General features: G+C 46.4%; 5 protein-coding genes and 2 long non-coding RNA genes across 9 annotated transcripts; 3 read left to right on the top strand and 4 right to left on the bottom strand.

Moving 5' to 3' along the window:
• The first annotated feature begins 3,464 nt into the window (after positions 1-3,464).
• LOC117860127 (probable gamma-aminobutyrate transaminase 3, mitochondrial) lies at positions 3,465-8,747 on the top strand. The gene is made up of 19 exons (XM_034743358.2): positions 3,465-3,625; positions 4,176-4,297; positions 4,412-4,496; positions 4,647-4,719; positions 5,265-5,362; positions 5,611-5,703; positions 6,027-6,100; positions 6,280-6,318; positions 6,399-6,487; positions 6,564-6,640; positions 6,739-6,813; positions 7,246-7,293; positions 7,368-7,451; positions 7,541-7,628; positions 7,720-7,798; positions 7,884-7,974; positions 8,054-8,132; positions 8,356-8,471; positions 8,568-8,747. Exons 1-19 carry the CDS (start codon positions 3,581-3,583, stop codon positions 8,640-8,642), a joined length of 1,530 nt encoding a protein of 509 aa, XP_034599249.1. The 5' UTR covers positions 3,465-3,580; the 3' UTR covers positions 8,643-8,747.
• A 1,974-nt stretch (positions 8,748-10,721) lies between these two features.
• On the bottom strand, positions 10,722-14,398 carry LOC117860135 (uncharacterized). 2 transcript variants are annotated; one of them, XM_072294438.1, is made up of 3 exons: positions 14,047-14,398; positions 11,131-13,902; positions 10,722-11,028 (listed from the first exon to the last, which is right to left on the bottom strand). In XM_072294438.1, the coding sequence occupies exons 1-2, from the start codon at positions 14,226-14,228 to the stop codon at positions 13,857-13,859; spliced, it is 228 nt and encodes a 75-aa protein (XP_072150539.1). In that variant the 5' UTR covers positions 14,229-14,398; the 3' UTR covers positions 10,722-11,028; positions 11,131-13,856. The 2 variants fall into 2 exon arrangements, with proteins under 2 accessions (XP_072150539.1, XP_034599264.1); XM_034743373.2 differs by lacking the exon at positions 14,047-14,398 and having other exon boundaries at positions 11,131-11,546.
• Positions 14,399-25,473: 11,075 nt separating this feature from the next.
• Positions 25,474-27,509, top strand: LOC117860163 (uncharacterized). The gene is made up of 4 exons (XM_034743405.2): positions 25,474-26,080; positions 26,596-26,857; positions 26,963-27,078; positions 27,162-27,509. Exons 1-4 carry the CDS (start codon positions 25,643-25,645, stop codon positions 27,183-27,185), a joined length of 840 nt encoding a protein of 279 aa, XP_034599296.1. The 5' UTR covers positions 25,474-25,642; the 3' UTR covers positions 27,186-27,509.
• Positions 27,510-27,704: 195 nt separating this feature from the next.
• On the bottom strand, positions 27,705-28,709 carry LOC117860164 (uncharacterized). The gene is made up of 2 exons (XR_004641390.2): positions 28,294-28,709; positions 27,705-28,079 (listed from the first exon to the last, which is right to left on the bottom strand). It is a non-coding gene; the product is annotated as an uncharacterized lncRNA (long non-coding RNA).
• A 2,269-nt stretch (positions 28,710-30,978) lies between these two features.
• On the bottom strand, positions 30,979-31,437 carry LOC117860736 (uncharacterized). The gene has a single exon (XM_034744110.1). It carries the CDS (start codon positions 31,435-31,437, stop codon positions 30,979-30,981), a length of 459 nt encoding a protein of 152 aa, XP_034600001.1.
• A 4,001-nt stretch (positions 31,438-35,438) lies between these two features.
• On the top strand, positions 35,439-40,158 carry LOC140223042 (uncharacterized). Of its 2 annotated transcripts, none has more exons than XR_011898429.1 (2): positions 35,439-36,182; positions 36,259-40,158. It is a non-coding gene; the product is annotated as an uncharacterized lncRNA (long non-coding RNA). The 2 variants fall into 2 exon arrangements; XR_011898428.1 differs by having other exon boundaries at positions 36,248-40,158.
• Positions 40,159-41,984: 1,826 nt separating this feature from the next.
• On the bottom strand, positions 41,985-47,313 carry LOC117860637 (serine carboxypeptidase-like 51). Its single transcript, XM_034744006.2, has 14 exons — positions 47,001-47,313; positions 46,013-46,150; positions 45,837-45,931; positions 44,197-44,304; positions 43,867-44,107; positions 43,717-43,760; positions 43,573-43,640; positions 43,394-43,499; positions 43,098-43,273; positions 42,916-42,985; positions 42,791-42,841; positions 42,574-42,626; positions 42,361-42,496; positions 41,985-42,288 (listed from the first exon to the last, which is right to left on the bottom strand). The coding sequence occupies exons 2-14, from the start codon at positions 46,137-46,139 to the stop codon at positions 42,220-42,222; spliced, it is 1,344 nt and encodes a 447-aa protein (XP_034599897.1). The 5' UTR covers positions 46,140-46,150; positions 47,001-47,313; the 3' UTR covers positions 41,985-42,219.
• Positions 47,314-60,762: the final 13,449 nt, after the last annotated feature.

Raw genomic sequence — 60,762 nt, 5'->3', positions numbered from 1 at the left:
GGTAACTCCAACCAGGACAAAAGGGTGGCGCTTTTGTCCCGGTTGGAAGCTCCAACGGGGACAAAAGGGGGGCGCCGTCGATGGTTGGTAACTAGCCGTTACAACCGGGACTAAAGGGGGGACTAAAGGGGGAGCTTTAGTCCCGATTGCAAATAACAATCGGGACTAAAGCTCCGCCCCATTTCAGCCTACCGTGGCACGCCCCCTTTTGTCCCGGGCCAACTTTAAACCGGGATAAAGGGGGTACATGGAAGGTGAGTTCTCCATTAGTGTATGTATCTAGAAAAGCCAAAACGAATAGTAATTTAGGATCGAGGGAGTAATTAACAAAGTTCTAGATCCAAATGTAATAGCACCTGATCATGGCCTCATGGGTTACAAAGCTGGCCATTGGCGAGTGGGTCAGCAATGGATTATCATGTGATTGATTACAATGCATGCTTGAATCTTGATACACGGGGAAGAAAAGGGTAAGCTGAGATCAAAATGTATTCGACAAATTTCGTACAGGTTGCATGCACCCAGTCCCACCAGTCTTACCATACCTAAAAGCTCTATGCACTCTGCTATCGGGAAGAAAATGTATCATCTCAGACTAGCGTTGATAGAGCACTAGTAGAGAATTGGCTTTCGATGCGCCCCTTTTTGTCCCGGTTTAAAGTTGACCCGGGACAAAATGTTCACCAACCGGGACTAAAGCTTGGTCACTGGTGGGGGGCTCACCAACCGGGACCTTTTATCCCGATTGCAAAGGCTAGTGGGAAAAAAAGACCCTGAGAGGTCTTTTATCCCGGTTTGAAACACCAACCGGGATAAAAGACCCCCCCTTTATCCCGGTTGGTAACACCAACCGGGTTTGTAATACCAACCGGGATAAAAGGGGGTCATTTATCTCGGTTGGTGTTTCAAACCGGGATAAAAGGGTCCCCAACGAGGTCACTAAAAGAGGACTAAATCCCTCGAACCCTTTTATCCCAGTTTGAATACCAACCGGGATAAAAGGGGGTCTTTTATCCCGGTTGGTGTTTCCAACCGGGATAAAAGGGTCCCCCACGAGTTAATACAAAAGGATAGTATCCCCTATATGGTTAGATGTGGTGTGTAGGTGGGATGGCAAGGAAGCTATGCGCGAGGCTAGAGGTTGTGGGTTCGAATCCCACGCAACACACACGCGCATATTTCGCGTGAAAAATTGCGTAACTTGTGACTTGGGAGGCCCTCGCGGGATTTCTTCTTCTTCTTCTTTTTGCAGCGCCTGGTATGGTGACCTATTTTATCCCTACCAACCGGGATAAAAGGGGGTCTTTAGTCCCGGTTGAGTGACCCAGGATAAAAGACTCCCCTCTTTTGTCCCGGTTGGTTTATCCTGGATGGATTTTCGGGAGATTTACACCCTACCAACCGGGACTAAAGGCCAATTCTCTACTAGTGGAGCTTCCAAGCTGATTTCCTCCACGTCACCTGAATAATACGGTTGGACTTGGTGGTTGCTGTGATGTTTTGTCAGAAACTGCAATTTGCTCTGAAAGTATAGATAAAACCATGGCAGATATTTGTTGGTGGTATGATCTGAATACTGAAAGTTGAGTCATGATCAATTGTTCATGATGCAAATAAAGCGACGTGTATCTGGTATAAAAAAATATTGCAACTCGTGGTGGAATCATGTTGGGAAGCGCATGCAATACCAATGCAAGCTTAAAGTGAGGTTGCTCCAGTGAACGTAGCACTACAAGAATGGATTAACAAAGGGAGTGGATAAGAAAATGGCAAGAAAGAATCCGTGGCGATTGGACGCGGGGATACTCTAGGAAAAGTAAACTGGAATCTACGGGACATTAGGCCAGTTGTCAAAATTTGGAGTGCCAAAATTATTGTGCCAGCACTGTAGCACACTGTAGCGTTTCGTTTGTGTTTGTGAATTATTGTCCAAATATTGACTAATTAGGCTCAAAAGATTCGGCTCGCAAAGTACAACAAAACTGTGCAATTAGTTTTTAATTTCGTCTACATTTAATACTCCATGCATGTACCGTAAGTTTGATATGATGAGGAATCTTCTTTTTGCATAGTGTTAAAGTTGGGATTTAGGGTGAACTAAACAGGGCTTATACGAGCCCGAGCCAACAAAAGCAGATGCCACTTGCATTATTTGTGCTGCTCTAGTGCCCCAGCACTGTCAGGATCCATCTTGCTCGCCAGTAGTATCACTGTCAGAAGTCACTACTCACTGCTTAGCCCTGAATTATTGGTACGGATTCTATCATTTTCATATGCTTTCCCATACGGCCATACTTAACCACGCCATTAAATAATTAGGAATTTTTCAGGGGAAAAAATACTGGAGATACCGATCGAGAGGCGCGAGTCTATTTGAATGTGGAAAATCACAAGATTTTAGGAAGCAATGCGCTTCCCACAGGGACCAGGAAAAAGGACCTCCGGCGTTTCGGTTCCTTTGGTTGCCGCTACTAGCATCCCTACATATCAAAAAGTAGTAACGTTAAGGAATCAAGTGGCCAGCGACAGAGTCCTTAGATAACGCACTGTCATTTAGCAAAAAGAGTTTAAAGTAAAACCAGGAGGGGGCTAACTCACTGATCCTTTTTAATTTGTATGTATATAGAAAAGCTTACTAGTGTTTATGCAAAATAGCTAGTTTTTTTTTAGTTATTATAAGGGGTCATGGTACCTTTTGACTTAAACATAGCTGCTTCATTTTTTTTGTTGTCTCGAGACAATAGGGAGCAATGTTTACATAAAAGAAAGAAAGAATAGAATCATATGTATTTGATCTAGTGCCAATGCATTTTCTATACTGTTTAAATGCAAACCGAACATAATTTTGCTAGTTAGGTTTCTTACGGTGGAACACGCAGATCCGGTTCGAGCCCTTGATTCGATATAGATGTTCACATTTTTTTACATTTATCCAAAAATTAATACCTTTATGCTTTTCTAGTGGTAGACGGCATACCCGTTGATAGCGATGCATCAATGTTGACTTCGTCAATCTAAAGATCTGTCGGAATATGCTCATAAGGATAGAGTTTGTGTGCGTGTATTTATAGAAGTGAGCGTGCGTGCCTATTTGTAGACGTTTGTATTGTGATTATTAAAAAAATATGGGATTGTTCTAACATTACAAGATGCAGGAACCTTATTAGCGTTAAAATGTCACATATAAATAAATCTATTTGGTGGACCTGAGCCTCCACAATTATTTGGGCCATGAATTAGCCACAGGAAGTCAATGCACTAAATAAAATTAGCTAGCGTAGTTATTTCGACATAAAAGGAAACCTTAATTTTACCTAGGATTCCGCAATTACCGGTTTAACCGTGGCTGAACAAAGGCTAAATTCCGGGTTAGATTCATTGGACGCAAGTAGGCGTGTGCGATTCCACGGTGGGCGTAGCAGGGGCTCTTAGCCCTGACCCCGGGCCCCACCGTTTCTGTCGCAGGGATAAATCCCATCATGTCCCCGTCCTCCATCCTCCGCTTGTCCCTCTCGCTTCCTACTCAGTTCCAAGAACCCGTGAAGTGAATTGGAGAAGCTGGGAGAGGAACTCCGGCGAGATGATCGCCCGCGGCCTCTTCAGATCCAATGCCGCCGCCTCGCAGGTGATGGTCTCTCGATCACGGTCGCGGATACCGGAACTACGCTGCTTTCTCCTCGGTCATATTTGATTTTTTTTTTGTTTTCGTTTTTCGAGGAACTTAGCAGCAGTTCATTTTATTTCTACGAAAATTCGATTGGTGCCATAAGTGTAGGTGTAGATGAGATTTTTAGTTCGGTTAAGGGGAGCAAAATGATTTTTTTTTCTGCGAGCAGTTCTCGAGCAGAGTTCGGCCGCTTTAGAGGAACCATGGAAGAGCAGCCTCTTGAGCTCTGTTCCTTTGTGAACCAACAAATTTTCCCGTTTGTACTTGGTTCAGATTCATTGCCTGTTGACACAATTAATCTTCATCCTCCGTATTGTTGCGGAAACTAGAACTGCAATTGCTTTGTTCAAGAAAATCACTTCCTCTCATTCTCAGACAGTTTTGACACTAGACCTCTAGTAGTTCAGGACAGAGGAAATGATTTTTTTAATTTCAGTTATTGTTCTTTTTCTGTAGTTAATTTGTTTAACCCACTCTCATTTTTCTTTCACCCACTTTCCTCGTGCAGTTTAGCAGGTTGGTGAAATATGTAGCTAGTGCTGGAAGCTTGCAAGGAACACACAATTTTGCAGAGATACCTGCCAGATACTACAGCTCTGAACCTTCACTTAAGGAAACAGAGGAAAATGGGTGTGTAAAATTTCCAACTGCACAATTGTGACAGTTTACTCTGAGCTAGGTTGTGTGAAAACATGATTGTTTTAGAATTTGTTCCACCTATGCTAAAACATTTTTGTATGTCAGGTTTAAGGGGCATAGCATGCTGGCTCCATTCACAGCTGGTTGGCAGAGCACCGATTTGCACCCGCTGGTTATAGAGAGATCTGAGGTTCTTCACTCTGCCACGTGGCTACTTTTTTTTTCTTTTCCTTGCTACAATGCAGTACAAGATTTTGGAAAATGGATATTAGTATGTTGATTTCTTGTTGCATCTTAGTGATTGTCAGTTTTACCTTACAGCATTTAGTCTATATTGCAGGGTTCTTATGTTTATGACATCAATGAGAAGAAGTATATAGATGCTCTTGCAGGACTGTGGTGTACAGCTTTAGGTATGTGCAATCTGTCATCTGTGATGTCAGATTTGATGGTATAACTGCAGATTGACGCATTACCTGGAGAACTCAATGCTTCATTTCAAAAATATTTGCCATGTACTGGAGTAAAAAATAGACAGCATATCTGTTGTGTTGATCATCTTTCGTTGAAAGGACTAGAACAAAGTACTCCCAAAACTGAATATAATTGTGCTCTGATGAGAATCGAAGTAAAAACCATGAAGAACTCCCCTTGCTAACTACTCACACTTGAGCAAGCTCTGTTCAAAAGATAATGAATAATTGAGAAGTCAATTGCTGACTGCTCACTCTTATTATACTGACCCGGTTGCACACAAACTTCCTTTTGGTAATTATAACACATTCACAATACTACTTGGGCATGGGTGCGAGTGTCAAATTCTACTCAATGTGGTTTTCAACTAGGAAAAAATATTAAGAACATTACCAAGAACATACCCATCTGCTACATTACATATTGCTTTAGACATAATATTGAAACTTTGTTTTTCATTAGTACACTTTTGCATTGTTTCCAGGTGGTAATGAGCCTCGATTAATCAAAGCTGCAACTGAGCAGCTAAACAAATTACCCTTCTACCATTCCTTTTGGAACCGTACGACCAAGCCGTCATTGGTAATGTACCTTAATATATCTTTCATTGTCCTTCTCCGGACAGCATTGTTTTGTTGATTATTTTCTGTTTCAAACTTTTTCCTTGTCTTATGTGACTGTTTCATTCATATCTTCATCTTCTTTGAAATAAAATAATTATGGATATTACTGTAAACCATAGCACCTCTACACATTTTTTACTATATGTTGAAAAACAGTTAAATTTCCAAGCCTTGATGATTGGAACTGTCTTTCCAATATCATTACAGGATCTCGCAAATGAAATTCTCAGCATGTTCACTGCAAGGGAAATGGGCAAAGTATTCTTCACAAATAGTGGTTCAGAAGCAAATGACTCTCAGGTAAGATCATTCATAAAAGAAAACTACATGTTTATCACCTAACGGAGTTTATGCCAGTACTATTTTAACCATGGTCGTTTCTCTCTTCTCTAATGTGAATAGTTGAGGACCTTAAACATGCTAGTACTGTGAATTTATATTCTACTTTACTGAAACATTAACAGTATGATGGTTCCAAATCATAAGTACACACTTTGTTTCATCCTTTTGAGGAAGTGCAGCTTTGCTGCAGCATGGCCTTTTTGTGCTTTTTCAGTTACTTATTCTAGTTAACTATTGTTGTTTCCTCCATTCCTGCTTTATGGCATTGTTTTCCATAACAGGTTAAACTAGTGTGGTATTACAACAATGCACTAGGGAGGCCAAACAAGAAGAAATTTATTGCTCGGTCGAAATCGTGAGATAACATTTCCTTTCTCAATCCATTTCCTTTCAATAATTAAATTTTAATTGTTATCCATCTGTATTCATGTGTTATCTCAGCACTAATATTCCAACATTCTGGAAGTTTTCAATTTTTATTTCAACAAGTATTTTGAATGGCCTTACAAACTTTCCTCTAATTTTTTCTTGTAGATACCATGGTTCAACATTAATAGCGGCTAGTCTATCAGGGTGACCTAACTGTCCCACACGTTGTGTTTTCATTTGAGTCAGATCACATGTAGTTTCCTCTAATTTCTTCTTATCTGCAGTCTGCCTGCACTTCATCAGAAGTTTGATCTACCAGCACCTTTTGTTCTGCACACAGACTGCCCTCACTATTGGCGCTTCCGTCTTTCTGGTATCCTTATGTCACTGTCTTCACGTACAGTTACACAAGGATATGATGCCAACTAAATGATTTTTCTGTAATATAGATGAGACAGAAGAAGAGTTTTCAACTAGACTTGCCAACAATTTGGAGAATCTTATCCTCAAAGAAGGACCTGACACAGTAAAGTCCTCTTTTCCTCCTTTCTTTTTGATAATAATATAATATAAGAACAGTTCGTATATGTTGGCATTTGGTCAATAATTATTTTTTCTTTCTAGATTGCTGCTTTCATTGCAGAACCTGTGATGGGTGCCGGTGGTGTTATCCTTCCTCCAAAGACCTATTTTGAGAAGGTGCCCTACCACATTACATAACAGATTTTTGTCATGACTCCTAAATAAACAAAAAGGAGGGGGTATTAGTAACACAATAAATTATAAAAGTAATCTTTTATTTTGTTTCAAACATCACAAACGTATTTGAATTGTAAGCATTCATCGAATATACTATTGTGGGACTGTTTCTTTCACCCCCTTAAGAATTACATTAAAAAATAAATCATAAAATGCACTACATGCTTATCAAAGGTGCATCTAGGATGTAGTTATGATGTTGCTGGAAATTGGTAGTGTTCCTTCTCTCCAGGGTTTCAGAAAAGAAGTTAGTTCTGGACACTTCTGATGACTGTTAAAATAATGTAAAAATTTATTGTTTGCAATTTATCAACTGTTTTTTTCTCCCATGGTCCTCTTTTGACATTTTGAAATTTTATTCACTGGTAACAGATTCAAGCAGTTCTCAAGAAGTATGACATTTTACTAATCGCAGATGAGGTAACATATGCCTCCAGCAAATCAGACTGACAGTATTTTCTTTAGAAGTTACTAAGATCAATATCTTGTTTTAGGTCATTACTGCATTCGGAAGATTAGGGACCATGTTTGGATGTGATATGTACAACATTAAACCAGATCTTGTTTCCATTGCCAAGGTTGGTTCTGTTAGCTCACAGTTTAATTACTGTAGCACTTTCTTTATGAAGTGATAAGGGGGGACTTAATACTGATTTTTTCCTAACAGGCTCTCTCTTCTGCCTATTTGCCAATTGGAGCAATCCTTGTTAGCCCAGAAATAACGGATGTAATTTACTCACAGAGCAATAAGCTTGGTAAAGCTAATCCCACAGTATGAACATTTTTCTATTGCTACTCCATTGACAAGGGCCATAATTTCCTTTGTTTTTCTCCTTTTTGCTAAAGGTTCTTTTGCTCATGGCTTTACATACTCGGGACATCCAGTTTCTTGTGCTGTTGCCATAGAAACGTTGAAGATATATAAGTAAACTACACTTTATGTAATTATAAATAAACTCCTATTATATCAATGCGTATATCTGACTAACCCTTCATCTAATTGCTGTTAGAGAAAGGAACATTGTTGAACATGTTAACAAAATTGCTCCAAGGTTCCAGGAGGGAATCAAGGCCTTCTCAGGAAGCCCAATTGTTGGGGAGGTAAATGTCTATATCAGTGATACAATTTCAAAAGATTCTTTCTTGTTTATGCTTATACATTTGGTGCTCCTCAACACAGATACGTGGTCAGGGACTGATACTTGGAACTGAATTTGTCGACAACAAATCGCCAAATGATCCTTTCCCAGCTGAATGGGGTTTGTATCTTTCTTGATTCCACGTTCCATTTTCAGAGAATTTACTATGCTAAAAGAAAATTTCGGGCTACCAAAAAAGTTTTCTAAAGGCAGCCTTAGTGCTTATGAATTTATTGTAGCATATTGAAGCAAAGTTCATCATAATGCCAGAGTCAAAGGAAGCCCTGCCGAGTGATTTGCATTGCAGTAGTAAAATCGATTTCATTATGGTTGGTAATTTCAGGTGTGGGTGCAATCTTTGGCGCCGAGTGTGAGAAGCGTGGGATGCTCATCAGGGTGGCTGGAGATAGCATCATGCTGTCACCCCCTCTGATAATGACTCCTGGAGAAGTTGAAGAAGTAAGACCACATATTTTACATTGTCCAATCTTTTTGTGTTACCAATTTGATCATTTAACCAACATGAAGCTAACTAAATCCTGGCCAACCTTTTAGATCATAAGCAAATTCGGCCATGCCCTGAAGGCCACTGAGGAAAGGATCTCAGAGCTCAAATCCAAGAAGATTTAGCCAGTGCTATTGGTTGTAAAGACGGTGAGGGATGATGATGACAATGTACATAATAATTTCATACTTGATTTCAATAAAACGCTGGAACCTCGTACCTTTTTTTTTTTTTTTTGCGAAACTGGAACCTCGTACTTGTGCAGCATGGCAATTGTTCCTTGCTACAGGAACTAATACAGCCGTTGTTCTCATTCAGAGAGTAGTATAGCCTCAGACTTTTTTCAGTCTCCTTGTTGAATTGCTGTGCTGCTAAAATTTTAAGCTTGGTATAATGTAGAGGCATGATTTTATTGAAAACAAACTATCACCCCGGTGCAGCCAAATTATCTGCTAAGAAATTAGAGACTCTTTCTTCATCAAAATTTGTATCAGGCCCTGGTGCGATGGCCAAAATCATGCGAATCACATGCTGGCACAAGAGATGTGATTTAGACTGTAGATATGCAAAGGCAGTACATGTAAATTATGTTTGGGAACTTCTGATGATTTATTCCATATAGCTATACATTAAGGTTAGAATCAATATTTGTTGACACCATCGACTTGACTACTACTGGTTGTTGTGAAAACATGTATTATATTATGGTTGAGAAGGACCATATATTCTCAAAGGCTATGAACCTTGCTTGTGATGGTTTTGGTTGGTCTAGTGTTGGATTTGGTTTGGAGTTTTGGACCTTTGCTGCGTTAGGTGGCTTGTTTGTTTTTGTTATTTTTCTAGGTTGGAATCGGTCCATATGGGCTACAAATACACGTCGAATTAGTGTTCAAATGCGCCAGTTTGCCACGCTCTTCTAGAATACTGAGTTGATTTCCTTTTGACATAGAATGTTCCTCTGACTGACCGTCAAATGGTTTCATCTAAAATGTTGGGTTGGGACTTGGGGTGTAGGCACCTTGTCACGTTGGTGAAAAGAATCAGGTGAACTCTGACAGGCTGATAACCTAAAACTGCAGAGATACTCAACTTGATCGTATTGCTCAGAATACTTCATCCAAATCTTGCACACAGCACAAGTCCTAAACTTTCATCAAAGGTATTCAGATTCTCTACGAAATTTATGATTGAATACAATAAAATTATAGATTCGGGAAATATCATCAGATATAGTTAAGAAAAATGGATCAACAACTACTAAAGCAAATATGGCGCGATGCCTTGAAGGCCACAGAAGAAAGGACGGCAGAGCTTAAATCCAAGAAGAATTAGTGTGAGCTGCTCGTTGTAATGATGATCAATGATGATGATTATGATGGTGATGTTCACAAGTTCAATGCACATTGTAACTTGACAGCAATAATAAAGCGCTGGGGCCTTCGTTCTTCATGCACAGAATGATAGTTGTTGTTTTTACCAAGCAAAGCCCTATATCCTTTGTGGTACCATTGAATTGTTGTGCTGCTACAATTCGTTTCTACAAATAATGTGGTACTACTCTGTTTGAAATATTTACAAGCCAATTAACAGGAAACAATATAATAGAGGAACCCCATTCCTTATGTGTACTACCTCCATTGCCAGAACAATGCGAACCGCATGCTTGTGCCATGTTGGTGGTTTGGAGTAGATATGCAAAGCCCTCAGTGAACCTGTCATCATATTCAGAAACTGCTGAAGTAGTTGCGGTACGTTACCATCTCATTCAGGTTATTGCAGTCAACCTGGTCACTTGTTCTGATGGCTGATAAACAAACAGGATCATGGAAGAGACGATGAGTGTTTGTCTCATTGTTTGTAGTGGGTTTGGTTTGGATCATTGGTGGGTTAGGTGCGGTGGTTTGCTCTCGTACGGTCCAGATAGGCTGCACTGCAGATATTTGTTCTTCAGGAGCATATGGGCAGGTTTGGTAGCGTGCCATGAATATCATATTCTCCTGAATTGACCACGACCAATCATTTTTAATTATTTTTTCGCAAATAGACAAAGAATAAATACGTAAGTAATTATTTTTTAAAAAATAATCTTTCGCTCCTTGCGCAAATTACATTTTTAATTATCCCATTTCAAATTAGGTTGGAAAGTGTGCTAAAATCAAAGGGAATAGCCCAATCCGTGTCATGAGACGAATTATATTCAGCGCTGCCAGAGAAGAAGTAATTCATGTAAACTCGAATATGAATAACAGGCACCAACAGGAACATTTATGTATAATACATCGCCATCATAAAGGAGAAAATAGCTCTACGAATTCATACTCCACACGGGTACAAGTACTACGATCGAACCACACGAACGAAGACTAACTCTATCAATATGGATGAAATAATGTAACAAAAGCAGAGCAGCTGGACCGATCAGCAAGCCCCGGCCATGGCGACGGATCGCCGCCCCGTCGTCCTCATCAGAAGCACATGTCGAGGACGCAGCAGCAGCAGATGGCGGCGCAGCTGCGACGGGGCAGACATTGATGAACGAAGCAAAGTCAGATGAGCTTGACAAAGATCAAGATGAGCATGGAGAGAATATAGGTAATTAGTAAAGAAGCTCACCATCCTTTCCAGAAGCCGTCGCCGCCGCGGCTGGTGGTCTGGTGCTGCTGCTGCTGGCCGTACGCGCCGGCGTCCTGGGACGGCGGGTACGCCGGCGGCGGTGCGACGTAGGCCTGCTGCTGGCCCGGCGGAGGGTACGCGGCGGTGCCCGGCGGCGGGTAGCCTGCCTGGTAGCTCATGATCGACGATGGATGGAGCAATTAAGCACGCAAGAACAGGTAGAGGAAGGTGGGTGGAAGGATGGGTGATCGTAGTTCCGGTATATATATAGCTAGAGCCGGCGGCGCGCATCGACCATGGCCTTTGCTTAGGCGCGTCGTCGTCCTCCTCCCGCTGACCAAAAGAGAAGAAGAGCTTAAAGGGTTGTTACTCGATTGGAGAAACGGCAGCTGGTGCGGCGGCTTTGTCACCTCGCCATTGGACGCGCTTTTTTTTTTATAAAAAAGAATCATTAAAAAAAATACTAGTACACGTTTTCTCTCTCGGTCTCTTGAAGCCACGTGGAGGTTGCTGGAGCGGTGGATGCTGCCATGGTGGCCGGTGGTTCAACTGCAGGCTTGACCGGGCAGGGGCCATGTAGGGAAGACAGGATGCCAGCCGGTTGCCATCTCCTAGCCTGCTTTAAGCGATGGATGACGATGGCCCCATCCTCAGATAAAATTTCTTCCAGAGATAGAGATGGATTGGAAATAAAAAGAAACTAACTTTCGATACTCGTGTTTTGAACATTTATTAATTTTAGGGGCCAAACGAATATTGAAAAATTATCATTAAAAATGGAAATGATACAAAAATACGGAAGTGAAAACGGCTAGCTAGGTCCATCTTTGGTATGCATCACTACTCTGTTACTTGATCCTTTAAGCTACCCGACTTAGAAGAACCATAAGAAAACTTCTCCATATGAATTTTCATGGAAAGCAAGGGTAACATTCCCAATTGATCACACAACTAAGAGCAAGCCGAGAGAGTGCATTCCAGATCAGAAGAGATCAGTTCATTAATCAACAACCTGAAACATCATCGGCAAGAATGACGATTTCAACCTTCGCTAACGTACCAAGGACAGCCTTTTCGGACTGTGTATTGGGTATCGCAAGGATGATGGATATCCATCGGCCGGCCGAGCCCCTACCACATTTTGTTAGTCTTACTATTGATTTGGCCAAACCGCAACGTTATTTAATTTTCTCGATTTTTAATTAGACGTGTTCGCCAAATTCAGTAGATGAAGGGAGTGGCAAAAGCACACTTGTTCATGAGATCTATTTTTTTAAAAAAATAAAGAAGTTTCACCAGTAGAGAAACGACCTTCCATCCAGCTACAAAGGTCTCGATCATTTTTGGACCCTGAACTAAAGGAGCTTTAGTCCCGGATCTAAATTTTGTAGTTTGTCGGAGCTCTTTTAATCCCGGTTGGTGGCTCCAACCAGGACTAAATATTTTCACGTGTCCCCCTCTCTTTCCATCTTATCTTCTCTCCTCCTCTCCCGTTCTCCCTTATCTCTTCTCCTATCTCCAGGCACAGGTAGCAACCTTTCTCTTCTTCCTTATCTTCTCTCCTCTCCCTTTCTTCCAGGCGGAGCGGCAGGGGGCACGAGCGGCCGGCCTGCTATGGGCGGCGGGAGCGGCGTGCGGCTTGGCCTTCGGCGGGGGCGCGGCTCCTCGCGGCCGGGGCGGCCCGACGTGGTGCGGGCGGGCGAGCTGGCGTGACCCGACGTGGCGCCGGCTGGTGAGGGCCTGGTGTGGCGCATCGTAGGCAGTCCGCGTGCGACGCGGGCAGGCGAGCTGGTGCGGCACGGAGCTGCCAGGCGAGCCACGGCATGACGTGGGCGGGTGAGATGGCGAGCGGTGAATAATTTGTTTGTGATTTTTCTGGTGAATCCACCGCGTGTTGCGAATGAAATTGAACTCATGTGTTATGAATCAGATTCTTATACGAATTGATTGGTTGTGTGTTCTTACTTGTGTGATGATCATGTGATATGAACTTGTTTCTTGCTTCATTTTGTGAAGTGTCAATTGTTTCTTTGTCTATGTGGTGGAGTTGGAGCTCGAAGAGGTGGTATGGTGGTCGAGGTGGAGCTGAAGGGGCAATGGCGGGAGCAGGCAGGACGGGGGGTGGCCTATTTTTTTTTGAACTTTTTAGTTCTGCTTGATAGTACTAACCGGGACTAAAGGAAGTCTTTAGTCTCGGGTGAGATACCGGGGATTAAAGAGGGAGACCTTTAGTCTCGAAAGATTAGTTCCTGTTGGATTTTTAAGACTTATACATCTCTCCAACCGGAACTAATGCTCACTTTTTCCACCCGTATTTGTACACAGGTGGGCTATAGAGCCAAGCAGGTAGGTTGGAGACGGGAAAATAGTACCACCTCCGTCCTAAATTATAGATTTTTTAATCTTTTTAAAGTTTATATATTTTACTATAGAATATCTAAAATTTATAAATGTAGAAAAATTAAAACAACTTATAATTTTGGACGAAGGGAAGGGAGTAGTCATCATAAAATAAATGGAACAGCAACTACCGATGCCCGTACAACCACACGACAAGGCTATCAGCTATCAATATGGATGACTGGACGCCATGATCATTGGATAGCAACACAACATGCATCTCGTCGATGGTCATACTTTCCCGGGGAAAATCAAAGGAGAAATGCAACGAATGATGGTGACGAGAGAGCAGCTAGCTGGGTGTCGCCAATCGTTGTCCTCATGTATCAGAAACACATGTCCAGGAGGCAGCAGCAGCAGATGGCGGCGCAGCTGAGAAGACACACAGCAGCAACAGGAGCAGATTGCCAGAGAGTTAGCGAAGAGACACACACACACACAAAGATGTCAGCCATATCCCGCTGAACCAACCAACATAGTATACACTGAGCATCAGCAAGAAGAAATAAAGCTCACCATCCTTTCCAGAAGCCGTCGCCGCCGCGGCTGGTGGTCTCCTGCTGCTGCTGCTGCTGGTACCCGCCGTCCTGCGTCGTCGGCGGGTACGTGGGCGGTGGCGCGGCGTAGGCCGGCGGCGGGGGCGCGCCGCCGTAGGCCTGCTGGCCGGCCGGCGGCGGGTAGCCTGCTTGGTAGCTCATGACAGATCAACTGCTACTGCAAGGATGGATGGATGATGCGTGTATCAAGTTAGAAAGTATGATCGTATCGAGCATCTGGTCCCTGATTTGATTGATTATATAGAGCCGCGTACGCGCTATGCCGGTTGCTTAAACGCGTCGTGCCGCTGACGGGAGAAGAGCGGCAAAGAAGGGAACAACAAAAGAAAGAAACCAAAAAAGGTTGTGCGCTCGAGAACGGAGGGTCGCTGTCAGCGGCCGGGCGGCGGCTGCCTGCCCCGTCGTCGTCTCCCGATTGGAGACGCGCGCGCTTGCTTTTTCAATTCCGCTACGCTAGAATTAATTTATAGTGGTAGTGAAAATTAACGTGCGCACACATGCAATTGGCCGGCACAAAGAATGATCAGATTAGCGGGGAGCACCCGCCAGCAGAGTGCTCCCCGTATTTATGCTGGCGGGCGGTTATGTGACCTGCTAACACAGTGAAATGAAATGAGTTTGTTTTTTTAATAAACTATAGGGGATATAGCCTAAATGGTAGGGCGCTTATCTAGCATGCAAGAGGTTTGAGGATCGATACCCCACATCTTCTTCATTGCACGAGAAACCCGGTGTTGTTTGCAGGATTACGACGAAATTCTTGAGGGGTAGATTTGGAAGTTCGGGCATGATCCTTTGTTTTTGTTTGCTTGCTCGTGCTGGACTCCTGGTGCAGTCAAACTTGAGACGCAGCTATGGAACTAACCAGTTAACTCCCGTGTCGCGTCAAACCGCATGCATGTATAGTTAAACAACAGATTTTTTCCCCCTAGCTTAATTAAACCGCAAGGTTATAACTGTTGAATTTAGGCTTATGTGTGACCCAATCTAAAAATTCCAAATCATACACAACTTTTAGTACCATACTGCTAAGTCATGGAGAGGTTGCCTTGCTTACATACGGAAGTCTCCTTTGTATGCAAAATAGGTGCGTATGAGAGATAAGGAAACCGTTGCTACACGCACGCGCAGCCCACACGTATTTTCACGTGAGAAATCGCGTAACTTGTGATGGTTTCTATTTTTTTTCTGCTGAACTTAATGGCATACATTACCTAAGCGTACATTACCACACAACACAGTTTACGTAAGCAAAGAACACAGTTTTGTCATCACAAACATACAAGTTTTGCATTTCATGTTAAGGATGGAAGGATCAAGTTTCAAATATGTATTTTTTGAATACAAACTTTTTCATACGATCTCAGATAAATATGAAATTTATATCAAAGTTATAGTGCTTAACGAGATATAAAATTTTATAGTTGACAAATATTTCATTTAAAATTGTTTACCTGTCCAAAACTACATTATAAGGTTATGAAAGAAACACGTTCCGCCACGTCAGCGATTCGTGTCTTAAAAATCGAGCTATCTCATTGGCCCAAATCTCCTCTCCCTGGATCCCTTCCCTCTTTTCCTTTCCATCTCTCCTTATCCCAGCCTCCCGCGCGCTAGCACTGCCTAGTCCTCCGTCGCCAACGCCGTCCTCCAGCCCTGCCACCTCGTCCCCCACCGCCGACGTCGTCCTCCGGTCCCAATGTCCGACGCCATCCTCTGGTCCCGCTACCTCGTCTCCTATCACCAGCGAAGTCCTCTGGTCCCGCTGCCTCGTCTCCCATCGCCTTCGCCGTCCTCCCATCCCGCTGCCATCTCCCATCGCCAGCGTCGTCCTCCCGTCCCTATGTCTCCTCCGGCGCCATCCTCTAGCCCCGTCGCCTCATCCTCCGGCACCATCCTCTAGCTCTGTCGCATCAGTCTCCAGCCCCTCGGTCTCCTCCGACCCCACCGCATTGGCCTCCTCCGGCCCTGTCCGATCCGCGCCTCTCTTGTCCCCCGCCGTCCCCACCTGGCTCATCCCTTGCCGCCGGCGCCATCCTCCAGCCCCGACCCGTGTCATCCCTGCGTAGCGCGAGCGACGGGCGGCCGCCGAGCGGGCTTTTTCTTTGCAAAAATAGTTGTGCTGGTAGGTGACATAACCACCCGCCCGCACAGAGATCCCACTATGCGGCGGGTGGCCAGCACAGTGTTCTCTATGCTGTCGGGCGAGCACCCGCCAGCACAGAGAGCCATTTGTGCTGGCTCAAAGTTGCTGGCGGGTGCTCCGCCCGCCAGCACAGAGGCCATTTACCCGTCACTACAAATCATTTTTGACGTAGTGATCGTTCTCCCGGCGATCATGTCGTTGTCCTGTGTTGCTCGCCGAAAACAACGTGGGACAAGTGGGAACGGGACGGGTGGGAAGTGTCACCAAGTTCCTAGAAGGATTGCATCGAGTAGGTACGTCCATACATTTCGACTTCCCGACAGTGTACCTCTCCAGGACGATAGATTTTGAACCATAGCTACGTACCCCTTCGTACTCGTACCTCGTTTGGAACAAAAGTTCCCGGTACAGGGAATGATGGACCATACCACGAACCATGTGACTTAGGATCTACCGGAGAATCGACTGTTAGCAGTACCGGTCAGTAACCCTTCTTGAACTGAGCGCCTGACCAATATCTCGCAAGGCACAAGTCACGTAAATTTCACGCGTAATATGTGAAAGCGCGGTCCTTACGATTTGAACTTACGACCTCAAGCCTCGTGCGGATCTTCCTTACCATCTCATCTACACAATGTCAGCCATATATCTATGGGCCCACCAGAAGACTTGTACGGATCCGGCCAAGGCGAAGTACACCGAAACGTATCAAGTTATGGAGACTACGGTATAGGGTGGCGTAGTCTACATGGATTCCTGAAGACTAGTCGAAGACATGGAAACTATTATTCCGAGTTAGAGTAGAACTCTCTAATCAAATCTGACTACTACTCATGTACGACAACTACCCTATAACCCTACTCCCACAATATATAAGGGCGGGCAAGGACCCCCTCAAAACAAGTTCAATCCAATACGAGGATACAACATACATGATGTAGGGTATTACGCGATCTAGCAGCCTGAACCTGTCTAAATCGTGTCCCTACGTCACCATCGAGCTCCTAATTTTGGTGACACCCACCAACCAAAACTCTACCTCAGGTACTCCCTTGGTAGTTTGCCAGTTTAAAACACCGACAGCTGGCGCGCCAGGTAGGGAAAGTCACTAGAATTCTCTAAGCAAGTTCGATGGCTCAAGTCATCATCAAGCCTACAATCATGCACAAAATTGGCACGACGTTTGCCTTCAGCTCCTGGGTCAGCATCGCTGACGGCGTTGGAAATTTCCACAGCAGCATTGATGAGGCTCCGGAGAAGAAGCAACTCGACATCATCCTTCGTTGACAAGCCACGGAGGATTTCGTCGAGAAATTTCACAAAATTTTCAATCTAGCAAGCAACAGGTTCGAGTACCCACAATGATTCGGACTGACATCCACGAGAAGGCAACCCAGCCATCATGCAGACCAAATCAAACTCCAAATCCATTCCTGTTTGGACTCCAAAACGCGGCTTCGGTTCATCAAGCAACTCTATCCAAGACATAGTCCAGATTGGAGACGCATGAGGACCGCAATCTCGACTACAACTCAGATTCCATCGAGGAAACTCCTTTATCAGACCCGCAACAAGGCTTGATAATCACTTCAACTTCTCAAGGCAGATTCATCTACTGGCTGGGCATGAGGCCATCCTTCCTCGACCAGAACAACGAGTCACAGTTCATTGCCAACCTAGAGATTCTACCATATCAAGAGGGGATGCCATTGTCTCCAATCTATGAAGAAGATGGCTCTACATAAGTCATCACTTCAAGCTCTAGCAGCTACTTACCGGAAAGAGAACTCTTCACCTGCATTATAGATGGACAAGGAGGTGATCAGCACCAACCAGAATGAACCCCTAGACAAGAGCGTCAACCAGATGAAGTCTAACAAGATGAACTATCAGTTAATGCTCCGGAGGATGAAACTAAAAGCCAAAAAAGTCGACGACGAGCACAAAATGCACAGAGAGCATATTGATGTCGAATACTGGCCGCACGGCTCCCCGTCATAAACCTCGACAGAGCATTCAAGGCAGTTCAAACACGAGAACACAGTACGCCACTCACCGCTATTGCTTCTATCAATCTCATCACGTGTACCGTGCCCCACGACAAGTACAATGATCTGATATCACAGTTGGTAGAGCACGCATACTGACTACTCAACAAAAAAACTCCAATTTCATCAGTATCTCGCACCCCGTCCATGCGTAGCGTCAGCAAAGGCCATGGAGGACCTTCAGCTCGAACACGTGATGATGCAAGGCAAAATAGGGATGCATTGGAAGCTCCTAGGCAAAACAGAGATGTACGAGAAGCTCCAAGACGAAACAGAGACGTACTTGAAGGTAGTCGAACAGCATCTGGGGGTGGCCCACACCACTGCAGAGTTGATCCTGAACCCGCGCACAATGGTAGCGATCTCAGAGACAAGATAAACAGCAACTGAGACGCGTGTGATATCATCAACAACCTACATCGCGAGCTTGAAGCAGAAGAAGACTACAGGGGTGATGACAATGACCACTTTCTCACTTTTACAAGATGACTTAGAAACACTACTTTACTAGAGAAGTTCAAACCCCTGAGTATCTCCAAATACGACGGCAAGCAAGACCCAGTTCAATGGCTCCGTAGCTACTCTTTGGCAGTCCAGGCTGTAGGTGGTGGTGATGATACGAAGGTCATCTACTTCCCCGTATGCATGGAACTCGCGTCACTGACCTGGCTCGAATCCCTAAAGCCTGACACCATCAACTCCTGGCAAGACCTGAAGAAAGCCTTCACCAGCAACTACGCAGGAGCAATGCAGTGCCCCAGCAATAGAATCGACTTGGCACAAGTTAAGCAACAAAAGGATGAATTACTGCGCAGTTACCTACGTCACTTTTTCGATAAAAAGGCCACAATCATGGACATCTCAAAAAAAGATGTGATAGAGTGTTTCTAGAATGGACTCTATGATCGTTGAATGTTCCAAGACTTCGGTAGGCGCCGCCCCACGGATGTCAAAAAACTCAAGATCATGGCCATGACAACAATAACAATCACGGGAACAACTAAGACCAAGATAGAAACTGCAACGACAGTCACCAAAATAACTACCTAGGCAACTAGAATCGCAAGCGGAAGCCTGACAACACTATTGCTGCAATGACGAATTCAAGCAAGAAAGGGTCCAATAGAAACGAAGACAGGCCCTCATTCAGCGAATTACTGAAAAAGCAGTGCCCATGGCACCCACATAACAAACACGTAGCAATAGACTGCTACACCCTGCGCAAGGTAATCAAACATCAACCTGAACCTCCGAGCAGCAACAACAACAACAACAACAAGGGAAAAGGCAAAGTAGACGAAGGCAAAAATGGTGAAGACAAGTTTCAGACTCCATCGAAAAACAATAACAACAACAACAACAACAATAGACGAAGGCTAGGGCTTCAGTTGTTCTTACGGTGGACGCGCCTCATCGGAGCAGTCGTGCGCTGCGTTGGCTACTTTCACCGCCATCTAGTCAACGTTGGCTTCATGTTGCGTCTGGTGCCGCGCGTGAATGATGCTACGCGCATCGCGATTCAGCCCAACCGCTCGTGCACGGGCTGATGTTGCAGCGCCGGTGTCGACGCTGGGCCAGGCTGAGGCGTGGCTGCAGCACTGTGCCTGGTGCGACAAGGCTATGGAGGCGAGCGGACTGAGCGGTCCGGTTGGTGTGCCCCTACCATCCCAGTTGGGCAGGAGACTGCATGCCGCTGTCTCAACGCGGAGCTCTCCACCTATTGTACGGTAGCAGTTTCCACCAGCGTTTGAAGGTTCCGGTGGATGGCCTGCTCCTTGGGATCAGCAGGCTCAAGTAGGTTGCGCAAAAGCATCGCAGCGGCGGCGATGTTCTGTCCGAACCGAGCGAACTGCGGGGGATCATCCCCTCCGGCCATGATGTTACGCTATACCTGACGGGCGCAGCCCCGGGCTCCGCTTCCTGGGTTGCGCGCATGAGGTGCTGAGTGGTGCGACGGTCATGCTGGTGGCGGCGACAGCGGATGTGCCACAGTGCATCATCTTGTGCCTAAGCCCGCGCCTGGGCCTCCATGCAGTGGTCTGGTGGAGTGTGAGTCTCGGCAGACTCTACCGCCTCCGGAACCTGTCATAGGGCATCCACCATAGCATACTCTTGGGATGGTGGAATTTATCTCAAGCTCTCCAGAGACATTATACATAGGCGTCTGATGGGGACGGTAGGCCAAAAGGAAAAATCCCGCGTGGTAGGCATGGTGGGGGCAGCAGAGGTCCTCTGGAGAGCTGCTGGAAGGTGTTCACGAGGGCATATATCATCGTATCCACGCCATTGACTGTGGGGCTGGCGCCCAGCACGTACTCAATGCGGAGCGCAAGGGCTTCCACGTCAAGGTTATCGAGCGGCTCGCAGAAGATGAAGTGGGCCACCTTTGCCGAGGATGCCGGGGGAGCTTCCTCCTTGCGAAGGTGAAGTACGCCGAGTTGATCAGCGATGAAATCCAGGCTTCCAAAGCGGAAGGCCTGGGATGGTGCAAAGACCGGTGGAACCCACGTCCCGCCAAGAGCGGGAGCAGGGAACTCCAGCGAGCCGAAGCGGATCGTGTCACTGGTGTTTGCCATGGTGGCAACAGCGGGGAGATGGGCCATCCGATGACCTGCCAAACGAGAACGCAATGGCGTCTTCCACACAAACGACGCCAACTGTCAGTGCAAAATCTGGTCGACAATAATTATACGTAGTTTTTTCGTGCATTAATCGGATATGGCCTAGCACTCAATGACACAGGATCTATACTGGTTCGGGCAACATGCTCTACGTCTAGTTAGGAGGGCGGTTGTCGACTTTATTCCTGAGTCCAGATGCTCAAAGTTTACAGTGGGGGTACAAACGAGAGAAAGAAGAAGTGGGGTTCCTGAGCCCTAGACTGGCCGGAGCCCTAGCATGCGCTAAGTGTTGAGGGTGGAGTGTGTTGCAAGTGTGTAGCGTGTGTGTGCTCATTGTGGATCAGATTGTCTATCTTGGGGAGAGAGGGGCTATCCCGTTTTACATTCCAAGGGGGCAGGCTTACAAGTTGGGAGAAGAAAAAGAAGAGTGGGTATACGGGCGCTGCCTAATCTTTTCGAATCTTTTGCCGGTGGATACAGTATGGCCTCCGTCCTTGGTCCCTGTTATCCTCGTCAAGCCACCATAGCATAGTGTCAGGCCATCATGTCATAGCGTTAGGCCATCACGCATCAGGCCATCACGCCGTAGCGGGTAGGTTTAAGGCGCTACTATGCAAACGTTCGCAGGGCGTGTGCAGTAAGGCTCCGCGTACGGACGGCTGACCCGGGGATCGCCTTATTATCCGTTCCACCTGCTTCCCGGACCCACTGCGGACGGTCGTTCCTACTTGGGGGTCGATGCAGGTGATACGACAGAGACCTGGTCGAGAGAACAGTAGTTCACTACTCATGCCGCTTTTTGTTTTTGCAAAAGGATGCATTGTATCAAATGCAACATACTCTCACAATGTTATCTGAGATGTTCTGAAATGAAATGCTCTTATCCTTTACTAGCTCACAGCCTCATGTCTTTTGAGCCTGCGATGCGTTGATGAATTTACAACATATATCAGCTCAACTGTCCTCCAGCAATTTCAAAGTGTAAATGTGTACAGAACAGAAAATCAGGTGGAACACTCATGCTCAAATTGCATAAAACATGTGGGTAGGGGGAGCCTCAATGAAAAATAAAAAAAATCTATATAGAATTAGACAATACTGAATGGGTATAAGCAAGCCATGGTGGATTTTATTGAGATACTCCTTGCAATGAGGAGACATGAAGCAGAATGCATAATGAGCTAATTTCCAACCGCTACCATAGAAGTGAGAAGCTAATATGGTAACCTCTAGCTTCCAAGAATCAGAAAAAGGTTCTCTCTGAAATACTATCAGCATAAGCCAAGCTACGCATATGCCTCTCAGTCTTCAAGCGTAATGAGGAAGCCGAATCCCATCATAAAGAGAGCCACGAAGGAGAGCGCTACCATTTCGAAGTTGTCCTCCAACTCAGGATCGTGGTATGCATACCGCAATACAAACAAGCAGACCAAAATCCCAATGCCAACAGTAGCTGCAAAACACTACAAAAGAGCACAAGTCAAAGGTTTGAGCACTACGAACGTACGTCAACCAAAAGAAAGCTGCTGTAACTCTAAAAAGAAAAGAAAGCTAGCTAACGACGGTTTGTGATGTTGAGAATTGTGATCCGCCGCAAGCATTGATCCAGAAGAACTGAGTGCAGTTGACCTTAGGTGGATATATTGCCAGGGATGGAAAGGGATCGGAGGAGAGTACCGTGGCGAAGAGCCTGAGGAACTTCCTGGTGGCCTGGCTCGGCCTCGGTTCCAGATCCACGTACGCGAGGTTCCCCCGCGGCCTGGCGGGTACTAAGAACGGCATGTGAGGGAAGGCCATCGCGGTCGACGTACGCCGGCCGGACCGGCGGAGACCAGGATCGGAACCTAACAGCAGGCACGGCGAGGGCAGGGTCCCGGCGGCCGGCAGGATGAGGGGGCAACTCGAGGACAAAAGTGATGAGATCGATCCCAAAACGCCTTCAGTTTTATCTGTGTTCGTCGATCGGCGAGTTCGATTACAACTCTAATTTGCCGATCGACCCGATTCGAGTAAACGTGACACAAGTGTACTCGTTGGTCTCGAGCTCGGGCGCGAGATACTCGTTGGTCGCGACGCGGCGCGAGATACGCGGCGCGGCCGATGCGGAGGAGGAGTCGTGCGGGAGACGGACGGAGGTTGGGGATGACTTGCGGGACCCGCCTGTCGGCGACTGGAGCGGAGGAGGTGTGGGATGGGCCGGCGAGTTGGAATGGGCCGAGCGAGCTTGCTGGGCTGGAGCGAGAAAAAGGTGGGCCGCCTGAGCTGCAAGGGAGAAAAGGAAGGGTGCGGCCCAAAAGAGAAGAGAAAGAAGAAAGAAAGAAGAAAGAAAGGGAAAAAGTTTGAAATAAAATCAAAATTTCGAAATTTAAACTTCAATTCAAATTCTAGAACTCAAAAATCTCTGCGTGAATGTGATTATCTTCCTGGGTGTATATTAAAAGGCAAAGAATACAATTGAAGCACATGGAACCTGAAACGTATATTGGACAGTGCACCTGGATGCTCAAAGCAAAGTTTGCCTAGTGTCCGATATTGGACACTCGGCAAAGTCATTTTTATTTTACTGAGTATTTTTTTGATAGCATTCGACAACAAGGTTTTTTACCGAGTGCCCGAGGTAAAACACTTCGCAAACGTAAAAACACTCGGCAAAGTACCGGTTTTCGGGTAGTGAAGGGCGATCAAGTTTTTGGGAGCTCACCTGGATTCTCAAAGGTCTCAGGGTGCTTATAAGAAAGGCACTCCTTGCCGGAAGAGCAGGCCTCGAAGCTACACCCTTGCTAGAGATTCTGCACCCGAGGAGTATAAGGGCGATCAAGTTTTTAGGGTGTGCACCTGGATGCTCAAAGGTCTCAGGGTGCCTATAAGAAAGGCGCTCCTTCTTAGTCTTTCGCGCGCTACACACACCACCGAAGCTCCTCCACTGTCGCACTGCGTTTTTGCCGGAAGAGCAAGACTCTGAAACTGCGCCCTTGCCAGAGCCTCTGCACCCGAGGAGTACTAGGGCGATCAAATTTTTGCGGAGCGCTATCTTGCGCGACTGCTCGTTCCTATCATCTACTACTACTTCCCGACGACCCATCTCCACTGCATCAACTCTACACGGCATCAACCTCTGATCGACTACATCGAACAGGCTCGACTAACGATGTCGACTAACGGCGCATTCGGTTCCTCCGGAACTGGCCTTGCCTCGAGGTATTCTCTAACAAATTTTCTAGTTCATTTTGTGTTTTCGGTTATTTCCATCACATGCTCTATGTTTGTTGCTACAAACACAAGTGTTTATGCTATCGTTTATGTCATGTTTTATTCTCTATTTTAGATTAAAATAATTAGTAAAATACAAACACTGGCTTCCTTCGATGTGCTCCATCGTGGTGTGGGCATGGCGCGCCTCCAGATTCTCAGCGTACCAAGCTTTCCAAGAACTCGGCCGTACTACTGTCATGGCCAACTCGCCTCCTCATGTAGACCGTACGGCCATGCACGGTGCCTGAAAAAAAGCACAGGATGTCATGGTGTGAACACACTAAACTTAAAACATGAAAATGTGGAAGTCAATGATGGTTTCAATCGATGGGGATCTAAGCTTATGCATTCAACCTACTGTGGATTCAGAAGAATAGATGGCGAGGGAGTTGCTACATGATCATCTGGGTTTATCAACAGAGGAGGGGAAACGAATTTAGGGCGAGTTTGGGAAGGTTTCTCCGTGCGTGCTCCGCACATGGAGCCGGAGCCGCGGAGCCCCTTTTTCTAACTCCTTCGATCCATGCAGTCCCAAAAGAGCTCCGGCTCCTCCATGAGATGCCCAAAAGCGGCTCCGGCTCCTCCACCGTTTGGTGCGGCTCTGACTTCTCCGTGCCTTGATGATCGTGCGGAGCCGGAGCCCTCCCAAACTCACCCTCGGTACCTCCATGAAGGGTTTGCAGAATTTCCAGGTGACCTCGCTTGGTCTCGGGATTACTTATCGTTGGCTGCATGCCCAGGAGGGCCATCGCGTGGAGCGCGCACGGCCCGGGTTGGCCGGACCGGAGGCCCTGGTTCGAAACCTAGGCCCTGTTCGGCTGGACTTATAAGCCGGCTGAAAAGCTGAAACAACTGATTTGTTGTGAGAGAAAAACGCTGATAATCCGACTGATAAGCTGAAGCGAACAGGCAGCTAACCACGGCGAGGGTAGATTCCCAGCGGCACAGGTGACAGGACCGGGGGGGGGGGGGGCAGACAAGGCCTATTGTTATGACACATCGGATCACATAAGCATGCAAATTGCCTAGCGAGCGCGTGTCTGCGTACCGCTCTGCTACTTTGATTTTGAGCGCCTGGGGTCGGAATGGATCGAGCAGGCGATCCCACTGCACACCCGGCGCGCATCGCGTGCACGCAGACCTGCTGATCGCACACGCGCTCCGGCTAGCGTGACCTGGAACAGAATGGCTCGGAGGGCACCCGACGACACGTTGCGGCCTGGAGCCCTGGACTCCGGCTGCTTGGCACGGCCGCACGGTGCAGGCACGTACGCCAATGAGGCCCCAACCGGAGCCCCCTGGCTCAGGCTAATATAAGCTGCCTGACCCGACCGGACCAGCGCTCCCCCTCCCTCTCTCGCCCTCTCCTCTTCCCCGCTGGGCCGCCCGCGCTCTCGCTCTCGGCTCTCCACCTCCTTCCTCGCTCGCCTCCCAAATCCCCCACCGAATCAACAAACCCCAGACGCTACAGGAGGCGGTGCGGAGGAGATGGACGCCGCCACGGCGACCGCCGCGGTGGCCGATTGCGCGGAGTCAACCCTACTGAGCAAGGCCGAGAACCTCTTGCGGCGGGCGGAGGACGCGGTCGTCGAGCTGCGCGGAGCCGCCGAAGAGCTGCGGGGGGCGGCGACCACTCTGAAGGACGCGTGCGATGTGATCCGCCTGGCGACCGCGGTCAGGGCGGTGCGGGCGGGCGCGGACGAGGAGGCGGTGCGTGCGGGCGCGGAGGAGGAGGCGGCGCGGGCGGGCTCGGAGGAGGAGGCGGCGCGGGCGGGCTCGGAGGAGGAGGCGGCGCGGCCGAGGGGATGCTGTGGGCGCATTAAGGCGTGGTGGAAGGAGTGGAGGCGGAGCGGCAGGGTACCGGACCTGGAGGCCCCACTCGTCGGCAATGAGGCGACGGTCGCCGACCTTCCTGCTGCCGGTCAGGTATGCTGTCAGAGAGGACCCGTTCTTGCCTTCTTGATGTGTCGCGTCTTGGCTCGACTGGCGACGGCTGCCGCGCTCGGGCTTTGCTTGCGGCCGGTTTCGTGGGGGTGCGCACGCCAGGTGTTCGACCGCGCGCCTGGGGTGCGCACGCCAGGTGTTCGACCGCGCGCCTGGGGTGCGCCTTCGCACGCGCCGGGTTGTTTGTCTGCCAGTTATGCCGTATTGCCGTGGTACCGGCCGTGCGGAAGTGCACGTAGAGTGTTCGATCGAGCACCCGGTGTGCACGGCGCGCCGAGTTGAACACGTAGAGTGTCCCGGTCCTTGCGTGTGCCAATTAGCTTGATGAACTGACGACCGTGGCAACTCCAGCCTTCGGGATTCACGGGCGGGTTAATGCAGCCACCGTGGCAATCTGGCACAGGTTGACGCCTAGTCTTTGGGGGGCTTGGGGTGGGTCTGCGAGCTTCTGTTTTGGGGGGCTCGAGGGGCAACTGATGGTTCCTAATTGTCAACAGGAAAGCGACAGGCGTAGCGAGAAGACCGCACGCTGTTCAGCTATGCAGAGCTGTGCCCTGCTCGCCTCTCTGACTATGCTTCCTTACATGGGGCCGGATGGCGTGCTCAAGGAGGACGCCTACTCTTCTTCGTACCGTGAGTCGGCAGGCCTCGCGTTCTCCTGGATTTGGTTTTTGGTCGGTCTTGGTGTGCCCTGCCTATCCGTACGATCCCGGATTCTATATTTTTGTACCCGGCTCGTCAGCCGCATTGGCATGCTAGGTATGAAAATATCTCTTGTTATACAAGTTGCCAGATGGCGTCACTTGTAGGTTGGTAGTTTATTAGTTCTGATGAATAAATTTAATTGAATGCTCCTCCTTGCAGCCGCCACACTTCTTGTGATCTTTTACTGCCACTGGTCGCTCTTCCCACACTCAGCAGTAGCTTTTCGGGCATTGGTCTTTATTTCAGCCACTCTACACATTTCCATTTTCATATGGGTAAGTGTAGGCCATAGTTATCTTATTTTATTTGTTCCCAACTTTCTATATAAAATTGTGAGCCTTTGACCTTTGTTATGTAGGCTTGCTTTGACGGTGATATGTGATTGTGCAATGCGGCGATACTGAGATGAGCGTGGCATTCCAGAAGTGTAGCTTTGATTAGTTCTTTGACAAAATTGTGCTCAACTGTACATTGGCTTCTCTTGGATTAGTTCTTTTGATCAAGCTGTGAGTAGTCTGTCAACATTATTCTTAGCCCCGGATTGTGTAACAGCGTATGATGTTCGCTGTTGATGGAATTGTCTGACCAGTAGTTCACTACTCATGCCGCTTTTTGTTTTTGCAAAAGGATGCATTGTATCAAATGCAACATATTCTCACAATGTTCTCTGAGATGTTCTGAAATGAAATGTTCTTATCCTTTACTAGCTCACAGCCTCATGTCTTTTGAGCCTGCGATGCGTTGATGAATTTACAACATATATCAGCTCAACTGTCCTCCAGCAATTTCAAAGTGTAAATGTGTACGGAACAGAAAATCAGGTGGAACACTCATGCTCAAATTGCATAAAACATGTGGGTAGGGGGAGCCTCAATGAAAAATAAAAAAAATCTATATAGAATTAGACAATACTGAATGGGTATAAGCAAGCCATGGTGGATTTTATTGAGATACTCCTTGCAATGAGGAGACATGAAGCAGAATGCATAATGAGCTAATTTCCAACCGCTACCATAGAAGTGAGAAGCTAATATGGTAACCTCTAGCTTCCAAGAATCAGAAAAAGGTTCTCTCTGAAATACTACCAGCATAAGCCAAGCTACGCATATGCCTCTCCGTCTTCAAGCGTAATGAGGAAGCCGGATCCCATCAGAAGGAGAGCCACGAAGGAGAGCGCTACCATTCCGAAGTTGTTCTCCAACTCAGGATCGTGGTATGCATACCGCAATACAAACAACCAGACCAACATCCCAATGCCAAGAGTTGCTGCAAAACACTACAAAAGAGCACAAGTCAAAGGTTTGAGCACCACAAACGTACGTCGACCAAAAGAAAGCTGCTGTAACTCTAAAAAGAAAAGAAAGCTAGCTAACGACGGTTTGTGATGTTGAGAATTGTGATCCGCCGCAAGCATTGATCCAGAAGAACTGAGTGCAGTTGACCTTAGGTGGATATATTGCCAGGGATGGAAAGGGATCGGAGGAGAGTACCGTGGCGAAGAGCCTGAGGAACTTCCTGGTGGCCTGGCTCGGCCTCGGTTCCAGATCCACGTACGCGAGGTTCCCCCGCGGCCTGGCGGGTACTAAGAACGGCATGTGAGGGAAGGCCATCGCGGTCGACGTACGCCGGCCGGACCGGCGGAGACCAGGATCGGAACCTAACAGCAGGCACGGCGAGGGCAGGGTCCCGGCGGCCGGCAGGATGAGGGGGCAACTCGAGGACAAAAGTGATGAGATCGATCCCAAAACGCCTTCAGTTTTATCTGTGTTCGTCGATCGGCGAGTTCGATTACAACTCTAATTTGCCGACCCGATTCGAGTAAACGTGACACAAGTGTACTCGTTGGTCTCGAGCTCGGGCGCGAGATACGCGGCGCGGCCGATGCGGAGGAGGAGTCGTGCGGGAGACGGACGGAGGTTGGGGATGACTTGCGGGACCCGCCTGTCGGCGACTGGAGCGGAGGAGGTGTGGGATGGGCCGGCGAGTTGGAATGGGCCGAGCGAGCTTGCTGGGCTGGAGCGAGAAAAAGGTGGGCCGCCTGAGCTGCAAGGGAGAAAAGGAAGGGTGCGGCCCAAAAGAGAAGAGAAAGAAGAAAGAAAGGGAAAAGTTTGAAATAAAATCAAAATTTCGAAATTTAAACTTCAATTCAAATTCAAGAACTCAAAAATCTCTGCATGAATGTGCTTATCTTCCTGGATGTATATTAAAAGGCAAAGAATACAATTGAAGCACATCAGAACCTGAAACGTATGTAACAACAAGATGCCCTACATCCGAAAAAAATAGATAATGGCATTACTTGCATTCTACCATTTACACTCTTAGCAACAAACAGAAAGAAAGCATGTTTGAGTGCTTGAATAATATCAAGGTCCCATCACGCTACTCCTCGAATATAAAGGCATTAATAAATTTGAAATAGAAGAAATGCATAAATCTGAAGGCCCATGACTATCATATCCTCATGACACAACTGCTGCCTGTTGCATTGAGGGTTATTCTTCTAGAGAATGTAAGAATGGCAATCATGAAGCTATGTGCATTGCTCAACATGATTTCAATAAAGGCAATCCATCCAGACAATCTACTAAAGCTACAGAAGGACGTGGTGCAATACCTTGTCAGCTTTGAGATGGTCCTCCCACCTTCCTTCTTTAATATCATGACTCGCCTTATAGTCCACCTTGTTGAAGAGATTTTATTCTTGGTTTTGTACTTCTACATAATATGTTCCCTTTCGATAGGTTTATGAAAATTCTGAAGAAGTATGTTCGTAACCGTGCCCGTGCGGAAGGAAGCATCGCAAAGGGATATAGAACAGAGGAGGTAATTGAGTTTTGTGTTGACTTTATGGACAACCTAAGTTCGATTGGAGTCCCTGTATCACGCTATGAGGGGATACTGAAGGGAAAGAGCTCACTAGGGAGGAACGCTCGGATGGACATTGATGAGGAAACATTTCGTAGAGCACACTTCACGGTCCTCCAGCAACCATCCCTTGTCGCTCCAAACATTGAGGAGCACATGGTTAATGTACGGTCCTCAAACTAAGGGAAGACTCAGACCTGGATCATCCGGCTCGGGCACGAGATATGCGGCGCGGCCAATGCGGAGGAGTCGTGCGGGAGATGGACGGAGGTTGGGGATGACTTGCGGGACCCGCCTATCGGCGACGGGAGCGGAGGAGGAGTGGGATGAGCGGAGGAGTGAAAGACCTTGCTGTGTCAGATGCCTTTTCTTTCTCTCTTTTTGTCGTCCCATTACAATTATTCTTGGCTATCCAAATTTAGACTTTTCGGAACTCCTAAGCAGCAATTAATCTCCTGTATCTCACACGAGATGTAGTCATTGTTGGTAACTTGGGGATGTTCTATCAGACCTTGCGGCCGTTACACCACCCCGTTCACCTCCAGTACATGCCCTAACGTACATATCTCCACCGGGCTACCGTATCTTCCTCCACGTTGTGTGACCTCCTAACCACTGTTTTATTTTTTTCATAGTCCCTTAGCTCACCACACATCACTCAACAGGGACATGTTCCATCCACAACACCCATCATCGATCGGTGGTCTAGTCTCTTATAAAGATAGATGATGACTCCGACCCAAAAGTTGCTAGGAGAATTGCCAAAGGGATTGCAGTGCTGATAGGTTTGCCTCTAGTGCCTTGGTTCTCCTTGTTATTATCTTGTCATGCAATTACCAGCTTATTATCTTGTTATTATCTTGTCGGTTTTTAAAGGTCATGCAAGCTTAAATGACGTTTCATGTTATTATCTTGTCTTCCATTCTACTAGCTCCGTCAAATTCAAATGATATTTCTAGCTAACAGCTAGTTTTGTTATTTTGCTGGAGGAATGTCATACTAAAATGAGACGATTTTGTAATTAAGAAAAATATATGTCCATTGAAGTAGCACACGCATGTAATCAAGAGGCAATTGATCTTTTACATGTAGTTTTGGTGCACAGTCCAAGACATAAAATTCAGCTTTTATTACAAAATCAATCAAATTACAGCACTTCAGGAACAGGCAATATGTTTATACTAGGGCATCAAAAATTAAGGAGCAATAATGAAATGCAGTCAAGACATGCCCGAAACGACAAGTCACCGCAGTTTACGCATGACTCCTGTCTGCCGTACGTTCCTGCACTAGATCGATCGTAGCCCTTAGCTGCAGGATGGGCTCACGGCAAAGGTGCTAGTTGGAAATGTTTGCGTGAACTGCTGCACCTGGAGCGTCAGCTGGTCACCAGCACGATCGACTTGTCTTAACCCAAGCCACCCAAACTTGATCTGCACCCTCACGCCATACACCTCATGGATGGATCCAGCTTGGATGACGCCGCCGACTGTGCTTGCAAAACGAAACTTGAAATCTTGGCCACCGAAGGTGACGGGGAAGTCGCACTCGCCAGGAAGGGTTACCTCAAATTTACCATCTGGGCTGAGATTGTATGACTGCACGCCCTTTGGGAGAAGGCCACGTGGTAAGTTGTTCTTCTCTAGAATGTCGTACGCCGTCGCGGCCGCATCTGCTGTCAAGTTCGCCGAAGTTGTTGCTGCTGTAGCATATGCCACATGAAGGATGGAAGCCACGAGGACAATAAGGAGAAAGTGGCTGGACATTGTTACTGCCTGTGAATGGGTTTGTTTCTTGCACAAGTATATGATCAAGCTCAGCCTGATGGGATAATCGAGTGTTAATCTGGTTCCTGTAGCTTTGTGTGCGTCTGTGTTATATAGACCAATTACCAGGCATCCATGCAAGTCACAATTAATCAGAATTCAATTGCATTTATTTTTGTGGCAATGGCATTCCATCAAAACGTCCATGATGTAAAGGAATTATGCTACATTTTAATTCCTTTTATTTCTAGTCAATAAAGTTCCTATTGCAACGTCCATAATGCTGCCTGATTTTCTGTTTGTTTTGCAATGTTACTCTATTTTAACTTGAATTATTGAGTCCCGATTTTGTGGATATGACATAATGGATTTTTCATGTACAAGTCTATTTGACATTTTCAACATTAGTAATCATGAAATTCTCAAGATATGGTTCTGGAATTTGCGATTTCAAATTAAATATTAATTTTCAAGTACAGCTACACATTCTTGGCTTCTTGGAAGTAATATTATGTTTAATTAGTTACATTTTGTATTATACAAGCTTGGATTCCATTGCATGAATGTAAGCATATACTTGCAAAAATACGTTGTTTATAAAGAAAAATTTGCGGCACAAGTTTCTGATGTCCCCTTGGTGTGCTGCAAAAATTGGAATATCTTTGCTCGATTTTTGTGGCAAGGCGATAAACAAAGAAAAGTTGGAGAATTCAGGAAATAGTGCTTGATTCTGCACGTGTACAGGAAACTGTATCAGTAACTTGCGTATTCTTGAAACATCTAAAGCACCCATACATATGTCCTTATTATTTCTCCATTTTAATATATCTTCCACCAGGGATGAAAGTTGTATGGATATTATCCATTCGTTCGTTTGACCGAAGGCTTCAGACACTTGAATGGATACAGTGGTAGAGAACTCACTTTTAGTCCTAGTTGGTAGGGAGCAAATCTCCCAAAAAAAGCATCCGGGATAGAGCAATTAAGACAAAAGGGGAGGGGTCTTCAGTCCCGGGTCACTCAACCGGGACTAAAGACCCCTTTTATTCCGGTTGGGAAATACCAACTGGGATAGAAGAGTTTTCTAAAAAAATAAAAAAGCACCAGCAGGTAGAGGCCCGCCTCGTCTCCCGCGCCGCCGGCCTCCGTGCGCCACCGCTGAGCTCCTGTCCCGCCGTCGCTGAGCCACCACATCCCGCTGTCGCCGAGCCATTGCATCCCACCGTCGCCGAGCCACTGTATCCCACCGCTGCCTGCACCTGCTCCAGCCTCGCTTTCCCGCGCCGGTGCGCCTGCTCCGGCCCCGTTGCCTCCTGCTCGTCGCTTTTTCGGCAACGGGGCCATATGCTCGTCAGCATCATCTCCCTCTGAAGGCCGTTTTGAGGTGTCAGAAGACTACTTGCCTCTCTTAGAAGCCTGCAGCTGCATCAAAAAGTCATTTTCAGTATTAGAATCAGAGTTGCTGAAAGCCTCAATTTCATCATCATCATCATCCTCCTCCTCGACTTAAGGATCCCTAGGCAATCGCAATTACGAGTCCTTGAAGCGTAGCAAGTGTTAACGACTTACTTCATTTCAGCTCGTTTGGTTTGTTGAACTTGAACTCCTTGACCACTACGGGCATATCATCAACCTCTCTGAACATTTGGCTCAGACAAACCTCCACCTCTTCATCAGAAATATCCTCAGATGACATTCGGGAAGGATCGTCGAATCCAGAGTACTCATACCCAGGAGTTGACCAAAGCTTCAACGGCTGCACATGTTTCTTCAGGAAACTGCGAGCCACGACTACTCCTATCACATCTTGCTTCTTCCGTTCAGCGATCTTCTTTAGCAGATCGGGTATTTGAATACTCCCAATAATGGTGGGTTCATCAAGCCACCGACTACTATACGTTGGACGATGACCAGTTATCTTGGGCACAGATGGCTCGTGGTCTTCAATATAAAATCACTTCTCCTTCCAACTGCCATGGGATGACACCAGCTCGTATTTTAAGTACAGATCCGAGTACTTTTCGCGAATCTGGAAGTCAGCACCACCAATAACTTGCATATCATCTTCACTTGGTTGTGGCTTCAGATGAAAAATCTTGTGAAAAAGATTGAAGTGCGGATCCACCCCCAGGAAAGCTTCGCACAAGTGAACAAATATGGAAATGTGCAAAATGCTGTTGGGATTCAGATGAACCAATTGCAAAGAATAGTAGTCTAGCAGGCCCCGAAAGAAATCAGAGGTGGGAAGAGCGAGTCCACATTCCACAAATCGGGCAAAGATTACCATTTCCTGGGGATGCTCTTCGAACATCCATGGATTGTTGACGGCACATCTCCACCCCACAACTACTCGCTCTTGCAGCAGTTTGGCATCAACTAACGCTTGGATCTCTGCTTCTTTCATAGTCGATCATGTCCAAGATATTACCTGGTTGGGCGGAGCAGTCTGGTTCGTTTTCTCACGCTTCGATGGCGGTAGTTGGGGCTCTTTGCCCTTCCGAGAGGCTCCGTTCTTGGCATCTCCCTTGGATCCCTTCTTGGTTCCTTCAAACTTCTTCCCCATCTCAGTTTTGGTTTGGAGGACGAGCGGAGGTGGCCATGATAGAGCAGAACGGTGGTGGCGCTGGCAACCTAAGGCGCGATGGCGACAACGCTGGGGGCTAGGGTTTGTTGGCTAGAGCAAATAGTAGATGCGAATGAAAGCTTAAGAGTCGGGGGGTAACTTTCCCCCAACTTTTATAACAGAGACAAAATTACCGGAACAACAACACGGTATTCCCGAACAAACAGCAAAATTTTCGAGCCTATCCACGGGAAGTCAGTTTCTTTCCAACTTGATAAAGACTCAACGGCCATGGTTGATAAGATCCTTATACCTCCTGGAACTAGTCGTGTACCGGCTCGGAGGCTACGTATACCGTGTCTGTTGGATAAATTTTTCTTTTTCTTCAAGATAAAGATGAAGATGGAACAATTGCAGATTGATCCTCAACCTGATTCTTCAATTCAACCTAAGGCTCAGGGGCTACTCCATATGAAGTGTGATTTTCATCGCACTTCCGTATAAAGATTTCGAGACAAGACTACTCCAAAAACAAATGTCAGCTAGAGTACCTTCTAGCCGCATGACAGTACACAAGTACTCGAAGACTTAGCTACCACTGAAGTACTCAAAGAGCACTAGAAACTAGTCAAGCACGTCTGCAAAGTACTCGCGGCTGCTACATTTGACTACGAAGTACTCAAAGGTTTGTCGGCCATACACCTATGGGACCACTAGAAAACCTATACGGATCCAGCCAAGGAGAAGTACACCAAAACGTATCAAGATATGGAGACTACGATACAGGGTGGCGTAGTTTACATGGATCCCTGAAGACTAGTCGAAGATATGGAAACTACTCTTCCGAGTTAGAGTAGAACTCTCTAATCGAATTCGACTAGTACTCCTATACGACAACTACCCTGTAATCTTGCTTCCCCAATATATAAGGGCGGGTAGGGAGCCCCTCAAAACAAGTTCAATCCAATACGAGTATACAACACATATGACGTAGGGTATTACGCGATCTAGCGACCCGAACCTGTCTAAATCGTATACCTACATCACCATCGAGCTCTTAATTTCGGCGACACCCACCAACCAAAACTCTACCTCAAGTACTCCCTTGGTAGGTTGCCGGGTTAAAACACCGACACACAGCACATGTGATTAAGTTAGATATGCTTTTCTTTTGAAAGTACCGGGCAATAACACTGCCCGCTACTAAAATGGTGTTATTGATTGGTACTAAATGGTACTCCATGGAGTACTGGTGTTACTGCACGATACTGAATGGTTTAGGCCTTTTATTACCGGGCAATAATATTACACGATACTAAAAGGCCTTCGAGGATTGAAAATTTCTACCCAGCACTAATTTCGCGTGTGTTAATACCGGATGAAAAGTCGTCCGTACTAACGTTAAGAATGAATGTCATGTTTCTAGTAGGGTGTGATCTCACCTACGCGTCAGAAGGAAAGTGGTTGGTTGCTCAACGATTGCAAGGGAGGAGCACATCGTCACTGTGCCTAATTGCAGGGCTCGTTTGGTAGGGCTCCGTCTATAGCTGAAACGACTCCAGCTATGGTTTCTCTGGTGGAGCAGTTTTTTTTCTTAATCCGTTTGAAAAAAATATTTGGTAAAATGGCTCCTCTTATTTTTCATGAATGGATGAAATAGGCCAAATGTCCAATTTACCCTTGCCCTATTTGATTTGGTTATACATATGAGTTTTAATTATTTTCCATTCAATTTGCAATGTGATTTCATATAGGAATGAAAAAATTAATGAAATACAAATTATAGATTAACCTCTTTTTCTATTTTCCATTTATACCTCCTTTCTTCTTATTTTTTTCTTTTTTTTTCCAACTTTTCTTTTGAAAAGATACGCACTTTCCTACCTTTTTACTGCCGGTCGTCAACGGTGCCGCTCGTCTCTCCTTATCCACTTGCCTGGCGGGTTCTCCATATGACGGCTCCGCTCTTGGCCCGCTGCATCGCCTCGCCTCCTTCGTCGCCGCGCTGCGTCTCTCCGCGCTGGTCTCGTCGCGGCGTTTCCCCATGCCGTGCTGTGGCAGCTCCCACAGGCCGCAGCTGCTCCCCTATCGCTCCAAGCCAGGTCGATCGATGGCGGCGCTCTCGCTCTAGCCATGGAAAGGGACGGCGAGTCCCAGCTGCCGGCAAGCCTCCAACCTTCAGGTACGACGCGACTCACGACTTTGGGTGGCAATTTTTGGTGTGATTTTCACCAAATTGATGGGCAGTTCGGTAATAGCAAGTTGGGGGAGGAGCCGGGAGAGCCACTACTATCTCGGGCTCCGGCTGTGTCGGTTGGCCTATCTCAGGATGTTTTCCGGTACTTCCGTGATTCCGTCAGTATGAGGGGAGGGAGCCTTTGGTAAGGGTTTCACCGGAAGCCGGTCGGTTGGCCACGACAGGGATTGGTACACCAGATCAAGACCAGTGCTGATCGACAGGCATCCGGAGCTCCCTAGTTCACGTGCGTTGTTCCATGCAGGTCCACTCGTGCGGATCCAGTGATGGCAGGTACGGTAGCTCCCTGCTACGATCTCCTCATCGGGCGTTTTTTCATTGGTGAGATCCCTAAACTGCTCATTCTCTTACCCTGTTCCTCTCTGTCGCAGCTAGGTCTTACATGGACCAAGATTGTCCAATTAGCTGCCCGTATCCTCTACAAATCACAACCCCATGCTCCAAATTGCTCAGTTCCTCCTATTTCCCCCTCCGTCCTCGAATTCCCGCAGCACATACTTGCAAAAACATGAGATAATTCCTGATTAATATGATCTGTAATTAACTTTTGTTATTTGAAATACATTGTAGTATTGTACTCTGTTTTGTATAAATCCCTTGTCCTTGACAGCTCTGGCAATGGCAACTGTGAGCACGGAATTGTGATCTTGACGTACTCAAAACACTGTGGATGCTCTACTCATGCTCATGTACTTTGAACTGATTATATTCTATCGATTTTCCCTTAACTATCAATTTTAGTTGACAGTTTAATAAAAGAGGTCAAGTACGATACCCCCCCTGATTGAGTTCAGATCTTCCTAGTAGGAACAAAAATTGTTCTTGTATTTTTATGACTCCTTGCCCCTTCCGACTTCTGAACCATATTGTTTTATAGATTTTGTTTGTGACTACTACCTCTAATTAAATTCACCTTTGACAGTGGGAATGCTGGTAGGATATAGTTAATTGTTAACCAATAAAAAATCTGGTATGATATAACTATTTGTTAATGGCAAGGCTGTTTTTTCTGGTTATGCTATACGGAGAAGCTGGATTAATTCCCTCAGCAGTTGAGATTATATGGTGCACGGTGCTGATGATAATTCATTTATCCCATGAGTTCAGGGGAGGTGATATCCATGCACCTGTTCATGTGTCTTTAGGATTGCCAATCATTTTTCGCAAATTCCAAATTTGATGTACTAATCAGAAAGAAGGCTAAAGGAGGCTGAGAAAAGCTTGATTCCTAACTGAAGGCGCTTATCATTTCTTCCCATTAGTCATTGTATGAATTTCAGGGTCCTCTCATATGAATCCAACCAAATCCTTCATTTCTTAGCTTGAATCAGCTTCATAAATATAGATTGCTCCCTTGATAACGTGCACCGTGGGTGGGTGCGCCAAAGCTTGTATTGTTACCCAGATGATGGGATTCTTGTTTCTATGACCTGCAAGTGTCAATTGAGCTGGACCAGGTATTTTGTTTGAAACCTTTATTTCTCTGGCTTCGGCTGATTGATAAAAATTTGATGTTCTATGATACTGCAATTGATACAACCTAGATGTGCTGCCTAGTCTGTTTTTTACACCTGTGTACATCCTAGCTAAGTAGCTACTTCAATTGTAATGCTCTGATGAAATCTCCCTGTAATATACAAATTACATGTATACATCTATTTCAGTAGTGGAGGCTTCCTAGCTTTTGCATCTAAATGGACTGGATTGGTAGTATGTGCATGGTCAGATTATGAGTGGAATCGAGATGTGGTTGATTTTGATTTGCGTTTAGTGCCAACTGAAACTAATTAGGATTTATCAATTTTTTTACACATGTTAAATCAAAGATATACATCTCATTGAGCTCAATTCCAGGGTTCAGTGCTATAGAGAAGCATTGATCAATCCCATCCTTAATGTTTATGTACATCCAGCAGTTGTTGCCATGAGTTTTTCCCCCTGTCATGACCAGAAGAATCTGGTTGGGTTGATTGCCTAAGCTTGTATGAGTTAATATATTTGGATTGATATACTTTGCAAATAATTTCAAATATTCAGAAGCTTTTATCTTCTAACCATTGTGGTTCATGATACTTGTTTGCCTGATCAATATGCCTTGTTTATCTTACAGGTTGCCTGATCATAGTGGTTGATTGATTCTAACGTGTGTCGGTGGATGAAAAATCCACAATTTGAGACTAATCCAGTAAACTAGTAATTAGTATATCTTCAAATTATATCAATATCCTATTTTTTAGTATGTGATCCATCTTGCATAACCATGGTACTAAATTTTTATTGGACGTGCCATGGCCTGAGGTTGTGGAACCTGTGAATCCATTGTTTTTGGGGATTAATAGTTTTTATTGATTACTAGTTCAGAGTGTTGATACTTTGCTTCAGTGGCAGCTACATTGCTGTTTGAGGGATTTTGCAGGTAGATTGCCTTTCATATGTATTTCTCTAGTCGAGGCTTTTTAGCTTCGCATCTAAATGGACTGAACCAGTTGTATGTGCATGGTCAGATTACGATCGGAAATCCAGACATGGTTGATTTTTATTTGTGATTAGTTCAACTGAAACTGATTAGGTATCACTTTTGATGTACAAGTTGTATCAAAGATATACACCTAATTCTTCCTCAAAAGAAAAAATATATATACACCTAATTGTTTTCTATCGTCATCACTATATGATACCCTGAATGTTTGCAGGATAAGCTTTTTGCATATAATTGAATTTTTATTCTTAGAGTCAGACATGACACCACTTGTGGCGAGTTTATTTCAGTTGCAACGATTCACTCACTTCAATTGGAATGTAGCAAGGTTTCTGCACCTATATTTCATTATTTACAATTACACAATCATAGAAACTTTTCTATCCACATGTGACATCGTTATATGCAACCTTGGTGTAATGCACATCCACGCTCCTGTCATTTTTAGAGACGATCGATCATTTTGCTCTAATTTTTAATTTGAGGTGCTAATCAGAAAATATGCTATTAGAAGCACACAAAGCTTTATTTTGAACTAGAAGCACTAATGTTTGCTTTCCAGGAAGAACATTATGGATTTTTTGATCTGGTGTTCTTGATGCTCTGTTTTGTGTTTCCGACCAGTTGAAGTGCAAAATGGACAATGGATAATATAAAGTAGGATTGATTTTTTACTTACTCCATTTTCAGCTGTAAGATTCGTATGTGGAAATGCATGTCTGCTCCATTTTTAGTTTAGGTTAGCAAGTTGTCACTATATGTCACAATGATTCATAAACCTTTCTGATATCCGAAACTTTTCTAATTTCGTTATGTCAAATGGACCATCTTATATGCAGTCGTACATATATCTTTCTGCTAAGCATTATGCTTTAAAATAATCTACTTGTTCAGTATCACAAGTCTGACTAATCCTCAATGGAGTTTTTGATTATTTTATATGCTTTTCTTTTTCAGATTTTATTTGGGTGCACATGTGCTGCTGCATCTTAGATGTAAGTACTCGTGCCTGATGGAGGATATGAGCAAGCATGCCAGCAAGTCAAGAAAAGCTCGTCCTTATCTTTATCTACATCCATCTTGGGTAATATGTCGACCTGCCGAGGCTTCGCTACCAGGTCCTATGCCATCCTCCTCTTCGACGTGTGGACTGTGGAGCACCCTCCTGGAGTCCTTCCCAGTACAATGCAATCTTGTTCTGTCATGCTCGTGGGCACTTTGATTTTGCAACCTTCAACTGTTGAATACTTAAAATTTTCCCAGTGAAGGTTCTTATATGTTGGACATGTCATGTCACAATAATTTCAATATGAGCTGGCAATCACAAAATCATTGTATTCAAATAGCAATAGGTTGTATTTAATAACATGTCTGTCACGAAATATTTGTATTCAAATTATAAAGTGCTTGTTTTTAAGACTAGTGCCAAGATGTGTTAGCTAAGATGTGCCAAGACGTGGAAAAAACAAATAAGAGTTATATTTTATTTCACTTGGTGTTAGCTAAAGCGAGTTAGCTAAAACAAATATGGCCCTGCACTTCTTCCATCTTGGCGAGCTGTCCTCCAGGTCGGAGTCTCGAAACCAGCTCTTGTTGTCTCTGCTAATTCGGTGGCGCCGGCTCTAGGCACGTCGAGGAATAGGAGCAAGCGCCGCTCCTCATCGACGTAGAGCTCGCCGACAGCCACCGTGGCGGTGCGGCCGTCCGCATCGACGTGGATCTCGTAGCGGCCGGACTTGATCGCGCGGAGGCGCACGCCGGGGTGCAGGCACTCGACGGAGACGCGCGCCCTCTGTACGGTGATGGAGAGGAGCCCACTGACACACTGCGCGAACACGTCTTGGATCGCCGTGTGGTTCTCGATGAGGGAGAATGTGCCACCCGTGACCTCCGAAATGCCGTGCATGGCCGCCGCGTCGTGGTCGTGACACTTGCACCGGCGCGCATGAAGGACGGCGGCACGAGGACGTCGTGGCTGGTTGCGCGGAAGCTACGAGGGCCGTGGAAGAAGCCGCCGCTGCCGCTGTTGTTGTCCTGGCCGTCCGAGAGGAGGATGACACAGGCGACGGCGTTACTAAGCCGGCCGCCACGAATGTTGGTGCATCCGTTCGCGACGAGGGTCTCCATGGCGCGCTTGGCCGCGGCCTTCCCGTCCGCCAATTTCGCGACCGCCGATCTGCGGGGTTCCCTCTCCCGTAAAAAAAAAAAAAACGGACGGCTGGTCTGCGCTCGTGTGTGTACCGGGAGGGGAACGAGCCTCGGGCACGGAATAAGCTATTCTATACTTTGGGTACTGAATAGCGGAGACCTATATATATAGGTGGCGTACGAGAGTGTTTTACCAATCCTGTCAGTGCATACAAGTTATGGCATGAAGATTCCACTTGACTACTTCAGTGTTGACCTAGAGCAGATTTGTGATAGTCAATATGAAGACCTAGAGCTTGACCTCCCGGGAGGTTACAGGGAAAGGATACTAGGCAATGCATTTCACGGGATCATTTTATGGTGCAAACGCAACACCATCATCGCTGCTAAGGAGGCATCATTGCTCCCCGTAGATTACCCGCAGCGACCATCTCCTCAAAACCCAAGACCATCATCTCCAGCACATCCACCTTCAGGACTGTCGTCACCACCGGGACTGTCGCATCTTGCTTGATCACCATCTCCATATCCATCGAATCCTGGTGGTACGAGCGACGATAACCACAACACCCCTTCCCTATCACCATCGTCGGGACTAAGCCCCGCAACGACCACTGCCTTCCAAGTCAAGGCAGCTAAAGGCGAAACAACTGTTAAGAAAACAAATAACTCTGAACCCATTCACAAGCTACCGGTATGATTACTGAGGAATTGCAGGAGTTATCGCAAGTAACGGTGAATGAATTCTTCAAATCATGCGCTGAACAAAGTAAAGCAAAGGAGATTGAGCCAATCCAACGAAATTAAATTTTTTAATTTTCATGTCAAAAGAAGTAAAGAGGATTGTATTATTGAACTATGAGTGTTCGTTAGTTATGTATAATCAGAAGGAAAAATATCGAGGAGCGTTGTCTTCCAGTCGCACTGTCCGCCAGCTCAGGGACCAAGTAGATAAAGACGCTCAAACTATAATAGCAATGACCTTAGAACAACAAATCCAAGTCATTGGATGTATGTCGCTGGCTGAAGTTCTAGGGTAAGCTGAACCGCTAGCTCCAGTGCCATTTGTACCTAAATGACCCTTTGAGGTAGGCAAGGCCTGAATTAGTACGGAAGCTCTCCACGAATATGTACGAATTCCATCAATAGTACATGGAGTAGTCTGCCAACGATAGGCTCATGTTCGCTATTTGGGTTAAACCTATTGATTTTTTCGGCAAAGATGAGAAACTCATGTGGATGGAATTCAAGGATAATATATGAAGTGTACCATTAGTATACTAATACTGGTTTGTGCAGCAACACAAATAATGGATACTAATTTGCCTAACCAACTTAATTGGCTGGAGACTGCACTATGCTGCTGATCATGTACAGTGCAGTACAAGGCCTGTCCACAGGAACCTGAAGAACAAATGGCACAAGGTCTTCAGCTTTGGCTTCAGATATTGTCATGTGGATAATAAGGAGACATACCGTGTGTCCAGCTCCGAGGATCCAATAGAAATGCAGGTTCTTGTATGATCGGACAAAGCCGTTAGTGAGATAGTAAGGGTGGCAGTAATGCAGAGGCTTCCTCGGCAGGCTCAAGAAGTTATGCAGCCCATCCCACCTGAAATGCAGGTCAAGTGAGAATTATGTGGCTGAATTATGCATGAAAGAAGCATAAATGTGAAGATGAAGCCTCACTTGAGCCTCTTCACCCATGCTTCTGCGCCGAGTGTTGAGCAGATCACATCGTACTTCAAAAGAAAGAAATATGTGAGTAGTTAGCAGTTTGAGTATATACGCTATATAAGAGTTGAAGAGATGGAATTTGTCAGGTATCTATAAACCATAACATTCTCTAAAAAATGTCCAAGTAAAAAATCTTGAGGAATCGTTGGATAATGTCTTTGCCCCTCACCTGTCCGTTGTACACCGTCACGTTCACTCCATAGGACAGCAGCTCATCAACCTGCAGCAGATTCATCCCCATTATGAAACTCAAAATTCAGCAAATCAAGTAGAGTCAATAATTTGTTTTCTTGCCTCATTGATCGCTGGCTTCATGAAGTCGTTGGCCAGAGCGTCAAACACCTGCAGAGACACTTGTTGCCAGCTGCACAGAGACAGAGTTGATCAGAGGACGATTTGAACAGGGAGACAAAGAGATTGATCAATGTACAATGTTTTCATCTAAGATTGTGGCATGTAAGAGGAGAACCACTCACATGAAATCTTTGGGGATTATCTTAAACTTTTGCTTGAGGAACCCGTTTACAGTGTCGCTGACCTTGTTGGAACCATTGTTAGCCGCCTGGCAGTTGCCTGGTGACAACAATGGTCGTGCGGCTGAGTCTGATAACACCGAGCTCACGGTGGTATCAAGCATGAAGTTCTCCATATTCTGCCAAAGTCATTAAGGGAGCCTTCATTAGTGTGTGCCAAGCCACCCTGCTCTTTTCTGCAGTTGTAATAGGAACGTGTTGCTAAGACTTAGTGGCCACTGATTGTGATCGACACTTACAACGCTGCCGCTCCTGGAGTCGATCATATCGAGCAAATTAACCCACGTGGTATAAGCTGCCACGAACTGTCCCGCCGCCATCTGCTGCTTCACCTTCACAGCCATCCTGAGATAAGCCCAGTTTCAGTTAACATCATCAGTAGATCGATCGATTAGGCTGCCGGCAATAGCTAGCTTACATGATGCCCTTGCCCACGGCGTTGTCATCCAGCCTGGAGACGCCCTCCAGAAGCCAGGGATACGACAGCTGCAGGCATCAAGAAAACGATTTCGTCAGAATTATCAAAATTCATGTGATGGATCGAAAGAAGTTATTTCCTCACCGCATAATCGTCCGGCGATATCCAGCTATCACCGAGCACAACACCTGTGGAAAAACGCCAGCCGGGGAAGAAAATAGATTAATTCAGATCGAATCGTAATGTCCAGGTAGAGGAATGATCCATGAGCAATGAGAATCAGTGTTTACTAACCTCCAAGCGTGAGCTCGAGAGTGCCAGCGCGGATGGCCCTTGCAACCAAGACGCCGGCCTTAGCAGCGAGCTTGCCGCCATAGGACTCGCCGACTAGGAACAGAGGGCTACTCTGTAGTGTGGGTATCTCCTTGGCGAGCTCCTTTAGGAGCTCAGTCAAGTCCTTGGCCGCCTGCAAGTCGGTCTTCGCCAGCGCGCTTAGGTCGTCCACGTAGCTGAATCCGACACCGACCGGGTTCTCCTGCCGCGCGCCATCATCGTCACACATACATCAGCTCAGGAATAGCAACCATAGGAGGAGGAAGAAATGGCGAGGTCTCCATGACGTACCACAAAAATGAGATCGGCCTTCTGCAACCACGTCAAATTGCGTGGGTTGAGGTCGACGTCAAGAGGCCCAATCTCTGCGAAGTTACCCAGCCCTATACCCGATTGTCCCTGATTCAGAAGAACACACAAACCATACTATTAAGGGGGTGTTTGGCAACACTCTACTAAAAACACACCTCCACTCCATCAACTCTATCCTTTTGTAGCTCTACTCCACCAACTCCGTAAAAATATGGAGTTGTTGTACGTGTTTGGCTGGTTGCAGTGTTCCAACTTCAGAAACCTGAGGACTTATTGTGAATTGTCTATTTTACCCTTTGTAAATGATCCCACGTATCAGTCTCTCCTCTCTTCCTTGTTTGCGCTTGCCTTGCGGACTCTAGCTTCACCTCCTTGTCTAGCCCATGCAGCATCGGCGGCGGCATGTACAACACCATCCCCTCTACGATGGCGGCCGTGCGGGGCACCGTCCTGCTTGCCACGACCGCCTCCATCACCAGTCGCCGCCCCTTGTCGCCAGCGGGCACGTCCGGCACTCTGGCTCCACCAGCGCCTGCGCCCAGAGAGTGCACGCGAATCGTGGCCTGACCCTGGTAGTGGCGGCTGTCCGGATGCATGACACCGACATGGCTCGGCGCACACACAACGCGAATAGGCGGCGCTAGTGACGGAAGCATCAGCTCCTCATAGAACTCATCTACCTCAGCGTTGGAGTTAACCTCACACCACTCCCTCTCTCTCCATCCACCTCATGCCACTCCATCCCCCACACCTCTACCTCAGATCCAGCGTAGGGGCAGCATCTCAGCGACCCGAGCGTGTTTGCTCAAAGGTGACGGGGCGAGCTCTAGCTCTCACGTGCGCAGGCTGTGGCGAGCTCCTACCCCTCACCGAGAGCGGCGGTGCACGGCACCCGGGGGCGAGCTGCGTCCCCGGCCGGAATTGGTGGCGTGTGCCCCCCCCGGCCGAGCTCTCCTATGCGGGAGCGGCGGGGTGCGGCCTCCCCAGCAGGAGTTCCCCTGCTGGGCGAGCGCGAGCCCCGGCAGCGAGGTCCGCCACCTCATCCCCCTCCATGACAAGGAGGCGGAGCGGCTGCAGCCATTTTCACTAGAGATTGGGGCCTGCCGCCTGCGAGGCCCCGCAGCCTGCAGCCCTGGAGTGGCATGGGGCGCAGAGGTGGCACCCACATCCATTTTCGCTGGAGATTGGGGCCGATGGCGCCCAATCCACAGGCGGCGGCACTAGTTTGAGGAGGGGGTGTTGGGAGGATGGGAGGGGGCGACGGGAGAACAGCCGTATCTTGTTTTGTTTTGTGAAGCGGTATATGTGTAATAAGTGGTATGGTGGGTACCCAACAACTCCACGAGGAGGTCCGAAACTGTAGTTTTTGGAGCACCTTTTGAGATACTCCACAAAATATGTAGATCTAACCTCTAGTTTCACCTTTTTTTTTTCTGGAGCTAGAGTTGGTGAAGTTAGACGTATTTGACTGCGAATTTTTTGGAGTTGGTAGAGTGAAGCTAATTTGTCTGAAGTGGAATTTTTCCAAACATCTCTAAAATTTTGTCCCGGAGAAGAAAAGGTCAGCCGAGTTTCAGGCTTTGCATTTGCAGTGAGAGGTCGAATACAGGAATACATACTGGGCCGCCTTGAAGCCAGAGGATAGTTGGCCATGGTTTCATGGGCGATGGCACCCGCTGCAGGCTCTGGATGTACCACCAGAATATGTGCGCTTCTGGAAAACGGCGAACGAGAGGCGAGTTATAGAAATGACATCAAAAGTAAGTCAATTGTGTCACTGTGTGCAGTGGGTTACTTGGCCGGACTTCCACGTAGCCCCAGCGTTCCATGCCGTCTGCTGTTCCAGAGGAAAGGGAAGCCCCGCCATGAACTTGGGTGAGGACGAGGAGCCAGAAAACAGCAGTGATGCCTCCGAACGCCATCTAACATGCAGCTGCAGGACAAATCTTTGTAATATTAGATTCTTCTTTAGGTAAAGCCATGTTTGATAATTTTCTAGATCGTGCATTGTTGACATGCATGGATGGTTACTTCTTCCATGGGTTGTGAACATCACAGTGAACACGAAAGTCCTTGTTCACTCAGGTCTTTGTTTCCATTACTAGCTAGTTTATTAGTCAAATTCATGTGCTAGTTAAAAATCAAATTAAAAATTAATATATCTTTAATACAGAGCAACTGTAATTCAAATAAAATTAACTGTGCAATTAGGAACAAAAAACCATGTGTTAGATATCTTGAAGACACATGAGTTTTTGTCTCCCTCTTAATTAGATGCTTGCAAGACACAGGTAAAACAGGCCAAAGGAAAGGAAGAATAACAAGAGGAAAAAAGTTCAAGTACAAGGTACCTAAAACATGCATGGGGAACGGGATAGAATTTCTGTAAGTATATAATTAATGCAACCCCACTACCACGACGGTGCCACCAAGCACTAGCAGTAGTAGCTCTTAGCGATGAAGGCATGAACTCATCAAAAGCTTGTTCTCATATCGGCAGAACAAAACCACGGGCAGGCAAACTAGCTTTGTTTCTTCATAGCCTAACTCATGAACTTCAAGTGTCCAGTAAGATTCTGCTAACCATAAGACGTACACTGCTGCACATCCAAGACCCACGCTAGTTCAGCAATGAACAAGAAGGCCTAGAAGTCAAGAGTAAAAAATTTGGCCTAGAAGAACTCCGATCTACCCTAGTTCAGCATCAACATCAACTCCTAGATGTATATCTTCTACGCACACATTCGAGTCAGTAATGCATCAATCAACAAGAAGGCACTCACCAGATGGTGGCAGGGCGTGGCAAGGATTGGTGGAGCGCCCCAGCACAGATAAGAAGCCGAGACGGACAGCAGTGGAGTGGAGCAGTGCTGATCGATCGTTGCCCTACTTTGAAGGTTTGCTCATGAGTAGGCTTCGGGAGCATGCAGCACAGCAGCGGTGCAGGCACGGGGTGCCTTTTATTAGCGTCGTTGGTGGCCAAAATACCCCTGCTGCTTCCTGATATTTACGTCGCGTTCTTGAGTTTCAAGTCCAGCTTTTCTCTTTTCTTTTGCCTGATGTATCTCTCATCTTTTTGGGATTCCGAGTAGCACACTACCCTGACAGAACAGAAGATAACACATACCCTACATGCTAGGCTATCTATCGATATTTCTTTTCATCCGATTCCTTATTTCCTTTCTTTGAGTGATGGCATGGCAAAAAATCTTAAGTCCCTTAATTAAAAATTAATAAGCACATTGATCAAAAGACATGGTGTGGAATATGATGACCATATGCCAATATACACGGGGGTATTAGAACAAATGATATGAATACCACATGAATTCAAATTTAAGTCAAGGCTCTAGAAATCCAAGAAAAGCAGGTGAACTCCGAATCACTAATGCATTTGTATGCTTAATTTTATAATTGCAGAAAATACTTTACTAAAATGCTCCTTCCTTCCGGATTGTAAGTCATCCTTTTCTTTTCTAAGTACATAACTTTTTATTATGCATTTAAATATACATTATATTTAGATATATAGTAAAATTATTTATCTAGAAATATCAAAATAACTTAAAATTTGGAGCGGAGAGAGTACCTAAATAATACCTAGGCTTTTTAATCCAATTAGGCTTCAAAACATGTTCCGCATAATTCAAACAAAAATGTATGAATGTTAGATTTTGCTCGTTATCACATTCCATATTATAATAATATTGGATGTTACAATAACTGCAATCTTGTTTTGCATAAAAGTTAGAGAAAACGCTTCACAAAAAAATTAATTAATAAAAAGTTCTTGCAATTAAATTACGTAGAAAATGCTTTTAACTAATGAAACTGACCTAAAAATTATGTGAATGTGAAAGCTGCTTCAAAACTTGCCCTTCAAACTTTGAAGCTCACCTAGAGCGTGATTGAAACTATATTATCGGTTAATATCTTCATGTTTACAACATATTTTTAAAATCTTATTTCTTGTTTTGAAAATTGTTCCAGCCCTTTTTTTATTTCAGCAGTATGTTTTATTTCTCGAAGTACCGGCGTAGGCTAATTAATTTTCTGAGGTTTGTGTTTTGAAACATAGGGATGGAGGCATGGAGCTCCCTAACGAGAGATTCCCCTGGCAGCCTCCATTATTCATGGGGCCTGTGTTTCTCATGTCGTACGCCAAACAAAGCCCTTCTGAAAACCAAATAATCGAGATACATGATCCAGCATGTACCTCAGGCCATTTCGTGGATGCAAGCTGGTTCATGTATATGTGCCGTCGTGCCGCGATGGAGCTCAACATTTCCTTGTTCTGAGGTCTGAGCACAAGGTTCTTTCGTGACAAGGACACACGGGTAGCTCTGATGATAAGCACGCATCTCTCCTTCCACTCACCAGTAGCTACTATACCCTAAAAAGGAAGGGCATGGCTTCCAACTACAGCTGGTGGCGTGCATGGATTTCTCCTTCAAAGCTACCGTACGTTGATAGAGAAAGACCTTGCTGTGTCACATGCCTTTTGCTCCTTTTCTTTCTCTCTTTTTGTTGTCCCATTACAATTATTCTTGGCCTGTCCAAATTTAGTCTTTTCGGAACTCCTAAGCAGCAATTAATCTCCTGTATCTCACACGAGATGTAGTCATTGTTGGTAACTTAGGGATGTTCACTACGGGAGCCAAGGGCTTTGCCGAGTGCCAGGCCAAAAAACACTTGGCAACGTGTTTGCTGCTCCGCAACGAAACTCAGGGAAATATTTAACGGCAAATAGATTTGTCGAGTGTTTTTTGTTGGACACTCGGCAAAGACTTTTACCGAGTGCCCAAAAAGCACTCAGCAAACATTTTTTTCAAAAAAAAAAAAACAATCCAGCACCAGCCGGTCTCCGTCGGCCGCCGTCCTTCCCCTGCGTCGTGGCCACCAGCCTCCGCTCCCCGGCATCATGCCCTCCATCTCGCCTCCACTCCCCGGCTTCACGGCCGCCGCCACCAGTCACCACCACCACCGGCCACCACTAGCCACCACCACACCACCACCACCGGCCACCACCACGCCACAGCCGCCTACCACCACACCACCGGCCACCACCACACCACCACTACCGGCCACCACTAGCCACCACTACACCACCACCACCGGCCACCACCACGCCACGCCACCACCGGCCACGCCCGAGCTGCCTCCCACCGCTAGATCTGGGGAGGCGGCGCTAGATTCGGCGAGGGGGCGTCGGATCCAGGGAAAAGAGGGAGAGGAGGGGACGGTTGCCACCGGCGAAGAGAGAGGGAGAAGAGGGGGAGGGGTGCCGGCCGGCAAGGGGAGGGGGCGCTGGGCGTGCGGAGGAAGAGGATGGGGCGCTGGGGGCGGGTGCGTGCGGAGGAAGGGGAGAGGACGCTAGAGGAGGGGGCGTGCCGTGGAGGGGCCTGGGGTCGGGTGTGGAGGAAGGGATAAGGGGTGGGGAGCTCGGTCTAAGCAGATATTTTTTTGTTTGTCGAGTGTCCCGGATCGAGGCACTTGGCAAAATATTTTTTCAATTTTTTTCTTCTCATTCTTTTTCAGAAATTTTTTTTGTTGTCCAGTGAAAAAAAACACTTGGCAAAGCCTTTATTTGCTGAGTGCAAAAAAAAAAAAAAAAACAATCGGTACAACCTTTGTTTGCTTAGTGTAATTATCACTAGTAGAGAATTGGCTTTCGATCCGACCCCTTTTGTCCCGGTTTAAAGTTGGCCCGGGACAAAAGGGGGTGCGCCGGGGTGGGGAAAATTGGAGGGGAGCATTACTCCCGGTTGGTAATTGCAACCGGGACTAAAGGCCCCCCTTTAGTCCTGGTTGCAACAGCTAGCTGGGGGGCGTCGGTGGCGGGACCCTTTTATCCCGGTTGGAGGATCCAACCGGGACTAAACTTCCAACCGGGACAAAAGGTGTTTCCTTTTGTCTCGGTTGGAGTTTTTAACCGGGATAAAAACTCATCCCCCACTATATCCCGAGACAGAGACTTTCTTCTTCCTCCAGCCCGAGCCAGTCCAGCACATTGACAGAGAGCTGAGCTTCACCTACTCTCCGGTGGTGCCAAAGCAAGGGAGGTGCTGCCCGAAGTTTTTTCCCTCATTTTCGTGGGAATTTGACTCAGCCAACACAAGTGCTGCGAAGGTTTGCTACTTCATCCTCATGTTATGCTTTGATTTATGCTTTGGAGATGGAAAGATTATTTGCTACAATGTGATGATGAAGTAGAAAAATGGAGAGGTATTTTGAGCTAGAATGTGAGGGAGATTGATGTGTCATATATAGTATGCATTATTTCAGTGGTTTAAAAATGATGCTACCTTGTCTAGACGGTTTATCTTATCAAATTCAATATGGTTTTTTAAATCCATATACTTGTTGAACTTGCATACCGTGTTCATTTCTGCGATGATGTTCTCCGCCGAGTAGCAACGTATGTCAAGAAGGAGGTTCGATTCTACGAGAAAGAGTGGATACGGACATCGTGACCGTGTCCCCTTTTCCGTAGCATCTAACCTCTTTCATGACGAAGTGCGGTGCCGCCCAGCTGAGGACATCCTCGCGAAATGAACACGGTCTTCAAGTTCAACAACTTCTGTAGTGGTAAGGAAAGAATTTTTGTACATAGATGACTTCTGCTACTTGTTGAACTTGCATACCGTGTTCATCTCGCCGAGGATGTTCTCCGCCGAGCAGCAACGTATGTCAAGAAGGAGGTTCGATTCTACGAGAAAGAGTGGATACGGACATCGTGACCGTGTCCCCTTTTCCGTAGCATCTAACCTCTTTAATGACGAAGTGCGGTGCCGCCCAGTTGAGGACATCCTCGCGAGATGATCACGGTCTTCAAGTTGAACAACTTATGCAGTGTTAAGATAATAATTTTTGTACATAGATGGCTTCTGCTACTGAAGGAAGTGGCGATGGTGGGGGCAATCGTGGTTCCTATTATGGCAAGGTTCCAATCATAGTTGGCCCTCAGCATAAGCCGAAGAAAAAGAGCGCGCTGGAAAAAGCAATGCTTCGTTATTTGCAGCAACGTCATGAAGAAGTCCTCCGTGATAATAACTAGTGGATGGCTTGTTGTATTGTATCATGTTGTTTGGGACTTTAATTTAAATATGTGTATTTGGATCTTCATGTTGTTGTATTGTACCATGTTGTTTGGATCTTTAATCGATTTTCACGCGTAATCCATTGTCAAGTGTAATCCATTTTCATGCGTAATACGATGCAGATGGACTGGCAATGGATGTATACTGCAGACAGGCGGAGCAAGGCGTTTATTGATGGCTTGCATTATTTTCTCGAAGTGGCAAAAGCGAACAAGCCAGAGAATGGGTTCGTATGTTGTCCATGCTTCCAATGCAATAATAGGAAGGAGTATTCAAAGGATTCCTGTGGGACTATTCACAGCCACTTGTTTAAATACGGTTTCATGCCTAACTATTTGGTTTGGACCAAGCACGGTGAACTAGGGGTTGTAATGGAAGATGGCGAGGAGGAGGAGGAAGATGACACCATTCCGGACTGGGTTGCAGGCCAAGCTTTTGCAGGTACTACAATGGGCGAGGCTGATGAAGATGAGTTTGCAGAAAATGACCCTACTGATGACCTTGGTCAGGTGATACGAGATGCATACAGAGATTGCGAAACTGAGAAGGAAGCAGCAAAGTTGCAGCGCATGATAGATGATCACCAAAAAATGTTGTACCCAGGTTGCCAGCAGGGCCATAAAAAACTAGGTACGACACTAGAATTTGTGCAATGGAAGGCAAAAAATGGTGTGTCCGATAAGGCATTTCAGGGGATGTTGAACATTGTCAAGAAGATTCTTCCCGAGAATAATGAATTACCGTCCACAACATATGAAGCTAAACAGATTATTTGCCCTCTCGGATTGGATGTTCAGAAGATACACGCATGCCCTAATGACTGTATCCTCTATCGTGGTGATGAATACGAGAAATTGGATGCTTGTCCCGTCTGCGAAGCCCTGCGGTATAAGATCAGGCGAGATGATCCTGGTGATGTCGAGGGACAGTCTCCCAAGAAGAGAGTTCCCGCGAAGGTGATGTGGTATTTCCCTATAATACCACGCTTGAAGCGCTTGTTCAGGAACAAGGCGAATGCTAAGTTGATGCGATGGCACAAAGAAGACCGTAAGGAAGATGAGATGCTGAGACACCCCACAGATGGGGCACAGTGGAGATCAATTGATAGAACATTCCCAGACTTTGAAAGTGAAGCAAGGAACATAAGGTTTGGTTTAAGCACTCATGGATTCAATCCATTCGGTGAGTTGAGTAGTGGTCATAGTACTTGGCCTGTGACCCTTTGTATGTTCAACCTTTCTCCTTGGCTGTGCATGAAGCGGAAGTTCATTATGATGCCGGCGCTTATCCAAGGCCCAAAACAACCCGGCAACTACATTGACGTGTACCTAAGGCCGTTGGTTGATGACCTTTTACAGCTCTGGAAGGAAGAAGGTGTACGTGTGTGGGATGAGGATAGACAAGAGATCTTTAATCTACGAGCACTGTTGTTCGTAACCATCAACGATTGGCCTGCATTGAGTAACCTTTCAGGACAGACAAATAAGGGATATCGGGCATGCACCCACTGTTTAGACGACACAGACAGCATGTACTTGAAGCACTATAAGAAGGTCGTCTATATGGGTCATCGTCGATTTCTCCCTGCTCACCACCAGTTGAGAAAGAGCGGGATGCATTTCAAAGGGACGCCAGACCATCGTAAAAAACCTGCACACCGTAATGGAAAGCGTGTGTTCGAGATGATGAAGGATGTATATGTAGTCTTCGGAAAGGGACTTGGTAGCCAACCTGTTCCGAACGACGATAACGGACATGCACCCATGTGGAAGAAAAAGTCCATATTTTGGGAGCTACCTTATTGGGAAATCCTAGAGGTTCGCAACGCAATAGACGTGATGCACCTGACGAAGAATCTTTGCGTGAACGTGCTAGGCTTCATGGGTGTTTATGGAACCTCAAAAGATACATTGGAAGCACGACAGGACCTGAAAGCCATGGGGCAACGAGATGACCTACATCCGAAAAAGAGAGATAATGGACAGCACTACTTACGTCCTGCCAGTTACACTCTCAGCAAGGAAGAGAAGGATAACATGTTTGAATGCTTGAATAGTATGAAGGTCGCATCTGGGTACTCCTCGAATATAAAGGGAATAATAAATATGAAACAAAAGAAGTTACAAATCTCAAGGCTCATGACTGCCACATGTTGATGACCCAGTTGCTTCCGGTTGCACTGAGAGGTGTTCTACCAGAAAATGTCCGGTTGCCGCTCGTAAAGCTATGCGCGTTTCTCAATGCGATTTCGCAGAAGGCAATCGATCCATCCAAGCTATCAAAGCTACAGAACGATGTGGTGCAATGTCTTGTCAGTTTTGAGTTGTTATTTCCACCATCCTTCTTCAATATTATGACGCACTTACTGGCTCACCTAGTAAAAGAGATTGGTATTCTCGGACCTGTATACCTGCACAATATGTGACCTTTCGAGAGGTTCATGGCAGTCATAAAAAACTATGTTCTTAATCGTGCCCGTCCAGAAGGAAGCATCGCCAAGGGATATGGAATAGAGGAGGTGATCGAGTTTTGTGTTGATTTTATTGATTCAATTGACTCGATTGGGGTTCCAACTTCACGCCACGAGGGGAGGCTCCGAGGAATGGGCACCCTTGGAAGAAAATCAAGTTTGAGCAATGATACTGATTTGTTCGACAAGGCACACTACACTGTTCTACAACAGTCATCCTTTGTGTCTCCGTATATCGAGCAGCACAGGCAGATGGTAGCTTCCAAAAACCCGACCAAATCCGATGCTTGGCTTACCCGTCATCACATGGAAACTTTTCCCTCCTGGTTGCGCCAACAACTTATGGGTAACTCTGAGATTCACCCACAGCTTGCCTGGTTAGCCAGGGGACCTGCTACCACAATCGTCAAATTCCAAGGCTATGAGATAAATGGTTACACATTTTACACGAGAGCCCAGGACCAGAAAAGCACGAACCAGAATAGTGGTGTCCGCATAGATGCCATGGACATAAATAATAGCAAGGAGTCGTATTATGGTTTCATACAGGAGATATGGGAACTCGAATACGGACCGCTGTACATCCCTCTATTTCTTTGCAATTGGGTGAAGCTAACTGCCGTCACCAAAGATCAGTACGGAATGACAATAGTAGATCTGAGCAAGACTGGATACAGTGATGACCCATTCGTACTTGCCAATGATGTGCATCAGGTGTTCTATGTGAAGGACATGTGCAGCAAACCCAAGAGAAATCCAGAAGAGACATGGGAGCCAAAGTGCCACATAGTTCTTCCAGGTAAAAGAAAAATCGTGGGAGTCGAGGATAAAACAGACCAATCAGATGATTATGATCAGTTTGATGGCATGCCTCCATTCGCCGTTGAAGTTGATCCAAGCATCCTGCTATCCAAAGAAGAGGCTCCGTACTTACGCCGCGATCATGATCAAGGAACTTTCGTGAAGAAGAAATTTTACAACGTTGTATTGTAATGCGTTAAATGTACATGACCTTTGTGTATTAATTGATACAATTTGTAATTTACCCTATGTATGATTTCATGTGTTATTAAATTTGTTAGGTGAAGATTTTTTAGATAAACATGAACATTGTTAACCACATACTAACATGGATTTTTCTGCGCATTCAAATAATTTAATTGAATAATTTCTTGATCACAGCAATGCAGTAAAATAAATATTTTACAGGTTAAATGAGTTGGTATAGAATTAATGATTACTTCATACTTATTGTCAATTTACTCGTTAATTAAATATATTTTTGCATGTACAAAATCTGTGAAGGTTTTGTTTTTCATCCTGAAATGCAGTGAAAAGGTAAAATAAAATTCATTTTAAAAAAACAGGCGGGAGAAGAAAAATAGGAAAAAAGACCTTTTGTCTCGGGTGCTAACAGCAACCGGGACAAAAGGCCCCCCTTTTATCCCGGTTGCCAACTGCAACCGGGATAAAAGGCCCCCCCTTTTATCCCGGTTGGTGACGGGACCCGGGATAAAAGGGTACGCTCCCAGCCCCACCTGGCGGGGGCACCCTTTTGTCCCGGGTCCCGTCACCAACCGGGATAAAAGGGGGGGCCTTTTATCCCGGTTGGTGACGGGACCCGGGATAAAAGGGTGCGCTCCAAGCCCCACCTGGCGGGGCACCCTTTTATCCCGGGTCCCGTCACCAACCGGGATAAAAGGCCCCCCCTTTTATCCCGGTTGGTGACGGGACCCGGGACAAAAGGCTCTTTTGTCCCGGGTCCCATTACGAACCGGGATAAAAGGGGGGGGGTTAAAAGGCACTGTACTCCCTTCTACCCCCCGCCAGTTACACACTTAGCCAAAATTTCGCAAGTCCCGCGTGTTCTCCGCCGTCGCCGCCCGTCCGCCTCCCTCACCGGCCGCCGCCGTCGTCGTCCCCCATTGCGCCGTCGACGTCCCCCATTGCGCCGTCGTCGTCCCCCGACCGGCCCGCCTCGATCCCCTCCTCGTCCGTCGACGCGCCCGGCCCCCGGCCACCTCGTCGCCTCCGGCCACCGGCTCCACATCCTCGTCGCCGGCTCCATCCTCGTCGCCCCTCGTCGCCGTCTCGTCGCCGTCCCGCCTACGCCGCCGTCGTCGTCTTCGCCTCGGCCGCCGTCATCCCGCCGTCGTCGTCTTCGTCCTCGTCGCCGCCCCGGCCGCCGCCGTCCCGCCGCCCCGGCCGCCGCCCCGCGCGTGAGAGGTCCGCTGCCGCGCCGGCCGGCAGCGCCGGGAGGGTTTTCTTTTTAAGTTAATTAGAAAATTAAGTTTTATTTTTAGATAGATTTGTAATTTTGTTAAGTTAGATTTTTAGATTTCTAATTTTGTTAAGTTAGATTTTTAGATTTCTAGTTAGTTTGTTAAGTTAGATTTCTAGTTAGTTTGTTAAGTTAGAGTTGATACAGAGATCGTCGAGTAGCCGCCGTGATTGCCGCCGTCCTGCCGAGTAGCCGCCGTGATCGCCGCCTTGTAGCCGCCGTGATCGCCGCCGAGTAGCCGCCGTGATCGCCGCCGTCCCGCCGCCCATCACGACCTAGTAGGCACCGCCCGTGGTTCTGGTGAACCGTCCCCGCCTCCGCCGTACCGCCGCCCTGACCGCCGCCGTCCCGCCTCCGCCGTCCTGATCGCCGCCGTCACAACCTAGGCACCGCACGTGGATATTGTTACAAATTCGTAGAAATTCGTCAAAATTCGTAGAAATTCGTAGAAATTTGTAGAAATTCATAGAAATTCGTACAAATTTGTAGAAATTCGTAGAAATTCGTAGAAATTCGTAGAAATTCATACAAATTCGTAGAAATTCGTCAAAATTCGTAGAAATTTGTAGAAATTTGTAGAAATTCATAGAAATTCGTAGAAATTTGTAGAAATTCGTAGAAATTTGTAGAAATTCATAGAAATTCGTAGAAATTCATAGAAATTTGTAGAAATTCTTCAAAATTCATAGAAATTTGTATAAATATTCCGGACTTTGTACGATTCATGTTATTTTATGATTTCATTATATACATGTATGATTCCGGACTTTGTAGGACTTTGTACAAATTTGTATTAAGACGATTTCTATGACTGTCATGTATGATTCCATGTATGTTTCCATCAATAGTTGAAATGGCAGACGATGAGACCGCAAGGTATATCATGGAGCAGATAATCGCTGGTGATGGTAGTGGCGACAACGTTCCACTATCATACACGGATGAAGAGGGCACCCAGGCGGACATGTTCCTCAACATGTCCGCCGATGGGAATGAAGAGCAACAGCCGCAGCAACAACTTGCCGTGGCGGAAGGTTCCGGCGAGGTATATACAACCATTCTTGTATTGTTTCACGCCACCGCTACTACTACGTACTAATTAACGAATCTTGAACTGTTAGCCCTCCGGATCGACACAAGGGCAGAAGACCCGAGGTCGTACAAAGGTGATGGAAGGGAGGCTTGTCATGACCGAAGTTACAGAAGAGGGCAGGCCGGTTGCTCCCGAGAAAGTAGCAAAGAAGTACGTGAGTCAAATCGGGGCAATCGTCCGGGACAACGTGCCTATCAGCATCAGAGAATGGAAGGGCAGAAGCGATAATCCGTACGCCCTTCCAGAGACAGAAAAGAATATGTTGTGGGAAGACGTGAAGAGACATTTCACATTCCCCGAAGGATATAGCGAGAAGGATGTCAAAGCGTGGACGCTTAAGAAGATGGCTACTCAATTCCAGACATTCAAGAAGATGCTGGACACCCACTACATCAAGAAGGGCAAAACTCCAGACTTCAACGCGTGGCCAAAGTTGAGGGACCACTGGGATGCATTTGTTGAATACAAGAGGAGTGAAGAAGGTGTGAAAAAGATCACGACCAACACAGCAAATGCTAGTCAGAAGGGCTACCACCATCATTTGGGGCGAGGTGGGTATGGCTCAGCAATTCCCAAGTGGAGGAAGATGGAACAAGATCTGATCGAACGGGGAATCGTACCTGCAACTATTGAATGGCCCGAACGATCAAAGAACTGGTACTACGCTCATGGAGGCTCCCTAAGCCAAGAGGATGGGACGCTGATTTTCAATGACACAATACGTGAGAAGGCCGAACATCTCATGAAGAACATTAAAGATTCCAAGGCTGGGAGGTTGAGGGTGGACCGAGAAAATGATGAGCTCACATTGGCCCTCGGTAATCCAGAGCACCCAGGACGTTGCCGGGGGTTCGGGGTGGTTCCGTGGAAGTTCGCTTTCCGAGGCGACAGCGCCTCTTACAGAAGCCGGAAGCGAAGAAAGGAACAGATCGAGGAGAGCTGGCGGCAGATGCTAGAACAAAGAATGATGGATGAAATCAATCGGCGGGTGGCCGACGCAGTTGCGGAGTTGGCCCAATCTGGAGCAATGCCGAATCCTAACACCGCCAGCCCTTCTCAACACCTCGGGAGCAGTTGTGCTTCTACAGGGATCCCCGATGCGCAGACGCCCAGGTTACCCGTGGAGGAGCAACGGTTCCCCGTGGATGCCATCACGCAACGGACCTCATGTGAGCTGCATGCACCGGTCGGCAACCTCACTATTAAGGTATACTTATACATAATATTTATGCAATCTTGTCAATTGATCCAGGCCTCGAGATCGGAGTTCAACTTGTTTACTTCTACTATATGTACAGGTAGCGTACGGGAGTGCGTTACCAACCCTGGCAGGGCAGAGCAGTCATGGCATGGACATTCCAACAGGCTACGCCAGTGTCTGCGTCGAGCAAATAGTTGATCCCCAGTATGAAGGTCTAGAGCTCGACTTCCCGGGAGGCGACGGGGAAAAGACATTGGCAGATGTGCTTCATGGGATCATTCTATGGAAGAAACGCTACATCATTATTCCCCGCACGGAGCCATCTCCTCAGACCTCAAGACCGCTCCCCGTAGATCCCCAGCAGCGACCTTCTCCTCATACCTCGAGACCGGCATCTCCTGCTCCAGGACCGTCTCTTCCATCTATATCAAGGTCTCCATCTCCACCACATCCTGGTGCTGGGAGCGACGACGACAATAACAACACCCCTCCCCGATCACCGTCGCCGGCACCAAGAGCGGCCCCCTCGAAGGAACCTGCAGCACCACTAAAGAAGTCACGAGCACCGCCTCCCAAGCAAAGACAGAGAAAGAAGAAAACAAAGGTCGACCCTGAAGTGGCTCGTAAGGAACGCTTTGAGGCAATGTCTCATGAAGAACAGTGGGCAGAAATCCAACGAGAGGCCAGTGAGTGGTTCAAGAAACAAGCCGAATTAAAAAAGGCAAGGGAGATGGAGCCACCGCCAGTAAGTCGGCGAGATTTAAACTTTTTTATCAGGATGGAGGAAGGAGCCAAGAAAAGGATACCACTCTTATCAAACTATGAACGGGCTCTAGTAAAGGCTAATGAAAAGGATAAAAGGAAAGGAAAATCATCCTCCAGCGGTCCAGTCCCCGACCTCAGCCATTTATCAAAAAAAGATGCTCAATGGGTAAAAGCAATGCCCTTGGATCAACAAGCAAATATATTGAAGTTCATGGAAGAAACAGGTCTGGGACTTGATGAATGCATAGGGCAAGTCGAGACGCCAACTGCACCGCCCCCTGAGCCGAAGTAGACTTATGAGCTAGGCAAACCTCTAGTAAAGCCTTCAATGGTACGGAAGCTATCAACAAAGATGTACGAATTCCATCAATGGTACATGATGGCATCCGCCAACTCGAGGGAGATGATCGGCATGAAGGTAAAACCGATAGATTTTCACGGTGAAGGGGAGAAAGTGCTGTGGCTAGACTTCAAGGATATATACGAAGTGTACCATCATGATGCCCTGGACGTCTCTCTGATCAGCGCTTGGATTCTGTAAGTGTCCGTTTATTATCTCTACATGTAAATTTTGGCGTGCGTCACCGTACTAACTTCATCTTCCATTTCATGTAGGATGCTAATTCAGACATGCCGCCGAGAGGCGTACCTACATGTAGGCTTCATGGATCCATCTGTAGTTAACCAACAACAGATACAATTAGCGCCGGAAAAAACCTTTGCGGAAATATACAATTTCCTACACAAACAAACATTCAAGGATTTCATACTACTTCCATACAACTTCAAGTAAGTGTGTGTATACCGTCTACTTTCGATGTCTTTTTCCTTATCTCTACATGTTAGTTAGCTCTAATATGCATGAACATTTTACGCACGCAGCTTCCACTGGATCCTTATTATAATTGAGCCTGAAAGAAGCCACGTCACTGTCTTTGATTCGTTAAGGAAAGATCCGGTGGACTACCAAGAATTGCAAGACATGCTAGGCTTGTAATAATTCTGGACCTTTATCTCTATGCAAAAATTTATTTCCTAAATTTTATCCCTGTTACACTATGTCATTCATTATTCTAATCCGCAGCGCATGGAAACAATTCATAAGGACACACAAAGGTCCATTCAAAGAAAATCTTACATGGAACACAGACTTCCCGGTACGTATGCAGTCTGCACATTTATTACATTGTATAACACGAATATTTCATAACTTATTTTTTTCCGCACTGAAGTGCTTAAGACAGGAACCCGGGAGTAATCTATGTGGCTACTACATCTGTGAGCACATGCACAGTTTTTTGGGACCCAAGGGACCGAAGATGACGCCGCACAACTTTAAAGTACGTAAAATAAATATATTACTAGTTAATTATTTTCTAGCTCCTTATATGTATTTGTTCATGTAACATTCACAAATTTCCAAATTATAGATGTTAAATATTCAACAAGGACTCTTGAAGGAAGAAAGAGTAGCGGCAATATGTAAAGGTCTCATTGGATTCATAATGGACGAGGTGGTAAATCCAAGAGGAGAATTTTATTACGATGGACGACAATTAGACACTCCGATCAGCAACACCACGACGGGAAGATCGTAGGAAGATACTTTGATTTATTTGTATATATAATACGCGC

The sequence above is a fragment of the Setaria viridis genome, chromosome 6, assembly GCF_005286985.2.
Source record: "Setaria viridis chromosome 6, Setaria_viridis_v4.0, whole genome shotgun sequence".
Classification (NCBI taxonomy): Eukaryota; Viridiplantae; Streptophyta; class Magnoliopsida; order Poales; family Poaceae; genus Setaria; species Setaria viridis.
Note: the sequence above shows the minus strand (reverse complement) of the source record. Positions and strands in the feature narration are given on the sequence as shown.

Excerpts from the sequence above, each read along its gene's own strand:
- LOC117860127 (XM_034743358.2), top strand. The coding sequence starts at position 3,581 with ATGATCGCCCGCGGCCTCTTCAGATCCAATGCCGCCGCCTCGCAG. Across the intron at positions 7,629-7,719 it reads CTCACAGAGCAATAAGCTTG|GTTCTTTTGCTCATGGCTTT; the intron begins GTAAAGCTAATC and ends TTTTTGCTAAAG. Across the intron at positions 8,133-8,355 it reads TCCTTTCCCAGCTGAATGGG|GTGTGGGTGCAATCTTTGGC; the intron begins GTTTGTATCTTT and ends TGGTAATTTCAG.
- LOC117860135 (XM_072294438.1), bottom strand. The coding sequence starts at position 14,228 with ATGAGCTACCAAGCAGGCTACCCGCCGCCGGCCGGCCAGCAGGCCTAC. Across the intron at positions 13,903-14,046 it reads GACGGCTTCTGGAAAGGATG|CTGCGCCGCCATCTGCTGCT; the intron begins GTGAGCTTTATT and ends GTGTCTTCTCAG.
- LOC117860163 (XM_034743405.2), top strand. The coding sequence starts at position 25,643 with ATGGACGCCGCCACGGCGACCGCCGCGGTGGCCGATTGCGCGGAGTCA. Across the intron at positions 26,081-26,595 it reads ACCTTCCTGCTGCCGGTCAG|GAAAGCGACAGGCGTAGCGA; the intron begins GTATGCTGTCAG and ends AATTGTCAACAG. Across the intron at positions 26,858-26,962 it reads CAGCCGCATTGGCATGCTAG|CCGCCACACTTCTTGTGATC; the intron begins GTATGAAAATAT and ends TCCTCCTTGCAG.
- LOC117860736 (XM_034744110.1), bottom strand. The coding sequence starts at position 31,437 with ATGTCCAGCCACTTTCTCCTTATTGTCCTCGTGGCTTCCATCCTTCAT.
- LOC117860637 (XM_034744006.2), bottom strand. The coding sequence starts at position 46,139 with ATGGCGTTCGGAGGCATCACTGCTGTTTTCTGGCTCCTCGTCCTCACC. Across the intron at positions 43,274-43,393 it reads ACTCCAGGAGCGGCAGCGTT|AATATGGAGAACTTCATGCT; the intron begins GTAAGTGTCGAT and ends TGACTTTGGCAG. Across the intron at positions 42,842-42,915 it reads TGAAGCCAGCGATCAATGAG|GTTGATGAGCTGCTGTCCTA; the intron begins GCAAGAAAACAA and ends AATCTGCTGCAG.